This window comes from Musa acuminata, chromosome BXJ2-8, assembly GCF_036884655.1.
Source record: "Musa acuminata AAA Group cultivar baxijiao chromosome BXJ2-8, Cavendish_Baxijiao_AAA, whole genome shotgun sequence".
Taxonomy (NCBI): Eukaryota; Viridiplantae; Streptophyta; class Magnoliopsida; order Zingiberales; family Musaceae; genus Musa; species Musa acuminata.
This window is the reverse complement of record NC_088345.1, coordinates 26,412,341-26,484,429: the sequence shown is the minus strand read 5'-3', so window position 1 is coordinate 26,484,429 and position 72,089 is coordinate 26,412,341. Positions and strand designations below refer to the sequence as shown.

At 38.6% G+C, this 72,089-nt stretch overlaps 1 protein-coding gene across 2 annotated transcripts; it reads left to right on the top strand.

Annotated features, from left to right (window-relative positions):
• The first annotated feature begins 35,558 nt into the window (after nucleotides 1–35,558).
• LOC103978288 (uncharacterized) lies at nucleotides 35,559–53,078 on the top strand. Of its 2 annotated transcripts, XM_009394027.3 has the most exons (10): nucleotides 35,559–35,845; nucleotides 35,994–36,067; nucleotides 38,048–38,221; nucleotides 39,255–39,663; nucleotides 39,797–40,080; nucleotides 49,273–49,341; nucleotides 49,434–49,490; nucleotides 50,655–50,707; nucleotides 50,790–50,865; nucleotides 51,831–53,078. In XM_009394027.3, exons 2-10 carry the CDS (start codon nucleotides 36,024–36,026, stop codon nucleotides 52,819–52,821), a joined length of 2,157 nt encoding a protein of 718 aa, XP_009392302.2. In that variant the 5' UTR covers nucleotides 35,559–35,845; nucleotides 35,994–36,023; the 3' UTR covers nucleotides 52,822–53,078. The 2 variants fall into 2 exon arrangements, with proteins under 2 accessions (XP_009392302.2, XP_018679465.2); XM_018823920.2 differs by lacking the exon at nucleotides 35,559–35,845 and having other exon boundaries at nucleotides 35,862–36,067.
• The last annotated feature ends 19,011 nt before the right edge of the window (nucleotides 53,079–72,089 follow it).

The window sequence follows — 72,089 nt, the reverse complement described above, 5'->3', positions numbered from 1 at the left end:
TAAGATATCTAAGAATTCTTTTAACTAATTTAAGATGAGTTATCTTAGGATTAGATTGAAATCTAGCACAACATCCTATGCTAAACATTGATGTCCGATTTAGTTGTGATGAGGTATAGTAAACTTCCTATCATACCTTTATAAGCTTTTTGATCAAAGCTTCCTCCACTTTCGTCAATGTCTAACTTAGTGGAGGTACTCATAGGAGTATTTATAGTCTTTGAACTATCCATATGAAACTGTTTTAGCAAGTCTAGTGCATATTTTGTTTGACTAAAAAAATAATATCACTAAGTTGTTTAATTTGTAAGCCTAAAAAGAAAGTTAGTTCACCCATTAGACTCATTTCACACTCTTGACTCATACTTTTGGCAAACAATTTACATAATGATTCATTTGTAGAACCAAAAATAATATCATCAACATAAATTTGAACAATAAAAAAATTAGTTTTAAAATTTTTAATAAACAATGTAGTATTGACCTTGTCTTTAGAGAAATTATTTTGGATAAGAAAGGAGCTAAGTCTCTCATACCAAGCCCTTGGGGCTTCTTTTAATCCATAGAAAGCTTTAGTCAATTTAAACACATGATTTGAAAAATTATTATTCTCAAATCCGAGAGGTTATTTAACATAAACTTCTTCGGGAATAAAGCCATTAAGAAAAGTACTTTTGATATCCATTTGAAATAACTTAAAATTATTACTACTAGCATAGGCATTAAGTATCTTTATGGCTTCTAATCGTGCCACAAGAGCGAAGGTTTCATCAGAATCGATATATTATTCTTGGTTCAAATCCTTAGCCACTAATCTAGCCTTGTTTCTAACCACGATACCAAATTCATCTTACTTGTTTCTAAAAACTCATTTAGTACCTATAACTAAATGGTCATTAGGCCTAGGAACAAGCTTCCATATCTCGTTTCTCTCAAATTTATTCAACTCTTTTTGCATTGTCATATCCCATAAATTATCTTTCAATACCTTGTCAATGTATTTAGGTTCAATTTGAGAAAGAAAAGCAGTGTTGGCAAAAAATTTTTAAGAGAAGAACGAGTTTGAACCCCTTTTGATGTGTCTTATTTTTAGCTTCTTAGGATGAGCATCTACATACTTCCATTCCTAGGGTAAGGATGTTTCGTAAAAAGATGTATCCAAGTTGCTAGTTTGAGAAGAGTGTTCATTTAAATTCAAAGCATCAAAATTAAGATCATCATCAAACTCATTTTTCTTAAGTTCGGAAACTTTATTAAAGATAACATGAATAGACTCTTCTATAACCAAAGTACTTTTATTAAAGATACAAAATGCTTTAGAAATAGAAGAATAACTAAGAAAAATTCCTTCATTGGATTTTGCATCAAACTTTCCTAAAGCATCTTTTTCATTCAAGATAAAATATTTACAAACGAAAACTTTAAAATATGAAACATTGGGCTTTTTGTTATTCCATAATTCATAAGGAGTTTTGGAAAGTAATGACCTTACTAGAACCCTATTCATAAGATAGCATGTTCGTATTAATGGCTTCGGCCCAAAAATATTTGGGCAGGCTATGTTCGTTTAACATGGTTCTTGCCATTTTCAAGTGACTAGAGCCTATTTTGCTTATGGAAAGTTAGATCATAAAATAAAAGATTGCCCTTTGAACAAGAAGAAAGAGTCACTACCTCCTAAATCATCAGCCCATGTCAGAGTATATTGTTGAATCTCGGATTTTGATGATGAAGTCAATTGTCATTTGTTGTCTAATCTATGTGTTGAGATAAGTGTGCAGGATTAACTACGATGAAAGTTAGACAAGCAGCAGGAGTTGCGCCGGAGTCAAGATCATGATCACATTGGGAGTTCGAGAGTTCGACGGAAGTTCGGACGGTCGTCGGAGGTTCTGCAAGAACAGATTCGAGAAGTCCGGAAGCTTGCCAAGCGAAGCTCGTCGGAACTCGCCAAGTGGATCGTCGCAAAATCCAGAAGTTTACCGGAAGTCCGCAGAAGCATCACCGAGGGTTCATCGGATGATCGACGGAAGTTCGCCGGAAACTCGCTGGAAGAAGCGATTGACGTACCGAAGCAAAGCCACAGAAATTGTCTTAGATTTAATCATAGTTAGCACGTTGATTAAGTTAGAAATGGGAGGCGATCCCATTAGCTTAATCCTGGGGCAATTGGGCCCCTGAAGAACTCAAATTGGGTCGAATGGTTCAACCCATTCGGACCCAAGGTGCTGTGGGCGGTGCAACCGTCCCAGCCAAGAGGTGCAACCGCCTAGACTATGTCTCCCAGCGAGACTGGGCGGTGCAACCGCCCCAGCTAAGAGGTGCAACCGCCCAGGCAATGTCTCCTAGTGAGACTGGGCGGTGCAACCGCCCCAACCAAGAGGTGCAACCGCCCAGGGCTCAGTCTCCAAGCGAGACTGGGCGGTGCAACCTCCTCTGTCAAGAGGTAGCACCGCTAGAGCTCAAGTTTCGAGCTCTGCCAAGAGGTGCAACCACCAAGCTCGGTCTTCGAGCTCTGGCAGAGAGGAGCAACCTCTCTCGACAGGAGAGGCACCGCCTGAGCTTGGTCTTCGAGCTCTGGCAGAGAGGTGCAACCACCTATGGCAGAGAGGTGCAACCTCTCTGGTCAGGAGATGCACCGCCTGAGCTCGGTCTTCGAGCTCTGGCAGAAAGGTGCAACCACCCCTGACAGAGAGGTGCATCCGCCTGAGCTCAGTCTTCGAGCTCTGCCAGGCGGTACAACCTCTCCAGTCAAGAGGTGCAACCGCCTGATCCTTCCGGGATTTGATCGTTTTTTAGCTCCAAATTTGAACTGGGTTAGGGCCTATAAATACCCCACCCGTTCAGCATAGAAAAAATATAGATCCACTCCGAATTCCTGATCTTTTCTATGATTCTAAGAGCTCAAAATTGTGTAAAGTCCAAAAGTTCTCCTCTTTCTGTTCTTCAAAGTCTTGAGTTGTAAAGAGAGGAGAGAAAGGATCTGTAAAGGTTGTCTCCTGAGCCTGTCAAAAGGAGAGAAACTGTAAAAGGGCAGTTGGCCTTCGCCTATTGAAGGAAGGCCTCTAGTTGACGTCGGCAACCTCATCGGTGGAGGAAGCCAAAAGTGGAGTAGGTCAAGACTGACCGAACCACTCTAAATCTCTGGTTTGCGTTTATTTTTTAGCACTTTATCATTACTACAAACCTCTTACATAGCTACTGCCCTCTGCACTTTTATGAACGATTCTCTAAGTTCAGATCTTTCCGAATCTGCATTGAGACGTAAATCGGTGTTTTCGTACGATCTTTACATCGCAGTTTACGCTTACGCTTTGATTCCATTCATAACTGCGAACTGCTTTCTGCACATCCACAAAAAGATTTTCAAAGTTCAGTTTCTACGTTTAGACGTAAAACTACGTTTAGACGCAAAACTGTGTTTAGACGTAAATCACGTTTAGACGCAAAACTGCATTCAGACGCAAAACTGCGTTCAGATGCAAAACTGCGTTCAGACGTAAAACTGCGTTCAGACGCAATACTGCGTTTAGACGTAAAACTGTGTTTAGACGTAAAACTGAGTTTAGACGTAAAATTGCGTTTAGACGCAAACTGCGTTTAAACGTAACCTGCTCTTAGACGCAATCTGCGCTTAGACGCAAACTGCGCTTAAATACAAACTGTGAATCGGCTTTTGCATCATAATAGATTTTATTGAACGAACGCACCTTTCGGTTTTAAATTGCTGTAAGATTTCCGCTGCACTAATTCACCCCCCCCTCTTAGTGCTCTCGATCCTAACAATTGGTATCAGAGCAAGGTTAACTCTCTAACGGATTAAAACCCAAGAGAGATGGCATACGCCGGAAACCAAGAGGGGCATTCTATTACACGTCCACCCATGTTCAGTGGGACGGACTACACCTACTGGAAGACACGAATGAGGATCTTTCTTATCTCTATGGATTTTGAACTGTGGAACCTTGTTGAAAACGGATTTTCAAAGTCTTCTCTTCCAATGATCGATTGGAATGAATTGGAGAAGAAGGCTTTTGCTCTTAATGCAAAGGCTATGAATGCCTTATTTTGCGCACTTGATAAAAACGAGTTTAATCGTGTTTTAACTTGCAAAACTGCATTTGATATTTGGCACACACTCGAAGTGACCCACGAGGGCACAAGTAGAGAGAAAGAGTCAAAAATCAATCTGTTGTTACATTCTTTTGAACTTTTTCGAATGAAACCAAGTGAAACCATTGGCGACATGTTTACCCGTTTCACGGATGTCGTCAATGGTCTAAAAGGACTTGGAAAAAGTTTTTCGGATTTTGAACTCGTAAATAAGATACTAAGATCCCTTCCTAAGAATTGGGATCCTAAAGTCACTGCTATTCAAGAGGCAAAAGATCTGTGCAACTTCCCTCTTGAAGAACTAATCGGGTCATTAATGACCTACGAAATGACTTGTAAAGCTCATGAAGAGCAAGAAGACATCCTTCCAAAGAACAGGAAGGATATGGCACTTAAAACCTCTGAATGCCACTTGAGAGAAAACTCAAGTGATGAGGACTGTGATGATGACTTGGCACTTCTAACAAGAAAGTTTAAAAAGTTCTTTAAAAGAAACAAGTTTAAGAATGATGCAAAAAATAAACTTGAACCCAAGAAGGACCAAGTGATTTGCTATGAATGCAAAAAGCCGGGACACTACAAGAGTGAATGTCCCCAAGTAAAAAGGAGAACATCAAAGAAGAAGGCTCTTCAAGCAACATGGGATGACTCGAGCGCATCCGAAGAAGAGGAGTCCAACACCGAGCAAGTTGCTCATTACGCCTTAATGGCTATTGAAGACGAGGTAACAAATTCAATAGATGCAGATTTATCATTCGATGAATTATTAAATGCTTTCCATGAATTGTTTGATGAGTGTAAGACTATTAGTAATAAATACAAATTGCTAAAAAAACAGCATGATAGTCTTATTTGTAATTTCGATAAGTTAAATACTGAATATCATGATAGCTTAAGCTCATGCATAAAATGCCATAATCTAGAAACTCTCCAAAAAGAAAACTTGCTACTTAAGGATACCTTGAAGAAATTCGAGGTTGGTAGCAAGTCATTAAACATGATCCTTACCAACAAGGGTCACGTCCCCATAAGAAGTGGAATTGGATTCGTGAGAAGTCCTCACCAAAATCCAACCACCTTCATAAAAGGCCCCATCTTACATGTTAGACATCAAAGCAAATGCAACTTTTGTTGCAAATTTGGACACAAGGCGCACTATTGTCCATTTAAGAAAATTAGTCCAAACAAATTGATTTGGGTTCCTAAAGGAACCATGACAAATTCTATGCAACATGATAGAAAATGTAGATCTATTTGTGAGGCACCCAAAAGCAAATGGGTACCTAAACATCATCCTTTCTTGTAGAAAACTAAACCATCGCAAGCTAGGAGCAAGAGATGGTACCTTGATAATGGATGCTCAAGGCATATGACCGGAGATCCATCTCAATTCTCTAAGCTCACTAGCATAGACGAAGGATATGTCACCTTCGGAGACAACAACAAGGGTAAAATCATTGGCAAAGGAACCATAGGTAACAAATCCAACTTCTCTATTGAAGATGTTTTGCTAGTGGATAGTTTAAAACATAACCTCTTGAGCATTAGTCAATTATGTGATAAAGGATATATTATCAGATTTGAATCTAATGCTTGCATCATTGAAAAACCACACAAAAACATATCTATGATTGCATTAAAACAAAATAACGTATATACTATTGACATCAATAATTTATGTAATGAAATGTGTTTTTCTGCTTTGAATGAGGATGCTTGGATATGGCATAGAAGATTAGGTCATGCTAGCATGAAACTAATCACTCAAATATCATCCAAAGAACTTGTAAGAGGAATTCCTCATATCAAGTTCATCAAAGACAATGTATGTGATGCTTGCCAATTAGGTAAACAAATTAAGAGTAGCTTCAAATCTAAAAACCAAATAAGCACCTCTAGGCCCTTACAATTGATCCATATGGATTTGTTCGGACCTATCTCCACATCAAGCCTAGGAGGTAGCAAATACGCCTTTGTCATCGTGGATGACTACAGCAGATACACATGGACTTACTTCTTAAAACAGAAGAGTGAATGCCTTAGATATTTTACCAAGTTTTGCAAACTTGTTCAGAATGAGAAAGGTTCTATGATTTCGTCAATTAGAAGTGATCATGGTGGTGAATTTCAAAACCATGATTTCCAGGAATTTTGTGAACTCAATGGATACAATCATAATTTCTCTACTCCTAGAAATCCTCAACAAAATGGAGTTGTAGAAAGAAAAAATCGAAATTTACAAGAAATGGCAAGAACCATGTTGAATGAATACAACCTACCCAAATATTTTTGGGCTGAAGCCGTAAATACTGCATGCTACATTTTGAATAGAGTTCTAGTAAGACCTCTACTAACCAAAACTCCCTATGAGTTATGGAACAATAAAAAACCCAATGTTTCATATTTTAAAGTCTTTGGGAGTAAGTGTTTTATCCTAAATGAAAAGGACAACTTAGGAAAATTTAATGCTAAATCTGATGAAGGAATCTTTCTTGGTTATTCTACTGTTTCTAAAGCCTTTCGTATCTTCAATAAAAGAACTTTAATTATTGAAGAATCTATTCATGTTGTTTTCAATGAGATTTCCGAAATCACGAAAAATGATCTTGACGAAGATGTTATTTTTGATTATTTGAATTTAAACGAGACCCCTTCTCCAATGAGCAACTTGGATGCATCCACTCCCGAAATATCCTTACCCAAGGATTGGAAGTATGTAGATGCTCATCCCAAGGAGCTAATCTTAGGAGACACGTCAAAGGGGGTTCAAACACGATCTTCTCTTAAAACTTTTTGTGCAAATGCCGCCTTTCTCTCCCAAATTGAACCCAAATGCGTTGACGAAGCCATGAAAGATGATTCATGGATTATCGCAATGCAAGATGAATTGAATCAATTTGAGAGAAATGAGGTGTGGAAGCTTGTTCCTAGGCCAAATGACCATTTAGTTATTGGTACTAAATGGGTCTTCAAAAACAAGCAAGATGAAAATGGTATCGTGGTTAGAAACAAGGCTAGATTAGTGGCCAAAGGTTTCAACCAAGAAGAAGGTATCGATTACAAAGAAACCTTCGCTCCTATGGCTCGATTAGAAGCCATAAGGATGCTCCTTGCCTACGCTAGTAGTAATAATTTTAAACTGTTTCAAATGGATGTTAAAAGCGCTTTTCTAAATGGCTTTATTTCCGAAGAAGTTTATGTTGAACAACCTCCTGGATTTGAAAATAATAGCCTCCCTAATCATGTGTTTAGATTAACTAAAGCTCTCTATGGTTTAAAACAAGCCCCAAGGGCTTGGTATGAGAGACTTAGTTCATTTCTTATCGAAAATAATTTCACAAAAGGCAAGGTTGATATTACATTATTTATCAAGAATTTTGAAAATAATTTTCTCATTGTTCAGATTTATGTTGATGATATTATCTTTGGCTCTACAAATGAATCTCTCTGTGAATCTTTTGCTAGAACCATGAGTCTTGAATTCGAAATGAGCTTAATGGGAGAATTAACATTCTTCTTAGGTTTACAAATCAAACAATTAAGCAACGGCATCTTTATTAGTCAAACTAAATATGCTATGAATTTATTAAAAAAGTTTAAAATGAATAACTCAAAGGCTATTAGCACCCCTATGAGCACCTCCACTAAGTTAGAAATTGATGAAAGTGGAGAAAGCTTCAATCAAAAGACTTATAGGGGTATGATATGAAGTTTACTTTACCTCACTGCCACCAGACTAGACATCATGTTCAGTGTAGGACTTTGTGCTAGATTTCAATCAAACCTTAAGATATCTCATCTCAAAGCAGTCAAAAGAATACTTAGATATCTCAATGGAACCACAAATCAAGGATTATGGTATCCAAAATCAGAAAATTTTGAGTTAACAGCTTATGCTGATGCGGACTTCGCTGGCTGTAGACTAGATAGAAAAAGCACATCAGGATCATGTCAATTTTTAGGACATGCCCTTGTTTCCTGGTCATCTAAGAAGCAAAGCTTGGTTGCACTATCAACAACCGAAGCTGAATATATTGCAGCAAGTGCATGTTGTGCACAAGTTGTATGGATGAAAAACACTTTAGAAGATTACAAAGTTAATCTAAAAGATATTCCCATTAAATGTGATAATACGAGTGCAATATGCTTAACTAAGAATCCTATACAACACTCAAGAACAAAACATATTGATATTAGACACCACTTTATACAAGATCATATCACTAATCATAACCATAGAGTTCATCGATACTAAACATCAACTGGCTGACATTTTTACAAAACCTCTAAGTGAAGAATAATTTGATTTCATTAGAAGAGAATTAGGAATGTTGATATGTCCAAATAAATAAATCTATTTTTTGGACTATATTAAATTATCAGATCACTTGATTGCCATGTTTATATATGAAAAGCTACAACAAAATCTTGTCTAAATGCATCTTATTTGTTCGAATGCTATAAAACAGATTTATTCGTACACCTTCATGAAAAATAAGTTCCTGAAATAAATCTGATAAAGTGATTCCTGTGTATGTATTTCATCCTGTAATATCTTTGCGGGATAAAGTGATTCCACTTTCATAAAAAAAAGGGAAGAAGTGTTCAAAGCAATCTATGCAAAATTCCTCTATAAGCTTGCTAATATTGTTTTCCTCGTATCACAATTACCATGCTTTTTGTTGATGACAAAGGGGGAGAAACATATGAATTGATAAACACTGCCATGATCATGTCTATGTTGCAAATACTTGAGTGATGCTATAAACTATGTTATGGTTATGCCATCCTTGCATCACCAAGAGATATATGAACGTGTGCTATAGTTTGCATTATGTCTTGAGTTGATATCCTATCTTGTGAAGTAAATGCAAACTTGCTAATCTTGTGAAGTAAATGAAAACTTGCTAGAATGATAATATGTGTGCATCATGTAATAGTCCCTCGCAGCTTTAAATGATAATGTTCAATTACATGGTGAATAGTTACAAACACAATCATACAAACTTGATGATGTATGTCAAGCTTTGACATCATTCTTGAAAAGATACATCATGATGAGTATCATAATGGGAGTATTGATAAGTTTAACTGATCTAACTTATCAATACGTCACTTGAATTCTTAGGTCTTGAATTCAAGGTTGACTTATCTCAACAATAGCATATAGATAGGGGGAGTTAAGGATAACTCCATTATCAATTGATTGTCATCATCAAAAAGGGGGAGATTGTTGAATCTCAGATTTTGATGATGAAGTCGATTGTCATTTGTTGTCTAATCTATGTGTCGAGATAAGTGTGCAGGATTAACTACGATGAAAGTTAGACAAGCAGCAGGAGTTGCGCCGGAGTCAAGATCATGTTCACGTTGGGAGTTCGAGAGTTCGACGGAAGTTCGGACGGTCGTCGGAGGTTCTGCAAGAACAGATCCGAGAAGTCCGGAAGCTTGCCAAGCGAAGCTCGTCGGAACTCGCCAAGTGGATCGTCGCAAAATCCAGGAGTTTGCCGGAAGTCCACAGAAGCATCACCGAGGGTTCATCGGATGATCGACGGAAGTTCGTCGGAAACTCGCCGGAAGAAGCGATTGACGTACCGAAGCAAAGCTGCAGAAATTATCTTAGATTTAATTGTAGTTAGCACGTTGATTAAGTTAGAAATGGGAGGTGATCCCATTAGCTTAATCCTGGGGCAATTGGGCCCCTGAAGAACTCAAATTGGGTCGAATGGTTCAACCCATTCGGACCCAAGGTGCTGTGGGTGGTGCAACCGCCTAGACTATGTCTCCCAGCGAGACTGGGCGGTGCAACCGCCCCAGCCAAGAGGTTCAACCGCCCAGGCAATGTCTCCCAGCGAGACTGGGCGGTGCAACCGCCCCAGCCAAGAGGTGCAACCGCCCAGGGCTCAGTCTCCAAGCGAGACTGGGCGGTGCAACCTCCTCTATCAAGAGGTAGCACCGCCAGAGCTCAAGTTTCGAGCTCTGCCAAGAGGTGCAACCACCAAGCTCGGTCTTCGAGCTCTGGCAAAGAGGAGCAACCTCTCTGGACAGGAGAGGCACCGCCTGAGCTCGGTCTTCGAGCTCTGGCAGAGAGGTGCAACCACCTATGGCAGAGAGGTGCAACCACCTCTGGCAGAGTGGTGCAACCTCTCTGGTCAAGAGATGCACCGCCTGAGCTCGGTCTTCGAGCTCTGGCAGAAAGGTGCAACCACCCCTGACAGAGAGGTGCATCCGCCTGAGCTCAGTCTTCGAGCTCTGCCAGGCGGTGCAACCTCTCTAGTCAAGAGGTGCAACCGCCTGATCCCGGAATTCCGGGATTTGATCATTTTTTAGCTCCAAATTTGAACTGGGTTAGGGCCTATAAATACCCCACCCGTTCAGCACAGAAAAAATATAGATCCACTCCGAATTCCTGATCTTTTCTGTGATTCTAAGAGCTCAAAATTGTGTAAAGTCCAAAAGTTCTCCTCTTTCTGTTCTTCAAAGTCTTGAGTTGTAAAGAGAGGAGAGAAAGGATCTGTAAAGGTTGTCTCCTGAGCCTGTCAAAAGGAGAGAAACTGTAAAAGGGCAGTTGGCCTTCGCCTATTGAAGGAAGGCCTCTAGTTGACGTCGGCAACCTCATCGGTGGAGGAAGCCAAAAGTGGAGTAGGTCAAGACTGACCGAACCACTCTAAATCTCTGGTTTGCGTTTATTTTTTAGCACTTTATCATTACTGCAAACCTCTTACATAGCTACTGCCCTCTGCACTTTTATGAACGATTCTCTAAGTTCAGATCTTTCCGAATCTGCATTGAGACGTAAATCGGTGTTTTCGTACGATCTTTACATCGCAGTTTACGCTTACGCTTTGATTCCATTCATAACTGCGAACTGCTTTCTGCACATCCACAAAAAGATTTTCAAAGTTAAGTTTCTGCGTTTAGACGTAAAACTGCGTTTAGACGCAAAACTGTGTTTAGACGTAAAACCACGTTTAGACGCAAAACTGCGTTCAGATGCAAAACTGCGTTCAGACGCAAAACTGCGTTCAGACGTAAAACTGCGTTCAGACGTAAAACTACGTTCAGACGCAAAACTGTCTTTAGACGTAAAACTGCGTTTAGACGTAAAACTGAGTTTAGACGTAAAACTACGTTTAGACGCAAACTACGTTTAGACGTAACCTGCTCTTAGACGCAATCTGCGCTTAGACGCAAACTGCGCTTAAATACAAACTGTGAATCGGCTTTTGCATCATAATAGATTTTATTGAACGAACGCACCTTTCGGTTTTAAATTGCTGTAAGATTTCCGCTGCACTAATTCACCCCCCCTCTTAGTGCTCTCGATCCTAACATATATTTTATTATTGAATATGATTCTAAAGTTTCAGAATTAGTGGTTGAAGGTATTATTCATATTTATGAAATAATACAAAATTTTGTTTAACCATGGGTCTCATCTATGATTTGATTCGTAATATTTTGCTTACAATTTAGGCATTCAACCTATACTACTGGATTATATACTATATGTAAATACGATTATTGGGGATTCTTTGATAACAAACTTGATCTGGTTATCTTGTCTAATTTCTATTGTAGAACTTGAACTTTTTGCTAATTTGGTTCTCCTAGAGATTTAGAGTTTAGATATTATACTTGATATGGATTGATTATCTTCCTATCATACTAGTATATATTGTTATATAAAATTATCACTTTTTCTATACTAGATCATCTCATCTTTTATTTTGAGAGTATTAGGTATGATTTACCTCCTTGCGCTATGTATCCCAAGATGACTTGCCCGGATTACCTCAAGACAGAGAGGGTGAATTTGCTTTTGATTTGGTCCTTGGGACAATCTCAATATCTAAGTCTCTCAACAGAAAACACTATTTGAGTAAGTGGAATTGAAAAAGCAACTACAAGGACTATTAGATAATGGTTTTATTTGGCCCAATATTTCATCATGGGGTACTTTGGTGTTGTTAGTTAGAATAAGGATGGAACATTCAAGATTTATATTAATTATAGACAATTAAATCAGGAGACCAAAAAAAAAAAAAGGAAAACATGTATCCTCTACCCATAAGTGATGACTTGTTTGATTAATTACAAGTTACATAAGTATTTTCCAAGATTGATCGGATGTCGAGTTACCATCTATTGAAGATCAAGGAGGAAAAAATTTCAGTCACTCTTGGATGATTGTGTAATTGTATTCTATTGATGAAACTATTTGGGAGCTAAAGGAGAAAATAAGGAAAAACATAATCCTCATCTTTTCATAAATTGAGATATGATCAATTTAGAGGACTAAATTTTCTTTTAAGGATGGGAGAGTGTAATATTCATCACTTCTAAAAAAATTATTTATAAGGACCTATTTCAAACTCGGATGACCTATATGTAAACATAAGAAATCCAGTGATCAAAACATTAGGTTGCGCAAAAAAAAAAAAATCTGAAAGTTACAGTTTTATCCCACCGCCTCCTACGCTCTTTGTTTCCCATGGAGAAGGGAAGAAGAGGAGAAGAATAGAATAAGAAGAAGAAGAAGAAGAAGAAGAAGAAGAAGAAGAAGAAGAAGAAGAAGAAGAGGAGGGAGAAGAAAGGAAAGAAGAAGAAAAGAGGAAGTTGAATGTGGCAAGGGCTACAACGAGGTGTGGGACGTCAAGAAGGAGAAGGGAAGAAGAAGAGGAAGAAGTGAAGAAAAGAAGAAGAAGAAGAAGAAGGAGAAGAGAGGGAAGAGTGAGAGAAGAGAGAGGTGGCAGCAGCTAGGGCTGCAGCACCTCTATTTCCTGCAAGAGAAAACAGAGGAGAGGATGTGTGTGGGGTCGAAGAGGAGAAGAAGAAGAAGAAGAAGAAGAAGAGGAGGAGGAAGGAAGAGGTGGCTATAGCACCTCTATTTCCCGCAGGAGGAAATAGAGGAAATGAGGCACTATGCATCAGGGAGGAAAAGGGAAGAAAAGGAGAAGAAGAGAAGGGAAAGAAGAAGGGGCTGCGGCGGCTGCAGCTAGAAGAGAAGAAGGAGAGGAAGAAAAGAAGGTGAGGAAGAAGAGAGGAAGGTGATGTACCCTTCTTCTTTACTAGTGAGCATAGAGAAATGAGATGGATCTCCAGTCAGATGGATCTCCAAAGAGGAAGGTGATGTACCCTTCTTCTTTACTAGTGAGCATAGAGAAATGAGATGGATCTCCAGTCATATGTCTTGAGCATCCACTATCTAGATACCATCTCTTGCTCCTAGCTTGTGATGGTGTATGTTTCTCTTCTCCGATGGCCATTAGGGCGTAATGAGCAACTTGCTCGTTGGACTCCTCTTCTTCGGACGCGATTGAATCATCCCACGTTGCCTTGAGCGCCTTCTTCTTTGATGTTCTCTTTTTGGCTTGAGGACAATCGTTCTTGTAGTGTCCCGGTTTTTTACATTCATAGCAAATCACTTGGTCCTTCTTTTGTTCGAATTTATTTTTTGTATTATTTTTAAATTTATTCTTTCTTAAATATTTTTTAAATTTTTGAGTCAAAAGTGCAATGTCATTGTCACTGTCCTCATCACTTGATGTTCCTTTCAAGTGGTCTTCTTGTGATATGAGTGCCATATCCTTCCTGTTCTTTGGAAGGGGGTTCTTGAGCTCGTCATGAGCTTGACATGTCATTTCGTAGGTCATTAGAGACCCAATAAGTTCTTCAAGAGGGAATGTTTTAAGGTCTTTGGCCTCTTGAATGGCCGTAACTTTTGGATCCCAACTTTTAGGGAGGGATCTTAAGATTTTAGTTACTAGTTCAAAGTTAGTAAAATCTTTACCAAGAGCTTTGAGTCCATTGATGACATCCGTAAACCGGGAGTACATGTCTCCGATGGACTCACTTGGTTTCATTCGGAAATGTTCGTAAGAGTGCACAAGGATGTTGATTTTGGACTCTTTCACTCGGCTAGTTCCTTCATGAGTGACCTCAAGAGTTCTCCAAATATCAAAAGCTGAATCACAAATTGAAACACGATTAAATTCATTTCTGTCTAGTGCACAAAATAAGATATTCATAGCCTTTGCGTTTAAAGCAAAAACCTTCTTCTCCGATTCATTCCATTTGCTCATCGGAAGAGAAGATTTTTGAAATCCGTTTTCAACAATAGTCCAAAGCTCGAAATCCATGAAAATTAGGAAGATCCTCATACTAGTCTTCCAATAAGTATAATCCGACCCATTAAACAAGGGTGGACGTGTGATAGAATGACCCTCATGTATGTCGGAGTAAGCCATCTCTCTTGGGTATCAAACCAGATATGAGAGTGAGCCTAGCTTTGATACCAATTGTTATGATCGGAGCGGCACTAAGAGGGGGGGAGTGAATTAGTGCAGTGGATTAAAACGTCGGTTTTGACAAATCTTTCGTACGATAAAAATAAAAATCGGAAGTGCTTAACTTGAAAGCGTATTCGCAAAGTTGTGCAGCAAAGGTAATGAGGAAATAAAGCAAGTAAGAAGGGTTGCAGTAATGTAAATAGCAATAATGAAATGCAAACCAGAGATTACGTAGATTTTAAAGTGGTTCGGTCAAATGACCTACATCCACTTGCGAGGCCCCTCTTCGATGAGGCTCCCACCTTCCACTAGCAAATCTCTTGAAAGGGAAGGGTAAATACCCCTCTTACAACTTTTTACAAGCGGTTCACTCTCTTATAGATTTTCAGCAAGAAAGGAGGTGAACACTAGCAAATTGAAAACAAGACTAGCTAAGACTTTTCTAAGGCCTTTCTCTCAATCAATTGCTTCTCAAAAAGTTGTAATCTCAGCTGATATTTGAGGGGTATTTATAGGCCTCAAGAGGATTCAAATTTGGGCTCCAAAATTTGAATTCTCTTTGGTTCCCGATGCTGGCGGTGCCACCGCCTGTCAGTGGCGGTGCCACTGCTTGTCAGTGTCTGACACTGATAGTGGACTGGCGGTCCCACTGCCCAACTCTCGGGTGCTGGGTGGTGCCACCGCCCAGACCAGGCGGTGCCATCGCTAGACCCTTCGGTTCATTGGTTGGGCTTAAAATTTAGCCTAAACCAAGTCTAATTTTAAGCCCAGTTGGCCCCTAACAAGAATACAAGATTATCTCTTAATCCTAATCCTAATTACAAGTGAACTACATAACTAAAAATATCCTAAGCAAGTTTTCAACCGCGAACGTCGAGTCTTGTTCCGGCGAGCTTTCCGACGAACTTCTTCCGACGGACTCCTAGCAAGCTCCCGATCTTGAGATGACTTTAACGAGTAGCCGAGCTTTCTCGGTGATCTCCGTGAACCTCCAAAAATCTCTTCGGCAAACTTTCAAAAATTCCGACAGGTTCCCGATTTCTTCTCGGTTGGTTCCGGTAGCATCTCCGATGAATCTTCGGACTCTTAAACGTCCATCGAACTTGACTCTGGTATTCTTGCTTTGTGTTTACTGGTTATTGTAGTTAATCCTGCACACTTAACTCAATAATATGGATTAGATCAATTAACCCATCAATTGATTTTATCATCAAAATCCGAGATTCAACAGGAAGTTGCTCTTCAACTTCTTCTTGCTCAACATGTCCTGTAGGTAGATCAACATCAGGCTCTACACGATCTTCTTACACATCTTCCCCATCACCCTGATATACTAGAGGAGTAACTGGGTCACAATCTGCTAATCCTTCTACAGAAGTCTTAACTTGTGCCTTCTTTTTAAATCCCCAAAGGTTTAATCTTCAAAGAAGACTACATCTCTACTTTTAAACACCTTCTACTTTTCTGGATCTCAAAGCCTATAAATAAAATTATCATGTGAGTAACCAAGAAAAATATATTTTTTAGTCTTATCATCCAGCTTGGATATCTCATTGTCTGGAACATATGCAAATGCATGACAACCAAACACTCTCAAATGCATATAGGAAACATCTTTCCCTGACCATACATACTCTACAACATCACTACCTAGGACTATACATGATGATAAGTTGATCACATCAACTGCAGTCCTCAAAACCTCATCCTAAAACTTTTTTGGTAGCTTGGCTTGTGAAAACATACATCTGATCTTTTCCATGATGGTGTGGTTCATCCTCTCTGCAATAATATTATGCTGAGGTGTACTAGGAACTGTCATGTTGGATGCCATGTGACCTGCAATAATCATTAAACAATCTTATATACTAACAACCATTATCTGATCTTATACATTTCAATTATCTTTCTATCTCACTTTCAACCCTAGCATGAAACTCTTTGAAGACATTAATAACCTGATCTTTAGTCTTCATAGCATATGCCCAAACTTTCATAAAAACATCATCTATAAAAGTGACAAAATAAAGTGCACCACTGATGCCAAGAACATTAACAAATCCACTATGAGTTTTTGTCCTTAAAAGATCACATACATCTGTATAAGTATGGTCTAAGGCATGCATTTTTCTAGACAAAATAGGACTAGTAAATAAAGCTATGTGTTATTTACCAATCAAACAATCAATACAAGGGTTCAAATGTATACCTCTGAGGTCGAGCAATACCTCTCTCTTGGAAAGAGCTTGCAACCGCTTCTCGCTCATGTGTCCCAGTTGCCTATGCCACAACTTCATGCTGAAGTGTTTCTTTGTGGCATTTAAATGCTCACTATAAGCTTTGGCCTGCAACCTATATACGGTATAACATTTCTTTCCACTAGCCATAATAAGAGAACCCTTACTAAGCTTCTATTGCCTTCTATAAAATCTACTATCATAATCTTCATCATCTAGTCTTCCATTTAAAATTAAATTCAGTCTCAAGTCAACCACATGCCTTACATCCTTAAGTATCAACTTGCAGCCAAGGTTGGTCTTTATATGGATATCACCCATACCAATGATTTCTATTGTGCCATAGTTACCCATCTTGACAACACCAAAATTTTCAAACCTACAAATAGCAAAAAACTCCCTCTATGGTGTAGCATGATAAGAAGCACATGTATCAATCACCCACTCAAGATCTTGACACACACAAGAAAAAATATCATTAGAAAGAGACAAAATCAAATAATCACCACCCTGCATTATAGTTGTGGTATTATCCTTTGACTTTGTAGACTCCACTTCTTTTCCTTTTTCTTGCTCTTCTTCAGTTGCTTATATTGATTCTTGTAATATCTTTTCTCACCATAGTTATAGCAAATAATATCTTTTCTTGATCTTGACTTACTTCTACCTATGTGTGAACTACTTCTATCCTTGAACTTTGTCCTTCCTCTATTATCTGAGATAAGTGCTTGTGAATCATTCTGAGATGTTGTTGAATTCTTCTTTCTCAACTCTTTATTCAACAAACTGCTTGTTACTTGATTCATAGTGACAACACCATCTGGCATAGAATTACTAAGGGAAACCACCAATGTCTCCCAACTTTCTAGTTATGAATTGAGAAGTAACAATGCCTGCAACTCATCATCAAGAGATATTTTCATAGAGGATAACTGGTTAGTGATATTCTGCATTTCATTCAAATGTTCAACAATAGAAGTGTTAGGATCAGGAGCACTAAGAGAGGGGGTGAATTAGTGCAGCGGAAAACTTTTGATTTTTAAAACTACGTTCGTACGATAAAAACGATTTCGATAAAAAAGCTGATTCGTAAATCACTTTAACTTGTCATCAAGCGAGATGCAGTTAAAGCGAATCTATAAAGGCAGTTTGCAGTTATGATGGAAATTAGAATGTAAGCGCAAACTTTCGATGGATTAGTGCAGCGGAAAACTTTCGATGATTAAAACTACATTCGTACGATAAAAACGATTTCGATAGAAAAGCCGATTCGTAAATCACTTTAACTTGTGATCAAGCGAGATGTAGTTAAAGCGAATCTATAAAGGCAGTTTGCAGTTATGATAGAAATCAGAATGTAAGCGCAAATTGAAATATGATGTTCGTAAGATAAAACTGATTTACGTCTAAACATCGATTCGGAAAATACTAAACTTTAAAACACGATCGTAAATGCGCAGAAGGCAGTAAGCTATTGAGGAGGTTTGCAGTAAAGATAATATGCTCAAAGTAAATGCAAACCGAGATTTAGAGTGGTTCGGTCAATCTTGACCTACATCCATTTTTGGCTTCCTCCACCGACGAGGTCATCGACGTCCACTAGAGGCCTTCCTTCAATAGGCGAAGGCCAACCACCCTTTTACAGTTTCACTCCTTTTGACGGGCTTAGGAGACAACCCTTATAAACTTTTCTCTCCTCTCTTGAAAGATCAAAACTTGGAAGAAAAGAGGGAGGAGAACTTCTGGACTTTACAACACTTTTGAGCTCTAAAATCATAGAGTAAGATCAAGCTTTCGGTGCCTTTTGGTTACCCTTTCATTGTTGAAAGGGTGGGGTATTTATAGGCCCCAAACCAATTTGAATTTCGAGCTCAAAACTATTGTCTCCCAGAATTCCGGGGTCTGGCGGTTGCACCGCCTGACTGGGGCGGTTGCACTGCCTAGCAGAGCTTGAAGACTGAGCCTTTGGGCGGTGCCACCTCTTGTCAGGGGTAGTTGCACCTCCTGCCAGAGCTCGGAGACCGAGCTCAAGCGGTGCCACCGCCTGACTAGGGCGGTTGCACCACCCAGCCAGAGCTCGGAGACTGAGCTCAGGCGGTTGCACCTCTGTAAGAGGCGATTGCACCGCCCAGCCAGAGCTCGGAGACTGAGCCCTGGGTGGTGCCACCGTCGACCCAAGCGGTGCCACCTTTGGCCAAGTAATCTAGGTCCGAATGGGCTGATCCATTCGGCCCAATTTGGGTCTGTCAAGGGCCCAATTGTCCCAAGATTAAGTTAATGGGATCACCTCCCATTTCTAACTTAATCATCGTGCTAACTACGAATTTCTTAAGGCATTTACCACAACTTGCTCAGGTGCATTAATCGCTTCTTCTAGCGAGCTTCCGGCGAACATCCGACGAACCTTCAGCGATGCTTCGGCGGACTTCCGGCAAGCTCCTGGACTTGCGATGATCCACTTGGCAAGTTTCGACGAGCTTCTTTGGCAAGCTCTTGGACTTCTCAGATTTGCTCTCGCAGAACCTCCGACGACCGTCCGGACTTCCGTCGAACTCTCGAACTCCCAACGTGATCATAGTCTTGACTTCGGCGCAACTCCTGCTGCATGTCTTACTTTCATCATAGTTAATCCTGCATATGTAAAACAAAACTTCGATCGAGACAATTAATCCTAAGCAATTACCAAGTTGTCCGGCATGTCATTGGTCCCTCGACGCTTCATCCGATTCTTCGGCGCATCGTCCTCTCCTGCGGCCTATTGCCCAATCGGCCAGTTGACTCCGCAACTCCAATATCGTTGGCACAATACCCGCTCTTCTTGGCCCGATGCCCAAGTCCATGACCCGAAGCCTTCTGTCGATACGTCGACCGATCCATCGGCCCGACGTCCGATCTTCTAACATTTCATCCAGCACAACATGATTTTTCCTGCTTTAATTATCTCATCCTGATCGGAGCATCCTACGTCACTCAAAACGTAGATTAACATATATCAAGTGGTTTCATCATCAAAATACGAGATTCAATAAGAAACACCCTCTCTATATTTCAAGTTCAAAAGTTTTCTGATCAAGAAAGCTTTGTTGCTAGTAGTTTTTCTTTTATAGAGACTTTCCAACGTTTTTCAAAGAGAATATACAGAACTTTTAGTAGAAACATGGTGAAAGACACTATCATCAAGCCACTGTCGAATAAACTCAACTGTTTTCGATCTAACCTCTTCCACTCATCATCTGCCATAGTTGCGGGCTTTGTATTATCCCCCTGCAAAGGTCAATACAAATCTTTGCAATACAAGATATCTTTCATTCTTGGTTTCCATATCATCCAATTATTTCCATTCAAGCTAATCATGTGAGAAACACTACCGGCCTCCATGTTCAAACACAAAATTAAATCACTATAACCCTGCTCTGATACTAGTTGATGGGATATAAAGAGAAATAAACTTTTGTATATGAACAAATACTAGTAGGCCATAACATGCAACGGAATTAAATGAAATCACAATCAAATAGAATACCAAGATTTACATGGAAAACCCCTTCAATATGAAGGGTAAAATCTTAGGACAAACTAGAGATAATCCACTATAAGAATAATGAATATATAAATCTTAATCTCTTGTCCAAAACCCTAGCAATAATTATAAGAGAATAACTGGGATACAAGGATCACGTCACTGTGCACAATATCCAAATTCTCCCCAAGTAATCACAGTAAGAATCTACTATAGATCTGATCTAACCAGAAATGAGAACACTGCTTAGATGATTAAGAATAGTCTTTCTGCATTGTCATTGTTTTCTTTCCTTTCTTTCTCCTAATTTTTGGAATCACGTAGCTGCAAAAAAAATCTGCCTCATTGTTGCAATTTTTCTCCCTAAAAAACGCAGCCACCACACCCCCATTAATTTGGATCTAGGGTTTAGAGAAAGGGGGGTGGGCTGTGGGCTGTTAAAGCCCACCTTAGGCTGAACCTATGGGTTGTCAGCCCAACTGCTATGGCTGCGGCGATAGTGGTGGTAGCAGCGGTGGCTGCAGTAGTTGTGGCAGCAGTAGTTGCGTTTGGGAAAGAGAAAGAAAGGAAGGGGGGAAAAAAGGGGCTATGGCCATGGTTGCGGCTACGGCGGTTGTGGCTGCGACTACAGCAGCTGCATTTATGAAAGAAGAGGAGGAAGAAAATAGTATAGTGGAAGGGGCTGCGGTTGTGAGAACAGCTGTGGTCGTGGCTGCGGTTGCTATTGTGGCAGTGGCAATGGCGGTGGTTATGACAGCTGCGTTTGGAAAAGAAAAAAACAAAAGAATGAGAGTAAGGGAGAATATGTGACTATGCCTCTATGTACTACATGAGCTACAATTGTGGAGGAAAAAAGCAGACAGATGTAGAAAACGAAACAGGGAGAGGACACTGAGGAAAAGTAGAAGAAGGATTTGGGCTTACACCTTCTTCGGAATTTTGGAACAAAACCTTCGAAAGGCAAATGTTCTGATCCTTCCTATTTCATGTGTTTCGATCTTTTCTACTGCAATTCCATCTTTGCTTTTTTCTTAAATATGAAAACTTTGAATTGTTCTAGCATTGTAATTAATACATCTCTTTTTTAGACATAACTATTTGAATCTTGAAAATTTTTGAGATTCCGACCCTTCCACATTATTTTAACTATAAATCCCTACACATATTTTTAATTTTGGTAAAACTAATTTGATCTAAATATAAACTCGTAAACCTTTCCTTTAATACTTATATGAAGGATTTGGAGTAAGTTTGCCAGCCCAAACTTCTATTTTAGTTGACCCTATGGATTTTGCAAAATAGGGATTGTAGCTTCTGACATTTTGATACTAAACTGCCTATAAGTACCTGTTGGAAACTCTGATTTATTCAAAAGTTATTTAATTAGAAACTAGACTCGTAGATCTTTCTTTTGATACCGAAAGATTTAGAGTCCAAATTTCTGCCCAATTTTCTATTGAATTCGATCCTATAAATTCTGCAAAATAAAGATTTGTTCTTTGATCTTTGGTTACCAAATTATTTATAATTCTCGGTTGGAAACTTCAATTTGTATGAAATTATTTTATCTGAAACTACATTGAAATATCTTTCCAATAATATATTTCATGAGTAAATTAGTGTTAAATCTCATATTTTGATGATGAAGTCAATTATCATTTGTTATCTAATCCATATGTTGAGATAAGTGTGCAGGATTAACTATGATGAAAGTAAGACATGCAGTAAGAGTTGCGTTGGAGTCAAGACTATGATCACGTTGGGAGTTCGAGAGTTCGACGGAAGTCCGGACGGTCATCGGAGGTTCTACGGGAACAAATCCGAGAAGTCCAGGAGCTTGCCAAAAGAAGCTCGTCGGAACTCGCCAAGTGAATTTCATCGGAGCATCGCCGAAGGTTCATCGGATGTTTGCCGAAAGTTCGCCGGAAGCTCGCCGAAAGAAGCAATTGACACACCGAAGCAAGTTGTAGTAAATGTCTTAAGAAATGTCGTAGTTAGCATGTAGATTAAGTTAGGAATGGGAGGTGATCCCATTAACTTAATCTAGAGGCAATTGGGCCATTGACAGACCTAAATTGGTCCGAATGGATTAACCCATTCGGACTAGAATTCCTGCTAGGCGGTGGCACCGCCAGGGTCACGGTGGCACCGCCCAGGAGAGGGTTTCCCAGGAGAGCTGGGTGGTGCAACCGCCCCAGGCAAGCGGTGGCACCGCCTAGGCTCAGTCTTCGAGCGAGATTGGGCGGTGCAACCGCCCCTAACGGGCGGTGGAATCGCTTGAGCTCGGTCTCCGAGCTCTACCAAGCGGTGTAACCGCCCTAGTCAAGTAGTGGCACTGCCAGGGCTCAGTCTCCGAGCGAGACTAGGTGATGCAACCGAGACTAGGTGATGCAACCACCATTGTCAAGCGGTGGCACCGCCCAGAGGCTCAGTCTCCGAGCTACCAGGCGGTTGTACCGCCCCAGTCAGGAGGTGGTACCGCCAGGACCTCGACAATCCGAGAAAAGACATTTTTGAGCTCCAAATTCAAACTAGTTTAGGGCCTATATATACCCCACCCTTTCCTACATGAAAGGGTACTGAAAATCCAATCTTACCCTGTGATTTTTAGAACTCAAAAGTGTTGTAAAGGCTAGAAGTTCTCCTCCCTCTTTTGCTAAGTTTTGATCTTTCAAGAGAGGAGAGAAAAGTTTGTAAGGGTTGTCTCCTAAGCCCATCAAAAGGAGTGAATTGTAAAAGGGTGGTTGGCCTTCGCCTATTAAAGGAAGGCCTCTAGTGGACATTGATGACCTCTTTAGTGGAGGAAGCCAAAAGTGGATGTAGGTCAAAATTGATTGAACCACTCTAAATCTCAATTTGCATTTACTTTGAGCATCTTATCTTTACTACAAACCTCCTCAATAGCTTACTGCATTCTGCTCATTTACGAACGTGTTTCATAGTTAAGTATTTTCTGAATCGGCGTCAAGATAAAAATCGATTTTATCGTACGAACATCATATTTCAATTTGCGCTTAATTCTGATTTCTATCTTAACTGCAAACTGCCTTCCTTACTTTACTTCAAATATGTTTTCATAAGCTTTCAAATTATTATCTGCACAAAACGACTTTTACTTTGGAATCGGATTTCAATGTACGAATGCAGTTTTAATCGTCGAAAGTTTTCTACTGCACTAATTAACCCCCCCCCCCCTCTTAGTGCTCTTGATCCTAACAATTGGTATCAAAGCGAGGATTACTCTCAAACGGATTAAAACCCAAGAGAGATGGCATACGCCGGAAACCAAGAGGGTCACTATATTAGACATCCACCCATGTTCAATGGGACGGACTACACCTATTGGAAGACCCGAATGAGGATCTTTCTTATTTCAATGGATTTTGAACTTTAGAATCTTGTCGAAAATGGATTTTCGAAGTCTTCTCTTCCAATGATCGATTGGAATGAATTGGAGAAGAAGGCTTTCGCTCTTAATGCAAAGGTTATGAATGCCTTATTTTGTGCGCTTGATAAAAATGAGTTCAATCGTGTTTCGGTTTGTGAAACCACGTTTGATATTTGGCATACACTCGAAGTGACTCACGAAGGCATAAGTAGAGTGAAAGAGTCAAAAATCAATCTTTTGATACATTCTTTTGAACTTTTCTGAATGAAACCGAGCAAGACTATTGGCGATATATACACCCGTTTCACGGATGTCGTCAATGGTCTAAAAGGACTCGTTAAAAGTTTTTTGGATTTTGAGCTCGTAAATAAGATTCTAAGATCTTTTCCTAAGAGTTGGGACCCTAAAGTCATTGTTATTTAAGAGGCTAAAGATTTAAACAACTTCCCTCTTGAAGGCCCCATCCTACATGTTCGACACCAAAGCAAATGTAACTTTTGTTACAAACATGGACACAAAATGCATCAGTGTCCATTCAAGAAAATTAGTCCGAACAAATTAATTTTCGTTCCTAAAGGAACCATGATAAACCCTATGCAACATGATAAACAATGTAGATCAGTTTTTGAGGCACCCAAAAGTAAATGGGTACCTAAAAATCACCCCTTCTTATAGAAATATACACCATCAAAAGCTAGGAGCAAGAGATAATATCTTGTATTTTGGGTACTCGATATTCATGACTTGAGATCCAAAAGAACACGTAATGCTCTCTAGCCTAAATAGTAAAAAGAGGATTAGAAAATTAATATTGCAAAGTGATACTAATATAATCTTGTTTAATCCCTCAGATTTTGAAACTCATAATTCTCCCTTCACATACCCTCCGGATTTCTGAACTAATCGAATTGATTTCTTCTTTACCTTCGGATCCAACTATATCATGAACCTACGTCTTGCAAGCAAAGTTTGTCATAAACGTTCGAAGCTTACTAACTTGGATAATAAGTCATGAACATGTCTAAAATTGTGTATGACATTTAAAGTAGAATATGTGCGTCACAAGATCTATCTTGAACATACGAAATTTCTCGTCTTGAAATAGAAACTCTTACGTAATTACGAAAGTAAATTTGATTGCTCCACAAATGAAAACTCTCCTCAAGTTGAAAACATCCAAATCAGCCCATACAACCCCCAAACAAGTGCTCACCGCCTATAGGCAGTGGCACCGCCGGTTGTCACGGGTTGCAAGCGGTTGCACTGCCCCAGCCAGCGGTGCAACCGCACGCAATCTTGCCCCCTTTTAAACCGAGCTAGGGCTGGCGGTGGAACCGACCCCAACTCACTCCCTTCCCCTCTTTACACCACCAAAGCTTCTCCACCTCCTTTTCTCCCATCTTAGCATCCTAAATACTCCTCATTTCAAAGCAAAAGATCAGCAATCTCTCCTTCTCTTAAGGATCTCACTTAAGGTATTCTCTAAGAAGCCTTTAAATTCTATTTTTGAGTCGTTTACTCTTGCTCATTACTATCTTCTTAAATAGTTGTAGTTATGGGCTCTAGAAGATCCTCCAAGAACAAAGAGAATAGGAGATTAGAAGAAGACTTTGATCTTACCCTTTTTGATTCAAAATATCATACTGAAAATTTTTCTTCCTTCGAATTTAAAAGTGTCAATAAGGGAAAACATGTAGATCTAGATGAACTAAGAGACTTAGAGACAATCCAATGGTTTACAAACTTAGATCTACTCTCAATTTTACAAATTAGTGAACCCATCTATCTAAGACTTGTTAGATTGTTTTACAACAATCTACAAGTAGATGAAAAAGAAAGAGTGTCTACCTATCTCTTAGGACAACACATCTCCATTATGGATAGATTCATTTGGGACATGATAGACATTCCCGTAAAAAATAGAGGTCTTTATTTTAGAGGATCATGGGATAATGAAACAGTTGGGATAACATATGTTGAAGCCTTAGAAACAATTTTTGGTAATCCCAACTTAATGATAGTTCCTAAAAGCTATGAACAACTACTACCACTAAACACTAAGGTACTTCATCATATCATAACTAGCATCATTCTCCCTAAACAATACCATAATGATGAAGTAAGTCAAATGGAATTAGGAACCATGTATTGATTGGATCATGAAAGGACATAACATCTGTTTTGGTTACCTTATCCAACAAAACATGATAGAACTATCTAAGAAAGACATGATGCTTCCATATGGTGGTATAATCACTAGAATACTTAAAGCCTATGATATTCCAATACCACCCGACGAAGAAGTGATGAAAGTAGATAGGTTTAGCATAATAAATAAAAATATACTTCACCGATTGAGATGTTTTTATAGAAATGGTAATTGGGTTAGAATGCCTAAAAGAACCTATCCTCTTCAACCTGAACCAGAACCCAAAACACCAATCTTTAGGGGTACTCAATCTCCTCCGATCTGTCCCTTTGAGGAAACACATCCATTTGAGCAAACTCCTGCATCATCTATCGAAGACATTGGGATTCGGATGGACCGATTTAAACAAAGACAAGATCGGCTTGAACATCAACAAGATCAAATCCTATCTGAGCTGCAACAAATTCATCAACAATTTGACTTTTTATTTAGACATTTTAATTTTCCACCTCCTGAATAAGCTTGTATATGTGGACACAATCACCTCTTCTTGTAACCATTACGTTGTTGTAAACTCTTTATGTTACTCACCTTGATCACAATGCCTTGATGACTACTAATCTTTGATATGGTTACGTTGCTTAATCTCGTTACTCATTGTCAAATTTCACGTTGAAATTAAATGTTTCTATGATACCTACTTTGAAAACTTTGTGTCTTGGTTTCCATGATAAATATGATTTGAGAAAGTAATATAGCCATGAAATTGATGTGTCATTTCCATGATGTTAATGTGTCATGATATTACCATGATGTTATTGTATTGCCATGATATTAATGTGTCATTATATTGCCATAATACTAAACATCAACTAGTTGATATTTTTATAAAACCTCTAAGTGAAGAACAATTTGATTTCATAAGAAGAGAATTATGAATGTTAATGTGTCCGAATGCATAAACTTGTTAAAATCATTTTTCAGACTTTATTGATTGAATGATCAAATCACTTGATTGTCATTACATGCCTAAAATTACATGTTGGAAATTATATTTTTTTGATACAAAAATTTCCATAACAATGAGCATGTTTTGTCTTCATGATTGTATTTGAAAATCTATAGTATAATCTTCTCCGAATGCATGAAAGTGTTAATTTTATTTTCGGATTCTCTTAACTAGTGGTATCCTAACAATCGAATTTTCTCGATACATTATCATTTTTCGAACTTAATAAGCATATGTCATATCGAGTTTGATTCTCATCATTGATTTTTGACATATGGAATCAACTAGCAAAAATATCTCTCAAACACTTATCATGTGAAAAATATTTTTTGAGAAATGGATTTGATAAAATGATTCTTGCTAGCCAATAGAATTATGATGGATTTCAGCATTGCTATGGGTGAGAAGGTTTCGTTGTATTCAGCACCTTACCTTCGACGATACCCCTTAGCCACTAGCCTTGCTTTATAGGTCTCTACCTTTCCATCTACTCCGATCTTTTTCTTAAAGATCCATTTGCAACCGATAGGTGCAATACCTTCGGGCACATCAACTAGGTTCCAAACCTTGTTGGAGTACATAGAATCCATCTCAGAATCCACTCATAATAGTTTCCTCGTAGGTCTGAGGATCAATATCCTCAATATCCTCTCCTCTAATATGTCCCACATATCTCTCAGGAGGATGGGATACTCTATCAGACCTACGTAAAGTTGAAACTTGTGTATTAGGTATCTAAACAGACTCGGGCTGTAGAGTGGTGCTTGAGCTTGGTTCTCCAACCTCGCTCAACTCTATCATTCTCTCACTATCTCTGCCAAGAATATGTTCCTTCTCAAGGAACACTGCTCTCTTAGCTACAAAGACCTTTTGGTCCTCGAGATGATAGAAATAATACCTACAAGTTTTCTTGGGGTATCCTACAAATTTGCATCGCTCTGTCCTTGATTCTAACTTATTGGGGTTATGTCTTTTAACGTGGGTAGGGCAGCCCCAAATCTTAACAATCTTAATATTAGACTTCTTCCCTTTCCATATCCCATATGGTGTAGACACTACCAACTTAGTTGGAACTCTATTCAGAAGGTAAGCTACGGTTTCTAGGGTATATCCCCAGAATGAGATGGGTAGGTTAGCGAAACTCATCATGGACCATATCATGTCTAATAGCGTACGATTTCTCCTTTCAGAGACACCATTGAGCTGAGGTGTATAAGGAGGTGTCCATTGGGATAATATCTCATAGTCCTTGAGGAACTGAGTAAACTTTGTACTTAAGTACTCACCTCCTCGATCTGATCGAAGAGTTTTGATACTCTTTCCAGTCTGGTTCTCCACCTCATTCTTATACTCTCTGAATTTCTCAAAGGCCTCGGACTTGTACTTCATTAAGTACACATATCCATACCTTGAGAAATCATCAGTAAAGGTAATGAAGGAGGAGTATCCACCAATGGCATGAGTTGACATGGGTCCACATACATCACTATGTATAAGTTCCAACAGCTCAGTGGCTCTCTCTCCAATTCCACTAAATGGAGAGTTGGTCAGTTTTCCACGAAGGCAAGGCTTGCAAGTTGCATATGACATATAGTCAAATGGATCTAGATATCCATCATTTAGCAACTTTTGAATCCTTCTTTCATAGATGTGACCTAGCCTACAATGCCACAAGTATGCATTGTTCATCTTATCTCGTTTCCTCATGGACACATTTACATTCATGATATGTGGAGCAGTGTCTAACATAAATAAACCATTATGCAATGTTCCTTTCATGATGATCTTATCATCTAATAATATCGAACAACCATTGTTCTCAAAAACTAATTTATATCCACTAACTGTCAAACATGAAATGGAGATAATGTTTTTGATAATAGAAAGAACAAAATAACATGCATCTAATGCAATAAAAGCTCTACCAAGCAGATGTAGGGCGACCTCGCCAACAGCTACTACAGTAACTTTTGCTCCATTACCCATCTTGAGGTCCATCTCGCCTCTCTCTAGTCTCCTAAGTCTTGCTAGAACCTACAACGAATTACATATATGATAAGCACTACTGGTATCCAATACCCATGTGTTATCATAAGAGTTTGACAAATGGAAACTGATCATCAATGTACCTGAAGCTTCATTAAGCTTGTGTTTCACCCTTTCTACAAGGTACTCTTTACAGTTCCTCTTCTAGTGCCCATCATTGCCATAGTGGAAGCATTAGCCTTTGTCCTTTGCTAGGTCTTTCTTAGCAACCTTTGCTTTACCTAGTCTGCCCTTGTCCTTTCCCTTCTTAAGGGACCTTTCTGCTTTCCTTTTCTTTCTGGTCTCACTAGTGTAGAGAACTGACTTCTCTTTCTTAATAGTACTCTCTACCTCCCTCAACATATTGAGGAGCTTTGGGAGAGTCACCTCAAGCTTGTTCATATTAAAATTCATTATGAACTGTGAAAAGGAATCTGGTAGGGATTAAAGCACAATGTCCACACACAAGTTATCCTTTAGGACCATTCCTAGACCTGTGAGTTTCTCTATCCACTCAATCATCTTTAGGACATAGTTCTGAACCAGTGTCCCCTCAATCATCCTAGAGCGCGGAAGAGGCTCTTGGATATCTCATATCGTTGAGTCCTTCCCTATACCTCAAACAATTTGCGGACATGTAGGAGAATGAATCTGGCATCCACCTTTTCATATTGTCTCTATAACTCAGGAGTCATAGAGTCTAACATATAGCACTAAGCAAGAGTGGAGTCATCAATGTACTTCACGTAGCGAGCGATCTCATCCTCGCTTGCCCCTTCTTCGGGCGTAGGCATCACTGTATCAAGGACGTACACGATTTTCTCCGCCGTAAGAACAATTCTCAAGTTACGGAGCCAATCCATATAATTTGGACCAGTGAGGCAGTTGACATCAAGTATGCCACGTAAGGGATTTGAAAGCGACATTTTTTAAAAATAAAGATGCAGTAGAAATGAATAACATGCAGATTTTACAAGAAATAAACTATCAAGATATGGACTTCTATCTTAATATGCTCCCACTATTTTACTAACGAGTCACGCGACACCCTCAGCATGTGAAACGGAAGTCTCCGGTAGACTTCTAGTGGGGATTAGAATCCAATCAGCGTCTTAGTGTAACCTCGAGGGACTCAACCAATCACACTAAGCCTAAAAGGTAGGCAACTCTTGCCGATCACAACTCCTTGTGATTCCCATCCTGTTCGACCTCCGAATCACCATGGTCTCGAGGGACTCGACCAACCATGATGCTCGATTAAGTCAACACCTTCGTTACCAGATGAGTCTGATTTGATGATATACCCTCAAGGGACTCGACCAAGCATACCATGTCCTCAGGTCACTGGTGACATCTCTATGTCGTAAGCAATATAGCGAATCGTGATATAGGTGAGTCTCGAGGGACTCGACCAACTCAACCTACACCGGGAATCGGTTCCTCCTTATAACAATGGAAGGCCACGTGGGTCAATCTAATTGCCTCACATTTACCGATTTAATATTATCGAAGGAGATGTTTCTATGATTTGATCTCCTAATATGACATGTCACACATATACATATTTAATATATATCTACATCGCATGCAAATATATATACATTTCTAGTATGTGTATAAGCAATCACACTAGATGATCATGGACCACAACCTAATGTGATTAGGCCCAAGCCAGTAGGCCTAATCACTCACATCAAGATCTATGTGTGCAATGGTGCATCTCCATGCCCTGTAATCGTCCATCTCGTCCTTGTCGATTCTGTCGACATCTCGATGCATCTTCCTGCATCGCGATCGTCCGTCTCGTGGGTCCCGCTATCGCATCCATACTCTCGTTGCGCCTCTTCATGTGATTACAACTTAATAATAGGCACGCAGGCTCGACAATAAACGAGAAATATAATGGAGGCTCGCAGACCCCAATAATAATAATCACAAGTACACACATCACATGGTCCATGATCATCCGTCCACACATCATACATCACATGTATAAATAATCATCATCATATAGGACTACTAGATAATGATAAAAATAATAATCAACTAAACTTTTTAATTAATTAGTATTTTATGAAATCAGGGATATATAGGGAATTTTTGAATTTATAAGGATATTTTCATAATTTGGACAAAAGACAAACTAGAATTTCTCAAATTCACAAGGGCAAAACTATCTTTTTCCCAAAAACCCTAAGCCCCTCTCCCTTTTCACTGTACTGCTGCCGCCACCACCCTACCGGCGGCGACAAGTGCAACGGGGCCGGGGCACCGCCCCTACAGGTGGGCGCCCCCGTGGGTGGTATTGCCCCCGTGGGTGGTGTTGCCCCCGTGGGTAGCGTTGCGCCCATAGGCAGTGCTACCTCGCTAGGGTTTTTACCCACGGGAGTAGCGACCATAGGTGTCACTGCCCTGCGGTGCGTCACCCCGTGTGAGTAGCAACCGCAGGCGCCACTGCCCTGCGGTACCTCTGCCTGTTGGCAGCCAGCCCCTTCAGCCGCAAGCCCACTGTAAACTAGTTAAAATTATTTTTCGGACGTTATTGATTACTATTACATGCCTTGGTATCACTTGATCAAATAACATGTTGGAAATTATGTGACAAATGTTTTTGAAAGTCAGTAGCTTACTCATATCCGAATGCATGTAAGAAGTTCATCTTATTTTCGGTTTGAATGCTAAAAATAGGATTTTCCTATATACTCTTATGAAAACTTTTTGAAAAATGAGTTTCCTCCTTCAAGCAACGAACTATAACATAACAAGGAGAAGAGATATTCAAAGTATTATATGTGTCATGCCTTCCCTTATGTGCTTGATAACCTGCTGGAATCACATCTACCATGCTTTTTGATAATGCTACCATGCTTTTTGTTGATGACAAAGGGGGAGAAAAATATGAATTGATATGGTTGCTATTACTAATGTTGATATGATTGCTATCACTGATGCTATGATTAGGCCATACTTGCATCACCAAGAAATATATGATTGCCATATGCCCTGTATCAAGATATCAAACAAAAATTTGCATCGTACGAACTGATATCTTACCATGTGATGCAATGCTACACTTGCTAAAATATTCGAAATGTGTACATCATGTAATGATATCAAAATCTTGCTTCACAGCTTTACATGTCGATATCTTACAATATGATGAATTGCTACAATAACCATCATTCAAATTTGTTAAATTTGAAAATGTATGTCAAGCCTTGACATCATCTTCAAAGAGATACATTATGATAGGAATCATGATGGGAATATGTCTCTTGAATTTATAAAGTTTTAAATTCAAGAAGTATGGCATATAGATAGGGGGAGTTAAGGTTAACTCCATTATCAATTGATTGTCATCATAAAAAAGGGGGAGATTGTTGAATCTCGGATTTTGATGATGAAGTCAATTGTCATTTGTTGTCTAATGTATGTGTTGAGATAAGTGTGCAGGATTAACTACGATGAAAGTAAGACATGGAGCAGGAGTTGCGCCGGAGTCATGAAAATGATCACGTTGGAAGTTCGAGAGCTCGACGGAAGTTCGGACAATCGTCGGAGGTTCTACAGGAACAAATCCGAGAAGTCCAGAAGCTTGCCAAAGGAGCTCGTCGGAACTTGCCAAGTGGATCGTCGCAGTCCAGGAGTTTGCCAGAAGTCCGTAGGAGTATCACCGAGGGTTCATCGGATGATCGATGGAAGTTCACCGAAAACTCGCCGGAAGAAGCGAGTGACGCACCGAAGCAAGCTGCAGAATATGTCTTAGGAAATAATCGTAGTTAGCACTTTAATTAAGTTAGAAATGGGAGGTGATCCCATTAGCTTAATCCTGAGGCAATTGGGCCCCTGAAGAACTCAAATTGGGTCGAATGGTTCAACCCATTCGGACCCAGGTTGCTGTGGGAGGTGCAACCGCCCAGGCTATGTCTCCCAACGAGACTGGGCGGTGCAACCTACTCTGTCAGGAGGTAGCACCGCCAGAGCTCAAGTTTCGAGCTCTGCCAGGCGGTGCAACCTCTCCAGTCAGGCGGTGCAACCTCTCCAGTCAGGCGGTGCAACCGCCTGAGCTCGGTCTTCGAGCTCTGGCAGAGAGGTGCAACCACCCCTGACAGAGGTGGCACCGCCCAAAGGCTCAGTCTTCGAGCTCTGCCAGGCAGTGCAACCGCCCCAGTCAGGAGGTGCAACTGCCTGATCCCGGAATTCCGGGATTTGATCGTTTTGAGCTCCAAATTTGAACTGGGTTGGGGCCTATAAATACCCCACCCATTCAGCACTGAAAAGATATAGACCTACACCGAATTCTTAATCTTTTCTGTGATTCTAAGAGCTCAAATTTGTGTAAAGTCCAAAAGTTCTCCTCTTTCTGTTCTTCAAAGTTTGAGTTGTAAAGAGAGGAGAGAAAACTTCTATAAGGGTTGTCTCCTAAGCCCACTAAAAGGAGTGAATTTCTTAGAGGGTGGTTGGCCTTCGCCTATTGAAAGAATGCCTCTAGTTGACGTCGGTGACCTCATCGGTGGAGGAAGCCAAAAGTGGAGTAGGTCAAGATTGACTGAACCACTCTAAATCTCTGGTTTGCTTTTATTTTGAGCACTTTATCATTACTGCAAACCTCCTACATAGCTACTGCTCTCTGCGCTTTTACGAACAAGTTTCTAAGTTCTGATCTTTACGAATCTGCATTCAGACGTAAATCGGTGTTTTCGTACGATCTTTACATTGCAGTTTACATTTACGTTTTGATTCTATTTATAACTGCAAACTGTCTTCTGCGCTTTTACGAACGAGCTTCTTTGCAGTTTACGTTTACGTTTTGATTCCATTTATAACTGCAAACTGCCTTCTGCGCTTTTACGAACGAGTGTCTAAGTTCAGATCTTTCCGAATATGAGCTTAGACGTAAACTGCGCTTAGATGCAAACTGTATTTAGACACAAACTACGCTTAGACGCAATCTGCGCTTAGATGCAAACTGTGCTTAGATGCAAACTGCGCTTAGACGCAATCTACATTTAGACACAAACTGCATTTAGACGCAAACTGCGTAAACTGCGCTTAGACGCAAACTGTGTTTGGACGTAAACTGCACTTAATCATAAGTAATCTTAGAATCGGCTTTTGCATCAAAATAGTTTTTATCGAACGAACGCAGCTTTCATTTTTAATCGCTGAAAGATTTCCGCTGCACTAATTCACCCCCCCCCCCTCTTAGTGCTCTCGATCATAACATCTTGAACTCCACTCAATACTAACTTGACTTTCGGAGGGGTCGAGTCAGGAAAACCCCCTCCCGACTTTGACCTATGTGTAAGAACTTGGTGATGATGAAGCCGACTGCTCACTGATAGGAAGGACCACGTTAGGAGACGAGTCTCAAACTCAACCCAACCCGATGGACATTTTTACCAATCGACCATCCACATCGATGATTCTGTGTATTTGGGACTGGACCGAATTGTGTTGACCTTAACCACGAAGTAAATATTTGCTAACATGTAGAGTGAGAGATGAAAGATATTATGCTGTGATTAGGATGATCAGTATCAGATATACCTTCAAACTGAGTTGGAGTAATACTCACCGGTAAAATATACCGCCAAAAGACTATTATTTGTAGTCGTGAAACCAGAGATAATTTCTATCTAACGAAAAGGAGCCGTATAAGGTATTAACTTTGTTGTTATGAATGCAACACACAAAAGAGTGAGGAAGATAAACGTCTTTCTAAGTTGTATTGAATGTGACTCCCAAATAGAATTTATATTGTACCGATTCTATCTCTAGAATAAAATGAGTATACTCTCTCATCTTATTTTTATTCTTTAAGCTCTAAATCCTCCTTTAAAATAAGATCTCATCATATCCTTAAAAGAGACGAGAGTAGATATTAAGATGCCTCTCGGGATAGATCGACCTAACCTATAAAAAAAAAATTATAATCAAGGATGCCATGGTCAAATATTATTCCTTTAACAAAATATATTCTAAACATATAATGTAAAATAATATTAAAAAAAAATATAAAACTCATCTTATCTTTAGAGAGAGATTACTCAACGTGCTGATTAGCTATTTTTATTGGAAAAAAATAAAATTAAAAGATTTGAAGGTCGAATTAGGTTGAGAATTGAAAATTGATATATTGGACATTTAGAATAATCTAATGTTTTTTATTTTTTTGACAAAAAAAAATTTGCTTATTCCCATTATAGAGTTTCTAACTCAAGATGTTTAAAATACAATTATGCTATCAGTCAATCTGGAAATCGATCCAACATGAAAAGTTCAAAAGGAAATTAGTAACACACATGACCGGCTAAAATGATGCATCTTAAACTAGCTTTGTTCGTCACACACAAGACGCATCAGGCGGTCATATCGCGACGGGCTTTGTTCGTCACACGGTGGAATACAAAGGAGAGATCCTGTGGCTGACATTTTTTCCGGTAAATGTCAGCATTAATGTTTCCTTGGTTACGGAAACAGTCTAAAAAAAGGAAAAATTATGGACCACTAGACGCGTCTAAATAAATAAATAAATAAATAAATATATATATATATATATATATATATATATATATATATATTTTTTTTTTTTTTTGGCAGCGCAAGCACCCAGATAGTTACCCGTCTAGACATGAACGGCGGGCCCATCATATATTCAGAACCTTGGGAGGGTCTGGATCTGTGTCACTAATCGGCGTCAGGAACTAATCACAGATTAATCGCACTGCGGCGTGGCAGAGCCGGGCCTTCTTTAACCGGGCAAGTTACGCTATTTACCCCCAATAATTAGAGCCACGGGAGCCCCCAGCAATCTCACAAGGCAACCTTGTGCCCGTATGGGCCGACTCTGCTTGATTGTCTCACCGAGTCACGATGTGCGTTTCTTTAGCGGGTGGATGACAAAGGTGCAGCCCTCGACCGACCTAGCCCTGGCGTGGCTTAGACGGTCACTGGTTGCCCCGGAGGCAAGGCATCAAAACATCCTACAATTAAACGCATAAGATTGCTCGTAGGGTCAGCAGGCAATTGCTATCGTCTTCTCCACGCGTCCTTCACGCTAGGCTTTGACAAAATTGTGCAGCGGATGCTCGATACCTCATACAAAATAGGTACGCACGCAGTTTGGCCTTCAATGAAATATAAATTCTGGTGCAGAGTACCAATTGTTCTCCTCACGATATATATGTATATATATTGTCGCCTCACCTTTTACTGTTTCTTTTGCTGGATGGATAAATTGGTTTATTCGGTCGCTAGTTTTTGATTTCTGAACGAATTGGAAGGATTATGTTGCAGCGATTCGTGGACAACCTTCTCGCCGTCACAAAAGAGTTCGTCCTTTTTCCTTCTTTTGCTCCCCTCTTCCTCTTCTTTTGTTTATTTCGTGCCATGCTTGCTCTTGTTTTTGGAAATTTCGTTTAATGGTACCTGGTTAGAAATGAAATAGGTTTCTTCGCAACCATACGTAATTGCTTGGTTCACTGAATGAAATTTTGTGATTCTAATGGGTGAGGTTGCGATGATGATTCCGTTTAACTTATGGGTTTTGAGGATCAACGATAGTAACCTATTTGACGAAATACCTTTCCTGTGCGAAAGATGCGTAATTTGTCCATATTGTTAAAGAGTGGCTCTCTTTGCTGGCCTTATGATTTGACTCCTGCAGGTGATTTGCTTATTGATGATTTATGATTGATAATCATTTTTTGTGCTCGTGGGAGATATCTTATTAGCGTATCTCATGGTACCTAGAGGTAGTTTGTTACCTACAGTTGTCATATGGATGGAATAGACGTGGACATTTGATGTAGGAGAAGAAATGGAGACTCTTAAGATAAAGGTTGGAGTGATAAGAGGCAAAAATATATGTTTCGGGAAGTATTGGGATATTCAAGACCCAGGAGCCAGGCTTCAAAGCATTTTCATGTTGTTTCTGTTATTATGTTCATTTGTATTCTTGTTGCATTACAAAAATCAGAAATCCACTAGCCTTCTTAAGATTTGCATTGCAGCATATTCTACGGTATGGTGTGTGGACTTGTGGGAATAATTCTATTTCAATTCCAGAGTTTAGGTCAGTGGCATATTTTGTGCTCGTTTGAAAACTCTTTATATGGTCCAAGGATTCCTTTATATATTGATCTTGCACTTATCAGAGTGGTTATATAAATGTTGATTTTGTTGAGGTTTTTCCCTCTGTGCTGTTTTAAGGGAATAAGTCTTTATGCTTTGTTTAAAGGGAGTTCAAATAAGAATCAGATTGAGATCGATCAAGGCTTTTGTTGTGCAACTTAACACCACCAACATTGACCATGTTAGTAGTTCCAGGATTCATCCTAGTGAACACAGATTCCCTCTGACAAACTACAAATATGCATCATGATGATAGCTCCATTCACATGTACATATATGGATTTGGATGGAGGAAAAAGAATTAAAATTATTTTTGTTACATTTAATTATTGTGTTCTGTTCCATTTGTTTGTTCTTTTATTGCTGAAAATGATATGTTGAAAATAGAAGTTAGATTTTTTGTTGACTACTGTTGTATAATAATTTGTTGTGGACCAATTAGTTCTTTTTTTTTTGGGAATAGTGTCTTCTAGAGGTTCTTCCTGGGCCATCAATTTTACACCTAAGTTAGTATGTTCTCTTATTGTTGGTGTCTTGTCTGAAATGGCTTAAAGAAATAAAATCATCATTCCTTGGACTTGTTGACTTTTGTGTTACTATAAATCTACACTTGTGTGGAAATTTGTACTTACTATTTAAGGTTGTTGTCCATGTCCATTTAATGTCTTGAACTTTTTTCTCGTGACCAGTGCTATAGTTTATAGAATTGAATCCTAGGATTGTTATGCTGGGTGGCATGGTTTTGAAACATATTGCACTATGCCAACTTGTATTTTAGATGCTTACATATGGCTAGGCCAAATTTTGGTCTGTGCTAATCAGCACTAGGATGGGGTAATCTATACGACGGGATTACAGTGTCAAGAAACTTTCTACAAGTTCCCATGCTACTAGGGGTTAGCATAGACAGGTAAATATTTGCCATTTATTGTGGAGAACTGAAGATCTAAATATTTACCCATTGTCTAATAAAATGTGGTCCATATTTTTGAATTTATTTTGTTATACAGAAAAAAATATTAACCTTTAACTGCAAGTCTTTGGATCATATACGTTTGTAGTGCCTAAGCTTTTACAGTTTTGAGTTAGTCTTAGATATATGGATATTTGATTTGTGTAGGGGTCTCTTTATCTCATGTTTTGGTATACTTGAATATTTTATGTGCCATGTCTTGCAGGTCGGTGAAGACATTCACTTATGAATCTTTAATCAATATTGCAAGGCTGATAAATGGGGTTTCAGCCCTTGTGTTGACTATACTGCCAGGGAAGACAACCATTTTGGAAGGGATTCATGGCTGGGAACTCAGACCCACCTTACGTGGACCTCGTCTTCCTCGATGGATGGAAAAGTAAGTTTTGTGGAAAACAGGTCCAATCCCAGTACCATATATGGACCGCTTGAAATGGACAGTGTATGTGTCGGTTCACGATCGAACCAATAAACACTGCTTGATACATTGCATTCCATGAACCAGAGTCTAAAACTTCATTTTCTTTCCCAAGAACAACAAAGCCTTAGCTCATCCATTTCTTTTTTCCTACAACCATATAGTAGTCATTTTAACTTGAAAGAGTATCATTCACTTCAGATGCATAAAATGTGTAGATAAAGTTTATAATGATCATTAACTAATATTCATAAAACAAATTAAGAGAATTAATGAACATTTCTCCAATAATGTGCTAGAAGGCTACAACCTGCCCCCTCTTCTGTGCCTCTCACGACCTGTAATGCATGCAACCCTCCATGGCTGTCGGCCTCCCATTGCGTGATGCAAACCTCTTCCTCCTCTGTGGCCACTTCCTCCACCTCTTATAAGTTGCTTCGGAGAATGCTAAAAATCTGAGAAATTAATTGTAACTTGGTTAATTGTCTTCTGTATACTTTTGTGGATTCTAATGTATTTATAAAGGAAATCTTAGTTTATTAGGGAGAGTGTCACTGGATTTGCTGATGTTTGGTTTCTGATTATTTATATCTCTTTTATTTTTCTTTCTGTGTGACCAAATGACAGTATGTTTGGCTACTTCTGCATAGAGATAAACACCTTGTGCATTGGGCATCTCATATATCTTGCTGTACTTTAGTTGTGATCAATTTAGGTTAAACATAAATATACTAATGGAATGCATACATTCTATCCTCAGAATCAGGGACATCTAAGTCCAACTTTATCTCTTCCCTTAGCATAGGTTGACATTAGTATGCATACTTACTGTTATGGTGATCTTTAAACTTTGTGTATACAAATAGCATAGAATTATTCTGAGAAATGGATATTTGAGAATTGTTTGTTTGCTTTTTCCATTAATGGTGCTGTTATCTCTGCATTTCTAACATATATAGGTCTAATTTTATCATTTTATTACTCATGATGACAGTGGTGTTTCTTCATTCAACAAGCTTGTTCATGAGCTTTCCATGGATACTGAAACTTCCTCAGATGCTGATTCTATAGCAGGCGAAGAGGATAATGAAGAGAACATATATCCTTCCTCTCCCTTGTCGCAGGCTTCACGGCTATCATATAGCAGCACTTTCAGTAGATATGATCGACATTTCATACGCTCAATCAAATTCATGCTTTCCTGGATCCTTTGGCCTGCAGTATTTCTTCTAAGGCTGCCACATATTGTCTTCCAGTTGGCATGTTTTAGAAGAGGTGGGACGGTCCCCACAGGCAACTTAAGAGTACGCCATATTTCAAGCCCTTACCAGACAAGAAGGTCAGTTCATACAAAGGATCATGTTGTTCAGCGCACAACTGATAGGAGACGAGGTGTAATTGAGGTATTATCCAGGATCATGTTACCTGAAATTCTTAGTCTAGGTGGCACAAACAATTCAGATATTGGAACTTATGTTGATACACTAATTTCTCGTGTTAACTTTACAAGAATAACTTAGCAAAACTCTTATCTAGGATCTGCATCTGGCAATCGAGATATTCATCGAGTCAGCTTTCGAGACTGCCCATAATGTTGCACACTTCCTTCTTTCCCCTTCGCAACTTCACAGAAGATTGTTCGGATGGTTCTATTCAAATGGAGGTACTAGAAAAGATAACTACGGTGCTGACATGAATATGGTGATTCCAACTAATACCCTTGGCGATGATGAACCAACGCCAACTGAAAGGCAGCACACTTTACATTATTCTCTGAATACTGATGCTCGGACATGTCAAGATGTAATAACCGAGCTTGGGTAAGAACCATCTGCTTATTTTTTTCTCATATTTTCTTGGTTCTTATTTTTAACAAAAAATCATGAAGAATAAAACACAGCTGATATGACTAACCATCATTTGGAGAAGACTATTGCTAGTTTTTTTATGCCTCATATGCATAACTTCTTTACATGCGAGGGCAAGGTTGTATATATTGATTCTCCCAAATACCACATCCATGAGACCCTTGTGTGCTAGACTACCCAATTTTTATTTACATACATATACCCCCATGTTTTGGTGTACTCGGTATGGTATGGTATGGCGTACCGAACGGTATGCCTAAAAATATATAAATATATAATTAATATATAAAAATATAAAATATATTTTTTTTATAAAAAAAAAATCAATATATAAAAATATAAAAATAATATAAAAAAGGCGTACACAGTCTTGGCGACGTCGCCTCCTCTTCTCCTTGTCGCCTCATCTGCGGTATTCGGCTAAGAAGGCGATGAAGACGTCGAAGGCCACAGACGTCTCCAGCCTTCGAATACGTCGAAGGCCACAGATGAAGAATATGATGAAGAAGAAGGTCATAGAGTCGCAAACGAGGCGATGAAGGAGATCGCCTCTTCTGCTGCTCTAGCCGCCACCTCCCCTGATCCCCGCGCCTCCAAATCCTCCTCTTTACAACTCTCCTCGCTGTTACCTCCTGGATCAGGATCGTCGAGGGACGACGGTGCCAGATCGGGATCGAGAAGGGTGTGGAAACAAGTTTGCGTAAAGGTTTTCTCGATTCTCCCTCTTCTTCTCCCTCTTTTTTGAATGCCCTCTCCTTCTTCTTCTTTATTTGACGCTTCTCCCTCAGCCTCGCCGTAGCCAGGCTATACCCAAGTTGATACCGCCTGGTATCAGGCGGTAACGGTTGAAAGTTTGATCGTTACCGCTTGAAATAGCCTCGTATCGTCCGATACGGGGCTATATCGAGTGGGCGGTCTGCATACCAATTCACGGGCGGACCGGTATGAGCAGTACGATTTGAAATTGCAAACCTTGGTTAAAATCGACAATTTAGTTGTCAAGGTATGACTTTTGTAGTCCTTCATCAAAGAATAACGTGTTAGGCTCCACAACCCAAAAAAACCATATTTTGATTGGGATTAGCTTGATTAGAGATTCATATATAAATATAAATAAATCAAAATAAAAAAAAGAAAAGTAAAGATATAGGCTAAAATGTTATAAATTTTATAAAATAAAAAAAATTATAAAATGATAGGCAATAAAGTGAAAAATAAATTCTTAAAACAGGCCAGATGAGGAACTAACAAAGCAGTAATGACTTAAAGAGTGATATACATTTAATAAAACAACGTGAGAAAAAGAATGAAGAGAAGGGAAATGATAGAAAGAAGAGTATGAATAAATTAAAAGTTTATAGTGAAAAATTGTAATGCACCAATTGATTGTAATGAATTACTTGATTAACGGTTAGAAGATAAATTATGTCAAAACAATGATATTATTTTAAAATTTTAATATGCCTAGTAATTCTTGAACTAAAGAGTTAATGACAATGTAACATTAACAATGTTAACCATATGGTCAAATTTTTTTTTTTGCTTTTCTTTATTTTTCTATTTGATCATTTGTTATTTTTTTCCTTTGCTAAATATATAAGACTCCTTTGAAAGTCCTCTTTTCAATGAGTCCATATAAGTATTTGCCTTGATCTTGCTAACCACTATTAGTCTATCTCAACATCATCCTTGACCTTCCCATTGTTGACAAATCGAAGCCCCATACACCTGGTCACATTTCCTAATGGTTGCCACCTTTAAGTGTGTTTGTACCCCATCTAAGGGCTGTTTAATGTGGTCTGCTGAACTCCCATTTAGGTTGGCCACTCTGTGAAGTCATGGCCATATTGACTCATCTTGTGCTGCATTCAACATATGCTATTTTGATCATGACAGGTTGTGGCTTGATACTTTTTAAAGATTTTTTAAGGTCACCTAAGATACCTATGTCAAAATTTAGGATAGGAAGATCCATCCTAAGGCAGGAGTACTGGAGACTCCTAATCCTATTCCCAACTTTTGTAGTTGGCTTCATGTATCTTCCTTTAATTTTCTTTAAGACAATATTGTTAGTCAATGTAAAAGAAGTCCATAAGACGTTGATACGATCTGAAACATTCTTCACTTAGCTTCTATTGAGTTACACCTAACTGTTTATGAATATAACCATTTTTTGTTCATTTATTTCTAGTGATCCCAATTCCCATATATTCATCTCAACTAGGATTGGAAATTTTATACCACACATATGATCAGGAGTGACCTTGGAGGCTTGACACTGGGTTGTGATAGGACATAATTTAACAAACCAATCGGGATTGAGATTGGGACAGCATCATTAATCCTTGCCACAAAGCCTACATCGCCTTGTCCATGCTTTGCCTCCAAGAATTTCATATAAGTAACTTTCTCTTCTATCTTGCAAATATAACTAGCAAATATGCATGAGGTGAGAAAAAATTAATACCATTCATGCTTTTGTAGACCAGGAATGATACTATAATTATTAACTTGGGTTGAGAGCAGAGCATGGATGGACGGGGTTTTTGAGTGGCAGGATAAGGGAGGTATTCGCTCCTGATTTCCTCTTCTTAGCAACACAAGTTTTCAGTAAGTGTTATTTCCTAGCTATCCAACATTTTGGCCTGTATAGTATGGCTGGCCTTGCAATTGGCTTATGGAATTTTCCATATAAGAAGTGTGTAATAATCACATAAAAACGCTGGATGCCCTTCTCAATTTTAACAAGTTTGTTCCAGATTTATGAATAATATATTGATCAATCTCTTCTTTTGTTTGCTAAATAATAAGATATCCAAAACTTGTACTTTGTAGTATTTTTTATCCATTTGATTTTAAACCATACTCTTAGTTCTTCTAATAGCATTACTAAAAAATAAAAATGTCCCTGCTATATTAGGTTTTAGTTCTAATTAAACAACTATAATAGAGAATATAATGTAGAGAGTGAAGGATGTGGGAGGTGAAATATTACAGCTAGAAGCCGGAAGAATTAAGTAGATAAAGGGAACTATGACTATCAGGCCTCAAAGAGTGAAAGATGAGGGAGGTAGGAAGACAAATTAAAGAAGAGAAAGGAATAAACAAGCTAAATGACCTTCAGGAAAGTGAGTGTTTTCAAATATAAAACTTAATGTTCTTCTCAGACATGTTTCTATCTTGGAGATTGAGGACTATTTTTTAAACTAACAAGCTAACTACTAAGATTAGGTAAGGAATATATCTCATCTTCTCCCAATATAAATTATTTGATTTCTCAAAGGTAAGATTTTATGTTATCATCTTTTTAAAAGAATGGTAAATAGAACTTGTCCCACAAAAACCCACCCAACATCTAAATAATACAATGGAAGTCCAAAAGTTCATGAAAATTCTAAATGAACCTGTTCTTGACTCAACAAACATCACTCCCAGAATTGGATGCATCAGTTGCTTCCAATGCATGTCATCACATTCTCATGATTGATAAGTTAATTCCACACTAGATGAATGGTTTCTATAGTAGTTTGATTGTACAATGCAAATTAATATTGCAAGGCTGACCATGATGGTTGGACATGGTGGCACGCTGCTCTGATACTGAACTGATGCGATTATGGGAAAACCATTATTCTAAAGAGAATGATAGAATGAGCGAGACAGGCATTGGTCAGTTTGGTGTGTACAGACAAACTTTGATACCAAACTAGTGCAAGCACAGTTGGTTAGCTTCGTATGTATGTGTGAAATCCTTGATTCTAAACTTATGTAAGCATAGTAACCCTAGTGCCAAACTGATTTAAGCACATACAAAATGTATAAGTAAAAGGAGTGAAAAGACAAGGGAGGTAAACTAGTGTGGTAGAAAGAGAGTGTAGAAGTAGAATGAACTGCTTAAGATTGAGAAAGGGATAAACAAGGCTAAATGACTTTAGAGAAAATCAATGTATTTATTGATAAAATTCATGCCCTCGTACATGTAGCCATCTGAGGCTTTATTTATAACGTAACATTTTAACAGTTAAGATAACATAAGGATTTTATATCTTATCCTTGCTTAGTTAAATTTTGAAAATTTTATCTAACTTTCCAAAAATAAGATCTTATGTTATCATTCTTTAACAAAATGATGAGATAAAATTTATCCTAAACAAACCTCTCCAATTTCTAATTTGTACAAGAAAATTAAAAAATCGATAAAATATTAAAAAAATCTAATTTAGTCTCAACAAACTTGACTCCTAGATTAGATGTATCAATCGCTTCCATTGTGTGTCTTCACACTCATGATTGATGAATATTCTCCAGATTGGATGGATGACCTAGATAGTATCTTGATTTGATGCAAATTAATATTGTAAGACTGACTAACATGGTCAAAATGGTGGTGCCCTCCTTTGGTACCAAACTGATAAAAGCATGGTAAAATTGTTATCATAAGAGGAATAAAACAGTGAGGGAGAAAGAAGACAGGTAGAAAGACGGAGGTTAGAAGCCAGATGATATAACCAAGAAGGTTACCTCGGAGAGAATCTAAGCATACCAAACCATTATAAGCATTATAGCTCTTAAACCAAATGAATGTAAGCATGAGCAGAACATATATGATGAGGGACTGAGAGGACGATGGCGATAGAGAGTTTATCATATATGCATGGAGGTTTTGATACCAAATTTATGCAAGCATGATAGCTCTAATACCAAACAGATGCAAGAATGATACAACTTATCCGAACTAATGCAAACACAATGTGTCTAATACCAGCTGATGTGAGCATGGTAGCTTCTTTATCAAAGTGATGTGAGCATGGTAGCTTCAGTATCAAACTGATGTGAACACAATAGCTCCTGTACCAAACCTATGTAAGCATAAACACAGCATATTTGAAAAGGGTGTGGAAGCAAGAAAGAGGTAATGCATGGTCGGAAGACAGAAGTTTATATGAAGATGAACTACTCAAGATTGAGAACGGGATAAATGAGGCCAAATAACCCTGAGGAAAAATCAATGTTTTCATTAATAGAAGTTCATGTCCTACATATAATCATCTAAGATTTTCTTCTCTAATCTTAGAATTTAACTACTATGATCAGATAAAAGAAGAAATTTATGTTTATTCTCTTAGTTCATAAAGATAAGAACATATCATCTTTTAAGAAATTATGACAAAATTTATCCTACAAAAATTCCTCAACATCTCATCAATATAAAAATGGTCTAAAAATCCAAAAATTAAACTAATCTGGACTTAACAATCTTGACCCCTAGATTAGGATGCATCAGCTAATTAGTTAATAACTCCTGGTCTCCATTGCTTAAATATAAAATTAATTATAACTAAGCTTTCATAAAGCTAAATAATATCATTAGTAAATAGCATACTTCATGTAATTTTATGCTGAATATCTATTAAATTCAAGTGATATTAGTGTTTATTTTTCCTTGGTCTGGTTCTCAGGTACTAGCTTGTTGGGAATTCTATATCTCTATTAGCAAGTACCTATTGTGACATAGTTGATTATGCCTTTGATATCTGAGTCCAAGAATTCTGGTTTTCTAAGATTCCAAGAACTCTCTTCAACTTGTTAGTTATCATTGGCATAGGAGATGCTTTAATTGAATTAGAATAAAAGTTTGCATTTTGCAGACTTCTAGTAGTACATTTTTTTTTCCAAAAAAGAAATGTACTAGCAGGTCAAGAAAAGCAGTTGGAGATCAGAATGTTTATTATTGTAGCTATAATAATTTGCTTGCTGTCTGACAAGTTTCCTAGTTAATTGCAATTCTGCAGAGGTATGCTACATATTCCTTGTTACAGATAACTTTTATAGTTAGGAAAGTAGGGTAGCAGAGACCAAAAAAGAGTTTACAGCTACTTAGTTGACTCATCCTGTCTCTCTTTAAGCAATCAGAAGATCTGTCTCTTAGCATTGGATATATTAATTCAACGTTGGTGGGATATTTTTGATAGGGGAAAGCTGGCCTGTTTTTTAATCCTTAAGAGTTTATGGTGACATACTTCTATATAATCAGAATCATAATATAGTAACAAAATGTCAGTCGAGTTATTTAGGATACCATCCTATCAGTGATTTAAAAAATGCTAGGCGCCAAAAGACGCCAAGGTTCAAAAACGCCCGAGGCACTAGGCGCTCGCCCGAGCGAAATGAAATGCTAAAATTTAAAAATATATAATATAATTAATAAATATAATTATTTAAAATTTTAAATAAAAATATGCTATTAAATTAATCTAATAAATACAAATACTATTACTAGTATATAGTTAACAATATACAGTATACTATTAACAGTATACTATCGAAAGAGGAGAAGAGGAGAAGAGTGTAAGGGAAGAGTCGGAAGACCGAGGGTGTTGACTGAGAAGAGCGGGAGCAGTGGCTGCGAGCGACGACAGTGGCAGTAGCAATAGCGAGCAACAGCAGCGATAGCGGGAGCGACAAGCGGCGACAGTGGCACCGGCAGCAACGAGCAACTGGAGCGAGAGTGGAAGCGACGAGCGGAGACAGTGGCAACGGTAGCAGCGACAGCGGGAGTGGGAGCGGGAGCGGTGACAGTGGGAGTGACAGCGGTAGCAACGACAGCGAGAACGGCGAGCGGCGACAGTAGCAGCGGCGGCAGTCGCGTGAACGGTGAGCAGGGTTAGGGTTGGGGAAGTCACGCTGATATCGGTGCTTTAATTGGTTCGATTGAATCAACTAAAGCACCGGAGACCGAACTAGACCTTAAACGCTGTTTCGGTCGCCTGGTTTAACCCAGGTGCTCACCCGAAGCGCTCGACGCCTGGCCTCGGGCGAGCGCCTAGGCAGTGCCTGTTTGAAGCGCACCTCCTGGAAATGAAGCGAGGCGCTCGGGGCTCGCTTCGCCTCGCTCGAGCGCCTAGGCAAGCGCCCGAGCGCCTTTTTAAATCACTGCATCCTATGAAATAGAATATTACCTAAAGCAGACTACCCAGCCAAAACTTAACCTTACAAGTTACAAGGACATGATTATAGTCAGTCATTGTAATTGACTGTCTTTAAGCCTTAACTTGACTCTCTAAGAGGAAAATTAAAATGAAAAAAACTATAGAATTGCTGTTCTAATTCAGTTTATTTTGGCTAGGTTTGTTCATGTTTGGCGTAATTTAATCGAGTGGCATTTGCAGCTTCTTGTTTATTGCTTTGCTGCATAAGATATTTCCATACAACAGCAACAATAACAAAGCCGTAAGTCCCACTTATTTGGGGTCGCCTACATGGATCTTTTGCAGCCATTGAAATATGTTAAAAACCATATGCTTAGTTAAGTTCAAAGTACTTAAATCTTTATTTATAGTTTCTATTAAAGTTTTTTTAGATCTTTTGTCTCTCCTCGTACCACTAACATTACTTATTTCACTGCTTTTGACTATTGCATAAGACACTTCCATGAACTCTCTAATATGTGTATGTTGATGGTTAGAATGTTGGTGGGTAAATAAATTATGATGGCAAAGATTTTTTATTTTATTTATTTGGTTATCTATTTTACTGTGGAGGGGAATTATGATTGGTTTTTATGATTTAGTAGATTGAGCTAGTGAGCATTTAGAGCAACCAATGTGCTTGGAGAAGGGGCATTAAGAGTTAGGTTGATGTGTCCCGAGACTCTTTTGTTGGTCTTTCCCTTATTTTAGTAAGTTATTTTTAGGTTAAACAAAGTCAATTTTTAGTTTAGGAATGATTAGGTTTAATTATCCTCTCTATTGAAATGTTTTGGGTCAGTTATCAGCCAATTTGTCTTTGTCAATCAGTCAATTTGTGTTTGTCAAATTGTTGTTTTATTTCTTCTTGGGCTTGATTTGGATCAATTTGCATTAGGTCAGGACTAGTTCAATTGGGTTTAAGTTCTTTTTACGTTTGTATTACAGTTTGTTGAAAACGCTAAATGTTAATGTTCACAAAACTGTAGCATGGTTTCGTCATGTTATTCTACTCTTCCAAGAGTAGGATTTTAATCATAGGATCATAGCTAGATTTGTAATGAAGGCTGGCTCATCCTATCCAATAAAGTAGGAATTACCCAGGAGGTTATTGGTTACTGCTCTATGCTTCAAGAATTCTAAGGACTCGAATCTCATCGGATAGTAGCAACAAAATGTGATGACAAGCTAGCATTTCAACAAGCAATATTCATCAAGATTTTTGGAGAAGTAACCTGTCACATTAGCCAACTAGCAATTCTCAACAAAATATTTGAACATGGTATCAGAGTTGCCACGTTTTTCCAATCATATTTGATTACACAAGATGTGAAAGCTTTGCTGATTCTGAAGCAATTGGATGAGCTATGAAGGACAACAAATAAATTACAATACTAGTTCTTGAACTTTGTGCCTCAATCAGTTGGCTCCCTAAATATCAGATTTTTCCAGTTTATTTGAAATCGACGGTCACTGACTGATTTAGGATGGTAACAGGACGGAAACAGCCCCAATCGACGGTACCAACCGGTAGTAGGCGGTCTGCATACCGGTCTGCTGACGGACCGGTACGTACCTCCCGGTATGGATGGTATTATTCAAAATTAAAATTCTTGGTTGAGAGGGATTTGTTTATCTAGTCTAGTGATCTGAAATGAGTTCTAAGTTCCCAAACAAGTATGCTTTAGGCAAAATAAAGTGACAGTCTTCAAAATTCTACTTGACATGGAAAAAATTTGGAAGAAGAGTAATTTTTGCAGTTAATGTACAATTAAGCCAAAGAAATGAAAATTTTCACTCAAATTTGTACATAGTATGTCTGTTTCAGGTTGTTATCATCCTCATTGGGTTTTTAATTGGTATAGAGTACGGTTCCCAGTGGCTGGCAGTGTTCTAAGCTGTTGGCTTGCATGCCTAACTCGAGCTCATATTAGACTTGGTTCGTCTGGTGACTTTACTTAATATGCTCCTATTTTGACCTATCTGAATCCTTAACTGAGTAATGTTACAAGCTGATGTCTAATAGCTTTGTGGTTTTCTGTTCTTGTGATAATTTTCATGTTTGTTGATTTACCTGTTTGATCTTTTAATTATATCTTGACAATGGTAAACAACATAAATCTAATTTTTTTATTATGCCATTTGTCTATTAATGTTTATTTGCATTTCTGAATTTCAGGTATCCTTATGAGGCTATTCGTGTGGTTACCTCTGATGGATATGTACTGCTTTTGGAGAGAATTCCAAGGTTGACATAGAAGATGTTCACTAGTGTTCTTCCTAGTTTAATTGTTCATGTCTTCATTTTTGTTTGTTTTCTATTTGAATTTTTCCCTACAGGCGTGATTCAGAAAAGGTTGTCTATTTGCAACATGGAATATTGGACTCCTCAATGGGGTGAGTTGCATTTGATAAAATTATATTGTTCACTACTTATATTAATTTTATATGTGGAGTGATATTCTCTTTTGTTGTTTGCCATTTTATTTGTTAAACAAAGTTTTGGATGAACAGTGTAGGTCATAGTACTGCTTCTCCAACATTAAGTTACTTTCACATAACTATCATACATTGTGAAAATTGCTCCTTCAATCATTTGCAAAATCTGAGCAGTTTATACTGAACACATTTTTTTTTTTCTGAAAAGAAGTTTCAGGTTTTTTTTTCAAACATTGAAAACATTAACAGCTGCAAGTTCCTTAGTAACTATATTAATACTGGAAAATTTCCATTTGCATCTTGCTATTCTCATCTTTAGGTTACAAATCATCTGATTTCTCATCTTTTGAACTTATGTTGAGTAATTGAATTTGTGTTTGTTTGAAATTTTGTAGAAGATTCAATTTCATGGTGTTATGTTTGTTTGACTCTATTCCCCTTGAAGTAGGAATCATTATACACAATTCCACTTATATAGCATATAAAGTCTTCCATGTAAAATTACATGGAGTACAGCAAATTAAAGATATAGGATTAGGTCTGGCTTTAAACTATGATCAGTGTGGTTGGAATTTGATGCCGAGAACCTAAACTATGTTTCAAACTATCTAATGAAGATTCCAATAATTGCTCTATAGTTGCATGTGAAATTCTTATGTACATAAAATTTTCAGTTATTACATTTGGTTAATTTGTCAATTGCCATGATTATCTTGGATTTTTCTTGGATGGCTTCATTATGTATCTAAATGGTTCAGGGCATTGGATCATCTTGGATTTTTCTCAAATTTGGAGAATATATTAAGAGGATCTTAGATTGCTTAGGTGTTCTTGTAGTTTAGACTATCTGCATTTACGAATTAAAGGTTTAAAGACTTCTTACTGTTTTAAGACTTAATACAAGAAAGAAAAATAAGACAATTATATTTAGTCAAATCTATCTTAATTGAATCTGAGTGATATCTAGGGAAATCAACTCAGATCCATATTGGTTGATCAAGTTTGATTGATTAGATTTGTATTTTAGGGATATTCTCTTCATGTTTCAATCTGTTACATCACTATTCTATTTCTTTGACAAGCATTAGCTGCCATCTAATACTTCTGTTTTGCATTTGCTAGTTGGATCTCCAATGGGGTTGTTGGTTCTCCTGCTTTTGCAGCTTTTGATCAAGGTTTGCTTATTTTTTATTCAAGTAAATTAACAAAACATTGGAAATTTATTAGACCATCCAATTTTGCATGTTTAATTTTCAGGTTATGATGTTTATCTTGGAAACTTACGTGGGTTAGTTTCAAGGGAGCATGTGGACGTGAACATTTCCTCACGCAAGTAAGTTGTTGTTTTATCATAAATTCCTTGCTTTTTATTGCATTAGCACTTAACTAGGCATTTGTCTTAATTGTTGATCATTCAGAGTGCTGCTGTCTGGATCTCGTAGTTCGATGATTGTTTTAGGGTTGCAAAGAGCCTTATAGTTTGTTGTTTTTTATGAAGATTTTGATTGGGTGACCAAACACCTCAAAAAAAAAGGATCAAATATTTATTAGGTTCTAACGCCCCTCTCATGTACAAGCCAGATTAGACTTGATGCATAAACCAAACTTAAGCACATGGCTCTGGCCAATTTAGGAAAAAGGGCATTGCACAAGTATTAGTCAAACACGAGATGAGTAAAGAGGGGCAGGAACATGATCAAACTCACAACTTTCTTTGATACCATGATAAAAACTTTCCAAAAGCCAAGCCGTTAGGGAAAACCCAATACATATTAGGTTCTAAAAGTTTTCCCACTTGATTTCTTCCTGTTTATTGTTGGTTTTCTTGGATTTTTTTAGTAGGATTTTTTACTAATAAGCCGGAGTTTAGACAAGTTGTATGGAAAAACATGCTCTCTGTTAAGTGGATTAGGCTTATAGAATATGGATATATGGGATATTTAGTTTTCCATCGAAATTGTTGACAACTTTGTTCTACAAAAACACCCACCTTCGATGTTTTCGAGCACAAAAAAATTCTTTAATTGTCTAAGTATTCTATTTATTAATAAAGTTAAAGAAATGGGTGCTATTGTAGTTTTTCATATGCTTGAGCAGACAACAGAACCTGGCATGTGTATTCTGAAGGGATGTGTATAACTTTATCTGGTATTAGAAGCATGAAGAGGTTAAGAGAGGGCATTGCAGAGCTAAACTACAATGTGATTTGACATCCCTATCTGCCGAACAGTGATCAGGAGGTTTTAGTGTCATGTTTGTCACTTGTCAGAACATATATGCTGATCCTAAATGATGCAGGTACTGGAGATATTCTATCAATGAGCATGCGACAAAGGACATTCCAGCAATGATAGAGAAGATACATGAGATAAAAACTTCTGAATTAAATAAACTTTCTAGACCTGATTTGGATGGAGAAGTACATGATCAGCCCTACAAACTGTGTGCAGTCTCCCACAGCCTAGGAGGAGCAGTTATGCTGATGTATGTCATAACATCTAGAATTGAGTTGAAACCTCACAGATTATCAAGGTTGATCTTGTTGTCTCCTGCGGGTTTTCATGATGACTCTACAATAGTGTTTACATTACTGGAGAAACTTCTGCTACTTCTCGGTCCTGTGCTTGCTCCCATCGTCCCTGGACTGTATATACCTACTAGGTTCTTCCGGATGCTCATTAACAAGTTAGCTAGAGATTTTCAGAACTACCCTGCTTTGGGAGGTCTTGTGCAGACTCTTATGAGCTACGTGGTGGGTGGTGATAGCTCAAATTGGATTGGAGTGCTTGGATTGCCTCATTACAACATGTATGACATGCCTGGGGTATCACTTCACGTGGCCCTTCACCTTGCACAGATGAAGCGAGCAAGAAAGTTTATAATGTATGATTATGGAAGTGCAGCTGCAAATATAGAGGCATACGGAATGCCAGAGCCTTTGGACTTGGGAAAAAATTATGAACTTATTGACATTCCTGTCGATTTGGTAGCAGGGCGAAAAGACAAGGTTATTCGACCATTAATGGTGAGAAAGCACTACAGGTTGATGAAGAAAGCAGATGTTCAGGTTTCTTACAAAGAGTTTGAATATGCTCATTTGGACTTCACATTCTCACACAGAGAGGAGCTTTTGGCCTATGTCATGTCCCGTCTTTTGCTGGTGGCTCCAACACAAAAGCACCACAGAGCCCAGGGTGCTGTAAGGCTGAAACCCAATGGAACCCAGTCAACATCCGAGTCCGATGACCTGGAGCATTCAGGAACAAGTGAAATTGTTCCTTACAGTTGAGTGATATACTATGTTATTTGTAGGCTTGAGCCATATGTTACCCCATAGATGAAACTTTGTTTGATAACTGTTTCATAGGAGTAATGTAAATCAGTAGTCATTGCCACACTTCCTCTGTAACTGGTGAGAAGGGTCCGTTGAGAACCCTAAAGGAAACTGGTCTCTTGTTGGATCTCTTAAACGAGAAAAAAGTGACAGACTTTGTTTGTATCATTTTCTTTTGAAGTATTCTCAATCGTCAAATTCTTTCTGTGTTATTTCACATGTTCATTTACTTATGGTATGACATTCAGGAACGCTAAAGGGTCGTCAATGTTCTTTTTTTAGATGTTAAATAAAAAACAGGTAAATTATTCTCAGTAGCTGTGGTTGAGAATCATTGATATCATCCAAATACTCGTGTGCAATATCAAATTCTAATTTTATTGATCGAGTATTTGTATCATTGTCGGCAACAAATAACTTTTTCTTTTTTTTTTTTTTTCTGTTCCAAATAGAAAAAGCTATATTATATTACTATTCAGTCTCTAATCCCAAGTTCGTCTTGGAAGATTACAGAAAAGAAATACAAATCCGAAGACCATTTATTTTTACAGATATAAGCAATTTCAAATTCTTTAGCATATAAATATAACTTAAGGATATCTCGAACACAATTAGTGGCTATCATAGCTGCGTCCATTTCAATCCCTACTCTTTCATCACTGTACCAGCATCTCATATACGTTTGCTAAATAGGATCAGCCAAGAACCGAAGTGATCCCTTCTCGCTGGACCATGCTACGGTGTCGACGATGAGCCGTATCCCTCTAATTGTTCCATCGGATTCTCTGTATTTCCACATATTGCTCCGGCACTCATTCAATATAAAGGTCATTTCATCAATCAAACCGAAAAAAGTGAATGATGTTATTACCTTTTCGTCTCAATTTAAGCTAGATTTGAAATTCGATTTGTCACATTACATTACATGCTTGATAGGTGGGTATTAGGAAATACAGTTTATTATCATTATATTATTCTCTAATCTCACCAGTTATGTAGTGTACTTCTGGTAGGATCTTTGAAGCCACTTTAAAAGGCTGAAATGTACATTTCCTTTGATCTTTTTGATAGGAGGCTCTTCAGTAGGAAATCAGATTGATTGGCAAAAGTATCCATTATTAATGGTGTAGGGATCATCATCGGATCAACAAAATAAACGACCGACCATTAATTAATAGGCTTGCGTGCTACAGGAACCTTGTTAACCCAATAGGTTATCATCGCTGTCATTGTCGGTGTACAATTAATTGTACGTCATGTTTTGTTATTTTCAAGAAAATAAATAAAAATTAAAAACAGTAACAAGAAGACTTCTAGTAACTAACTAACTAATTAACCAGATGGGTACAACATGTCAGTGCTCAAAGAGACAATAAAAAGGATCACGTCAGTGATCCCATCACAAAAAAGAGGATTTGGTTGAGCTAACAATTTTTCCATAGTGCATCTCAGATTAGTTTTTCTCCATGTAGAGCTCCTATCTTTATTTTTGGATAAAAGTATTATCCTTAATCACTCAGTTTGTCCTTAATCTCCATGTAGAGCTAACCCAATAGGTCGGATAAAAGTATCCTTAATCACTCAGTTTGTCCTTTTCCTCATTTTTCTCACTTTTTTAATCTATTTAATTTAATCATTTCAATCAACTCAAATATTTAACCGATTTAGAATAAAAACTTAAAAATTAGATATATATATATATAAAGTAACTCAAAATAAAAACTCAAATATCAGTTTATAGCAATAAAAATATAATATATATATATATATATATATATATATATATAAAGTAACAATAAAATTATAAATAAATAGTAATTATCAAAATAAATTATAAAAAACAAAATAAAATCATATTATTGAATATAAATTATAATATTATCGATATATTTTAAAAATAATAAAAATTCTAAATTTATAAAATTTAATGAAATATTAAAAATGACTTTAAAAACCAAAATAATTATTTTTATAATTTTGAGCAACTAAAATATGCATTTTTCTAATTTTAGTGCTTCAAAGGTTGAATTTAGCCTAAAATGAGTAAATAGGATATAATTAAAATTTATTCTTCAGAATTTTTAAATTTTCATAAAACCTTACAATTGACTAGAGAAGGCCAAAATGACTAATTTTCTAGTTTTTGGACTGTTAAATAACCTATTTTTAATTTTTTGAACCTAAAGCACCTATTTTTTAAAAATAAAAAATAAGTTCTTTAATGGTACAAAAAGTTATTTTCTGCTTCTCTAGTCAATTACATAACCTTTACAACAACACACACACTAACTCATAGTTTTCGATAACATTATAGGCAAAGTGTTCTTTACAATAACTTCTTGTTAAACCACCAAAAATATGTTACAATCTTTTAGCATTTCATTGTCGATAAGCTGACCTAAAAAAATTATATAGTAATAATATGAGTTACAAAGCTCAACAACTGACTATGATATTTATGATATAGAGAAAGTTAACTATGTGGCATAAATATTAAGGTGTAAAGCACATATTCAAGACTCATAGGAGCAATGAGCTCAAGAGACATATTATATTTCATTTGATTCGTTGATATAAAAAAGAACATATAATAACATAGGAGTGAATTAAGATCATAATGTAAGACATGAGCTCGAGTCATATTTAATATGTCATTGATATCAAAGAAATATATACTAACATTGGAGTGAATCAAGATCATAATATAAGACATGAGCTCAATAATAGAGTCATATTTAACATACTATTTGATTTATTGATAGTAATGGAGTGAAGATCATATCATATGCGCATATCAAGAATGAATACAAGTTTAAGTGATATATTTGATACTTCATTCAATGCATTCATATCAAAAGAGCATATATTAACACATAAACATGTCTCTTGGAAAACATATTAAAGAAACATAGGATATAAAGTGGGATCATAATATAGCATAATACCACTCGTCCCTAGATGTCCACTAGTCTCCTAATTCTTGATGAAGTCATTAGAGTCGACATGAATATCATAAACTTTACACATTATCCTTTTCAATTTCTAACAAAGGTTCATATTATCTCACAAATATCAAAATATAATAAGAACACTCATATAAGAAAGCAGGATATATTGGAAGCATATGTGAGACAACAATAATATACATATGCATGTATGTTAAATTGAAAGTGTATGCGAAGGTAGGCATAGTAAAAGCATAGTAAGGGGGAGAGGTACTTTGTTATAAAAGTAAATTGCTTAAAGTAAATGCAAACTGAGTTTATAGTAGTTCGGTCGTCGTGACCTACATCCACTCTCGATTCCTCCTCCATTGAGGCCACTGGTATCCACTATCGGTCTTCCTTTAATAAGTGAATACTAACCACCTTTTATAGCTCTTTTTCCTTTTACTGGGTTTAGGAGATAACCCTTACACCCCTACTTACTCCTCTCTCAAACTATTCTAACACTTGAAGAAGAAGAGGAGTTCACACAAGATTATAGTAGTGTTTATTTTTTTTTATTCTCAATTCTTGTGTAGTTTAACCAGGGATAAGAGGGGTATTTATAGACTTCAAGTTGATTTAAACTTGGAGCCTAAAAAGGTCTCATCTCGGGTTTCCCGGGTCTTGGCGGTACCACCGCGTGCACCATCGACACTAGGCAGTATCACCGCCCAATCTGATGGTTCCACTGCCTGGAAGACTCTGTCTGGGTGGTACCACTACCTGACACAGTCTTAGAGAATGTGTCACGACGGTGCCAGCTGTTGGGTCACTGTTTGGCCATTTCATTTGTCACGCCCCTCAAAATATCAATAAAATTAAAAATTTTCATCACAAATCAATCCAGGATCCAAACTACCATTTGAAGACACTAAAAAACATTCAATCAAATTCATATATATAAAACCTATGCAGTTTATAATCATGTATTACATCACTCGATAATTCATATTTATGGCAACCCAAGCCGACTTAACAAACATGAACAACATTTATAAATCCATAAGTTAAGTAATTTATACAATCAGAACTCCAACCATTTACCATAAGTTCATATCATCGTAAACTAGACTTAACATTCCGAAATTCCAAATAAGAGAGATCTTCTAACACTTTTACACGGTATATCCATTTTGATTCATCGACAACATTTCATTACATACAAAATATGCTTATACAACAATAACATAATAACCAATAAGACTTGCCCATAATTTTGAATAGCTCTCCAATTCCTTAGCCCAATTCAAAATATCTCAAAGAGTAACAAGCTGAGCCGAAAGATTTATATAACAACGGAGTGAGCTAAAAACAACTCAGCAAGTGACAAAGAATATTCAGAACAAAAGGAACGGTTTCAAACAAGTAAGGCATCATAATGCAAGGCAGAATACAAGAATTCTTAAGAATACCATCTCATTAGATACAAAATCATATGTGTCATTTCAATCGAAACATATTTGGTTCCAAAACAAATGGAGTATAGAGTAATTGGAGCATATCAATAGTGTAGGAAATATTCCAAAGCATATCTGTTGAATCTCGTATTTTGATGATGAAACTACTTGATATATGTTTATGATTTAATCTGCGTTTTGAGTGACGCAGGATGCTTCGATCTGGATGAGACAATTAAAGCAGGAAAATCATGTTGTGCCAAAGGAACATGTCAGAAGATTGGACGTCGGGCCGGTGGATCGGTCAACGTATCGACAGAAGGCTTCGGGCCGTGGACTCGGGCATCGGGCCAAGAAGAGCGGGTATTGTGCCAAGGATATCGGAGTTGCGGGGTCAACTGGCCGATTGGGCAATAGGCTGCAGGAGAGGACGATGCGCCGAAGAATCGGACGAAGCGTCGAGGGACCAATGACATATCGGACAACTTGGTTAATTACTTAGGATTAATTGTCTCAATTGAAGTTTTGTTTTGGTGTGCAGGATTAACTACGATGAGAGTAAGACAAGCAGCAGGTGTTGCGCCGGAGTCAAGATCATGATCACGTTGGGAGTTCGAGAGTTTGATGGAAGTTCGGACGGTCGTCGGAGGTTCAGCGAGAACAGATCCGAGAAGTCCAGAAGCTTGCCAAGCGAAGCTCGTCGGAACTCGCCAAGTGGATCGACGCAAAGTCCAGGAGTATGCCGGATGTCCGTAGAAGGATCACCGAGGGTTTATCGGATGATCGACGGAAGTTCGCCGGAAACTCGCCGGAAGAAGCGATTGACGCATCGGAGCATAGCTGCAGAAGTTGTCTTAGAGTTAATCGTAGTTAGCACGATGATTAAGCTTGAAAATGGGAGGTGATCCCATTAGCTTAATCTTGGGGCAATTGGGCCCCTGAAAAGATTCAAATTGGGCCGAATGGAGCGAACCATTCGGACCCTGATTGCACCAGGCGGTGCAACCGCCTAGGCCAGGAGGTGCAACCGCCAGGGCTGCGAGACTGGGCGGTGCAACCGCCCAGGCCATGTCTTCCAGCGGGACTGAGCGGTGCAACCGCCCCAGCCAAGAGGTGCAACCGCCCAGGGCTCAGTCTCCAAGCGAGACTGGGCGGTGCAACCTCCTCTGTCAAGAGGTAGCACCGCCAGAGCTCAAGTTTCGAGCTCTGCCAGGCGGTGCAACCACCGAGCTCAGTCTTCGAGCTCTGGCAGAGAGGTGCATCAGCCTGAGCTCAGTTTCGAGCTCTGCCAGGTGATGCAACCACCGAGCTCTGACTTTGAGCTCTGCCAGGCGGTGCAACCACCGAGCTCAGTCTTCGAGCTCTGGCAGAGAGGTGCATCAGCCTGAGCTCAGTTTCGAGCTCTGCCAGGTGATGCAACCACCGAGCTTAGTCTTCGAGCTCTGTTAGGCGGTGCAACCACCGAGCTCAGTCTTCGAGCTCTGGCAGAGAGGTGCAATCGCCTTAGCTCAGTCTTCGAGCTCTGCCAGGCGGTGCCACCTCTCCAGTCAGGAGGTGCAACCGCCTGATCCCGGAATTTCGGGATTTGATCGTTTTGAGCTCCAAATTTGAATTGGGTTGGGGCCTATAAATACCCCACCCATTCAACACTGAAAGTATATAGATCCACACCGAATTCTTGATCTTTTCAGTGATTCTAAGAGCTCAAATTTGTGTAAAGTCCTAAAGTTCTCCTCCTTCTGTTCTTCAAGTCTTGAGTTGTAAAGAGAGGAGAGAAAGGATCTGTAAAGGTTGTCTCCTGAGCCTGTCAAAAGGAGAGAAACTGTAAAAGGGCAGTTAGCCTTCGCCCATTGAAGGAAGGCAGCTAGTTGATGTCGGTGACCTCGTCGTCGGAGGAAGCCAAAAGTGGAGTAGGTCAAGACTGACCGAACCACTCTAAATCTCTGGTTTGCTTTTACCTTGAGCACTTTATCATTACTGCAAACCTCCTACATTGCTACTGCCCTCTGCGCCTTTACGAACGAGTTTCTAAGCTCTGATCTTTCAGAATCTGCATTCAAACGTAAATCGTGTTTTCGTACGATCTTCACACTGCAGTTTACGCTTACATTCGGATTCCATTTATAACTGCAAATTGCTTTCTACGTAAAACGCTTTTCAAGGTTCAAAACTGCTTTTAGACGCAAAACTGCGTTTAGACGTAAAACTGCGTTTAGACGTAAAACAGCGTTTAGACGCAAAACTGCGTTTAGACGTAAAACTGCGTTTAGACGTAAAACTGCGTTTAGACGTAAAACTGCGTTTGGACGTAAAACTGAGTTTAGACGCAAACTGCGCTTAGACGCAAACTGCGCTTAGACGCAAACTGTGCTTAGACGCAAACTGCGCTTAGACGCAAACTGTGTTTAGACGCAAACTGCGCTTTGACGCAAAACTGCGCTTAGATGCAAACTGCACTGTGATTCTGCTTTTATATCGAAATCGTGTTTTATCGGACGAACGCAGCTTTCGGTTTTAAATTGCTGTAAGATTTCCGCTGCACTAATTCACCCCCCCCCTCTTAGTGCTTTCGATCCTAACAATTGGTATCAGAGCGGGGTATTTCTCATTTCGGATTTACACCCGAGAGAAATGGCTCTTCAAGAGGGCTTGTCGGTCTTTCGTCCACCGTTCTTTATCGGATTGGACTACACTTATTGGAAAACTCGAATGAGAGTTTTCTTGATTTCTCTAAATCTGGATTTATGGAATATCGTTGAAAACGGTTTTCAACTTCCCTCCAAACCGATGAACGAATGGTCGGATTTGGAGAAAAAGTATTTTTCTTTAAACGCAAAGGCTATGAATGCCTTATTTTGCGCTTTAGACAAAAATGAGTTCAATCGGGTTTCTTTGTGCGAAACGGCTTTCGATATTTGGCGCACTCTTAAAATCACGCACGAGGGAACTAGTAGAGTCAAAGACTCGAAAGTTAATATTTTACTGCATGATTTCGAGCTTTTTCATATGAAACCAAGCGAAACCGTTGTTGACATGTACACCCGTTTTACGGATGTCGTCAATGGTTTAAAATCACTTGGTAAAAGCTTTTCGGATTTTGAACTCGTTAACAAAGTTTTGCGCTCACTTTCTAAAACTTGGGATTCAAAAGTAACTGCTATTCAAGAATAAAAAAACCTAAACAACTTACCACTTGAAGAACTAATTGGTTCATTGATGACATATGAAATGGTGCACAATGCACATGATGAACATATTGAACTCAATGACCTTCCAAAGAACAGGAAGGATTTGGAACTCTGGACAAATGAATGCCACTTGAGCGATGACTCAAGTGATGAGGACAATGATGAACAAACCAACCTTCCAAAGAACAGGAAGGATTTGGGACATAGAACATTTGAAGACCACTCGAGCATAAGCTCAAGTGATGGTGAACTTAAACTACAAATGAAACGAAAATTAAAAAGCAAAAAGAATGGAACTACTTGCTTTAAACGCAAGAAGAAGAACAAAAATTGGGATGAATCGAGCTCATCTGAAGACGAGAAAGTCAACAAAAGCGAGGCGGCAAACTACGCCATACCAGCCTACGACATTGAGGTAATTAAAATGCCTTTGGTTTACTTTGAAATTACATGATGCTTTTCATAAAGTATTTTTCTTTTTTATTTAATTCTCTTGAAAATTACATGTTTAATAATTTTATAATGAAAATACAAACAATTATGAATCATGCTTATCATTCTAGTAATTTTGAAAATAATCACGAAAATTGCATGTTTATGATAAACAAAATGATTTTGATTAAAAATACCTTATGAAATCATGTTATATGTGGTTGAAAAGTAATAATGTGTATCATGTTGATTTCCATTGTTATTTCTCGATTTTGAGTATATGAAATCATGTTCAATTTGAAGTTATGATTAATGAGTATATATTTGAAATTATGATGATTCTTGATATTTATGGATTATCGATTTTCATGATAATAACAGTGGCTTTAAAAAATTGATGCATGTTTTCATAAATGAAAAGGCATGCTAACATGAAATTGACCACTTAAAATGAAACACTTAAAAACAGGGAAAATATATTATCAATGAAATCATGAATCTATTTATGTTATAAATTTTGTGAGCCATAAAAATGATTTTGATGATTTAAATTTGAAATGAGTTTTATCAAAATCATGATCTTGATTTATCAAATTGAATGAATTAAAAATGAATGATGATTTTTCTCTTGAATGATTGTGACTTGTATTCCTTATATGATTTTTATGCAATTCTTTGTACTCATGAAATATTCATCTCATCACCCAATTATTTCTTTTCAATATTCCTCAAGTGATGATATGAATGCATGAAATATTCATGGATTTATTTTGATGTATGCAAATGAGAAGTTTCGATCATGCATGGTAGGATGCAATGGGACAAATTAATACCATGATGATTTGAAATATTTATGATTTGGAATGACGCATATGCTTTTTATTATGATGTGTATCATGAATGCCTTAAATGATAAATGTTTGGAATCATAATTAAAATGAAGTGATAAATACTTAAAAAATATTGATTTAATGTTCGGTATCATGAATACTTCATTATCATACATTAAAATAGTGATAAATATTTTGAAAATAAATGATTGTATCAGGTTAGATGATTTTATATATTGTGCATGATAAGCTATAAGTGGTGAATGAAACAATGATTGAAATAATATGAATGATGATTTGGAATCATGCATATAATAATGAGTTTATATGTTTTGAAAATGTGCATGTTTTAATTTGAAAATATAATGATGCACAAATAAAATTGATACTAACCTTTGTCATGTTTTAAAAATTGATGTAAAGGGTTTTTCCCTTCTTTTTGATAATGACAAAAGGGGGAGATAGCTAGCTTGTACAATTCAAGAAGAAAGTAAAAATTACACTTCTCAAAAGAGAAGAAATTGCTATCTTGAACATCACCAAGGAATGCTATCTTGCCTATCTCAAGAAGCAAAAAGTTAACTTGCACATCTAGCAAAACTTATATTTCAAGAAGCAAGAATTGCTTTCTTGAACATCTCAAAATTGCTAGCTTGCGGGCCTTAAAATGTAAAAATTTTTTTTGCTAGCTTGTATATGGTAAACTTGCTATCATACTACCATGATGATGAGCATGTCTTATCTTTATGATTGTATTTGAAAAACTATGGCAAAAACACGTCCTAATGATTGAACGTGTTAAAATTATTTTTCGAACCTTCTTGATTGAATGATCGAATCACTTGATTGGCATAATGATTTTACACAATTACTTGTTGAAAATTATGTGCTTGAATACAAAACTTCCATGATAACAAGCATGCTTTACCTTCATGATTGTAATTGAATATCTATAGCAAAACCTTGTCCGAATGGAAGAAAGAGTCAAATTTCATTTTCGGATTCTCTTGAATCTAACATATCAAGTTCACTCTCTTCCAAACTTAACAAGCATATGTCATATCAAGTTTAGTTCATATCATTGATTTTTGACATATGTAATTAACTAGCAAATACATCTCTCATACACACATCATGTGAAAAATATTTTTTGAGAAATGGATTTGATGAATATGGATGAAAGTGTTTTTACTTGCAAGGATTTATTTCACATACATATCTTGGTCCTTGTAAAAATAAAGCATGATTTAATCTCTCATCGATTCTAACTTCACTCGAAGTAAACTCACAAATAGCATGTATCACAAATAGTCTTCCTCCTTCATGCAAAAAGATAATAACAAAAAAAGGAAGAAGTTTTCAAAGCTATCTCCATGTCATGTTTTCCTTGAGATGTTTGTATAATTGATATCCTATCACTCACTGTTAGAAAATGACATGAACCTAGTTATGACATGAATAATTACAAGCACTTATGCTTAAAATTTGCTTATATCGTTCTCCGTTTTGTTGATAACAAAGGGTGAGAAATATATGAATTGATGCTATGATTGCCAAACTTGCATTATGCCATGTTTGCATCATGCATTAAGATATCAAGAGCTTGTATCGTAATTTTACGCGTTGATATCTTACCATGTGATGAAATGCTACAATTGATAAACACTTGAAATGTTTGCGTTATGATATCAAAAGCTTACATCGTAATTTTTCATGTTGATATTAGCAAACTTGCATGATGATAAAACTTGATATTATGTTTTTCATGCAATGAGTTGAACCAATATCACAAACACTTGATTGTGATACTTCTCCTTTTTGTTGATGACAAAGGGGGAGAAGTATGTTGATGAAAGTATGTTGATGACATGACATGTGATGCATAAGTTTATGCATATATTCATGTTGACGTGTTGCAAGTATTCATGATTAATATTGCAATGACTTGAATTCAGTTTGAATTCAAGGTTCTATCAATATGGCATATTGATAGGGGGAGTTTGTTTAAACTCCGGGAGTTAAGTTTAACTCCGTCATCAAGTAGTTATCATCATCAAAAAGGGGGAGATTGTTGAATCTCGTATTTTGACGATGAAACTACTTGATATATGTTTATGATTTAATCTGCGTTTTGAGTGACGTAGGATGCTTCGATCTGGATGAGACAATTAAAGCAGGAAAATCATGTTGTGCCAAAGGAACATGTCAGAAGATTGGACGTCGGGCCGGTGGATCGGTCAACGTATCGACAGAAGGCTTCGGGCCGTGGACTCGGGCATCGGGCCAAGAAGAGCGGGTATTGTGCCAAGGATATCGGAGTTGCGGGGTCAACTGGCCGATTGGGCAATAGGCTGCAGGAGAGGACGATGCGCCGAAGAATCGGACGAAGCGTCGAGGGACCAATGACATATCGGACAACTTGGTTAATTGCTTAGGATTAATTGTCTCGATTGAAGTTTTGTTTTGGTGTGCAGGATTAACTACGATGAGAGTAAGACAAGCAGCAGGTGTTGCGCCAGAGTCAAGATCATGATCACGTTGGGAGTTCGAGAGTTCGATGGAAGTTCGGACGGTCGTCGGAGGTTTAGCGAGAACAGATCCGAGAAGTCCAGAAGCTTGCCAAGCGAAGCTCGTCGGAACTCGCCAAGTGGATCGACGCAAAGTCCAGGAGTATGCCGGATGTCCGCAGAAGGATCACCGAGGGTTTATCGGATGATCGACGGAAGTTCACCGGAAACTCGCCGGAAGAAGCGATTGACGCATCGGAGCATAGCTGCAGAAGTTGTCTTAGAGTTAATCGTAGTTAGCACGATGATTAAGCTTGAAAATGGGAGGTGATCCCATTAGCTTAATCTTGGGGCAATTGGGCCCCTGAAAAGATTCAAATTGGGCTGAATGGAGCGAACCATTCGGACCCTGATTGCACCAGGCGGTGCAACCGCCTAGGCCAGGAGGTGCAACCGCCAGGGCTGCGAGACTGGGCGGTGCAACCGCCCCAGCCAGGCGGTGCAACCGCCCAGGCCATGTCTTCTAGCGGGACTGAGCGGTGCAACCGCCCCAGCCAAGAGGTGCAACCGCCCAGGGCTCAGTCTCCAAGCGAGACTGGGCGGTGCAACCTCCTCTGTCAAGAGGTAGCACCGCCAGAGCTCAAGTTTCGAGCTCTGCCAGGCGGTGCAACCATCGAGCTCAGTCTTTGAGCTCTGGCAGAGAGGTGCATCAGCCTGAGCTCAGTTTCGAGCTCTGCCAGGTGATGCAACCACCGAGCTCTGACTTTGAGCTCTGCCAGGCGGTGCAACCACCGAGCTCAGTCTTCGAGCTCTGGCAGAGAGGTGCATCAGCTTGAGCTCAGTTTCGAGCTCTGCTAGGTGATGCAACCACCGAGCTTAGTCTTCGAGCTCTGCCAGGCGGTGCAACCACCGAGCTCAGTCTTCGAGCTCTGGCAGAGAGGTGCAATCGCCTGAGCTCAGTCTTCAAGCTCTGCCAGGCGGTGCCACCTCTCCAGTCAGGAGGTGCAACCGCCTGATCCCGGAATTCCGGGATTTGATCGTTTTGAGCTCCAAATTTGAATTGGGTTGGGGCCTATAAATACCCCACCCATTCAACACTGAAAGTATATAGATCCACACCGAATTCTTGATCTTTTCAGTGATTCGAAGAGCTCAAATTTGTGTAAAGTCCTAAAGTTCTCCTCCTTCTGTTCTTCAAGTCTTGAGTTGTAAAGAGAGGAGAGAAAGGATCTGTAAAGGTTGTCTCCTGAGCCTGTCAAAAGGAGAGAAACTGTAAAAGGGCAGTTAGCCTTCGCCCATTGAAGGAAGGCAGCTAGTTGATGTCGGTGACCTCGTCGTCGGAGGAAGCCAAAAGTGGAGTAGGTCAAGACTGACCGAACCACTCTAAATCTCTGGTTTGCTTTTACCTTGAGCACTTTATCATTACTGCAAACCTCCTACATTGCTACTGCCCTCTACGCCTTTATGAACGAGTTTCTAAGCTCTGATCTTTCAGAATCTGCATTCAAACGTAAATCGTGTTTTCGTACGATCTTCACACTGCAGTTTACGCTTACATTCGGATTCCATTTATAATTGCAAATTGCTTTCTACGTAAAACGCTTTTCAAGGTTCAAAACTGCTTTTAGACGCAAAACTGCGTTTAGACGTAAAACAGCGTTTAGACGTAAAACAGCGTTTAGATGCAAAACTGCGTTTAGACGTAAAACTACGTTTATACGTAAAACTACGTTTAGACGTAAAACTGCGTTTGGACGTAAAACTGAGTTTAGATGCAAACTGCGCTTAGACGCAAACTGTGCTTAGACGCAAACTGCGCTTAGACGCAAACTGTGTTTAGACGCAAACTGCGCTTAGACGCAAAACTGCGCTTAGATGCAAACTGCACTGTGATTCTGCTTTTATATCGAAATCGTTTTTTATCGGACGAACGCAGCTTTCGGTTTTAAATTGCTGTAAGATTTCCGCTGCACTAATTCACCCCCCCCCTCTTAGTGCTCTCGATCCTAACAATATCAACGGCATATGGAACATTTCGGAGCATCCCAATAACAGATGAAACATTTCGGAGCATATCAATAATGAATGAAACATTTCGGAGCATATCAATAGTATAGGAAATGTTCCGGAGGATATCAACGACATATGGAATATTTTGAAGCGTAACAATAGTAGATGAAACATTTCAGAGCATATCAATAGCATATGAAATGTTTCGGAGCATATCAATAACAAATGAAACATTTCAGAACATATCAATGGTATGTGAAATATTTCAAACATATCAATGACATATGAACCATTTAGGAGCATATCAAAGAACAAATACAGAACAAAAGTTCAAATGTCGAATTTGATGTTACATTCATATCATTCTCATCCAAAGCACATATAAAAACATATAACAAAAGCTCTAGATATCATATCAAACACATAGAAGGTGAAGTGGGACCATAACATAATATGGTACATCTATTTCTAAATGACCACCATGTTGGGAAATCTTGGGGGGCGACATCAGATGCGTAGTAGAAGAACAAGAAAAAACAAAATCCCCGATTCCCAAAGAGATGTTCGTCGTCATGTGAAGATTGGTATGCAAAATCCGTGAAACTTAAAACTACGTATAGAGTAGATTGTGTTACCTAGGGAGATCGTATATCCCTATTTCCTTGCAGATCCTTAGGAGAGGGTGAAGGAGGTCAAGCGTCCTCCTCTCTAGCGGTGATCCACACAGTAGGGCTACGATGACGCTCCTCAAAACTTTAGGCCTGATTTGAGATGGAGAGGGAGAGGAGAATAGGAGAGGCAAGCAAAGGCTCTACCCTATGAGGCTCTGAATCCCTCCTATTTATAGAGGTCCCTTGTCAAACATTAATGAGTACTCCCCTAGTGGGTATTAGATCTACATCTAATAAGACAAGGGCTCCGTCGGATATCTCATATCTGAACCTCTACTCATCGCAATGCCTACCATATGTGTGTGACCCTGTAGACCCAATATCGAGCTGGCCATGAGTCATACCTATCAGAACTCCTTCTAACTCAGTGAATTATTATCTTTGTAATAATTCACTTGACTCATCGACTACGGACGTACTAGGCCACTACGCCATAATCCCTAGACAATACAGGGAAATCCAATCGATTGGACTTGTCTGTCCTCAGTTACCGTGTACCTATAGTCCCTCATCCATCTAATATCCCAGAGATCGTATATTGAGCATGGTGCTATCAGACCCATACGGTTTCTACTCGAGTCTCGCTCTAATCGGATTCTCCCGGAGAACCTTTTTCTCTCTCAACCTGAATGACTCTAGCTAGGGATTTTTCTGAGCAAGAACACATGAGATATTCCTCTCATGACAACGAAAGTGGATGATCCTCTATCGACACTCAATAGCCCTCGTAAGGTCGACTACCACTCCCAATGACCAGCTGTACTAGATCTGGGATAGCCAAACCTATAAGTCTGGTATCAAAGAGTGGAGCACTCATACAGGACATCCTTGGTGTCTCAAGTCTAAGGATCAGATATACCATTAGGACTATGGAATCGCTGTTTGACAATAAGGCATCATCAACCATTCAGCATTCCATAAGCGGATCAATCAGTGAACTCATTCTCCAATGAGCACCTGTACTATATCCCTAGTGTCCCTACATGAGCAGGTATGAGACCAGCTGCATCCATCATATGGATGGGTATACAGCACACCAGTCTGTCCAGTTATCACAATGTCCCTCTCGAGTAACCTATGATCGGGATTATTTAGGATATGTGTTTAAAGGTGAATCGTTCTCATTATCGTGATCTCATCACGATCCAATTCCCATTGCACAAATCCAAAGACATCACAAAATATATATGCATATATGTAATAGTTATAAAGTGATATACTCCAAAATATAATAAGCAAAAAGATTCTGTATCAAGTCACATGTTCCATCACTAACGTGATTGGCTTGCTGGGCACTTATGACTAACAATCTCCCACTTGACCTAAAACCAATCACCTATGTGTCTGATCCCCATCAGACCCTTATGACGCTTAAAGACAATCTGAGACAACGGCTTTGTTAGTGGATCTGTAATGTTATCTTCGGATGGAACTCTTTCCACTACTACATCTCCTCGGGTTACGATCTCTTTGATAAGCTGGAACCTCCTCAGAATACTTCTGATGAGACCGAGGTTCCCTTATTTGAGTAATCGCCCCATAGTTGTCGCAATATGAGGAAGTTGGCTCCTCGCTACTCGGCATGACTCCCAAATCTGTGATGAACTTTTTCACCCAGATTCCCACCTTTGCTACATCTGATGCAGCAATGTACTCTGCCTTTGTGGTCGAGTTAGCAGTAGTATCTTGCTTGGAACTCTTCCAGCACACTACTCCTCCATTCAAGGTGTACACATACCCTGAATTTGACTTGCTATTATCGACATCAGACTGAAAACTTGAGTCTGTTAGCCTTCAACCTTAAGGCTATTACCTCCATACACTAGTAAAAGATCCTTAGTCCTTCTCAAGTACTTAAGGATACACTTTACTGCTTTCCAGTGCTCCAAGCCTGGATCCGCCTAATACCTGCTCGTGACACTCAGAGCATGCGCTATATCAGGCCTAGTACATAGCATGACATACATGATAGACCCTATTGCTGAGGCATAAGGTATCATATCCATGTTCGCCCTTTCTTCTGGAGTCTTTGGGGACATACTCGTAGAAAGCGATATCCTATGTCTCATCGGTATGAGACATCTCTTGGAATTTTTCATGCCAAACCTTTTGACAATGGTTTCTATGTACCTGGATTGGGAGAAGCCAAGCATCCTCTTAGATCTATCTCTATATATTCTAATCCCTAAGATATAGGATGCTTCTCCTAAGTCCTTCATGGAGAAGTGTCTAGATAACCAAGCCTTTACTATGGATAGCATTCCTACGTCATTCCCAATGATCAGGATGTCATCCACATATAACACCAAAAAGGTGATAGCACTCCCACTTACCTTTCTGTACACACAAGGCTCATCTTCATTCTTAACGAAGTCATAAGATCTGATGGCCTCATCAAATCTTATGTTCCAACTTTGGGAAGCTTGCTTTAGTCCATAAATGGATCTAAGCAACCTATACACCTTATCTGGGCAATTCTTGGACACGAATCCCTCAGGTTACATCACATACACCTCCTCCTCGAGGTTCCCATTGAGGAATACGGTTTTCACATCCATCTGCCAGATCTCATAATCATAGTGTGCTGCAATAGCCAATAGAATTCTGATAGAATTTAGCATTGCTATGGGTGAGAAGGTTTCGTCATAGTCAACACCTTACCTTTGATGATACCCCTTAGCCACTAGCCTTGCTTTATAGGTCTCTACCTTTCCATCTACTCCGATCTTTTTCTTAAAAATCCACTTGCAACCGATGGGTACAATACCTTCGGGTGTATCAACTAGGTTCCAAACCTTATTAGAGTACATAGAATCCATCTCAGAATTCATAGCTTCTTGCCACTTCCCGGAGTCTATACTCATAATAGTCTCCTCGTAGGTCTAAGGATCAATATCCTCAACATCCTCTCCTCTAATATGTGTCTCATATCTCTTAGGAGGATGGGATACTCTATCAGACTTGCGTAAAGTTGAAACTTATGTATTAGGTACCTAAACAGACTCGGGCTGTAGAGTGGTGCTTGAGCTTGGTTCTCCAACCTCGCTCAATTCTATCATGCTCCCACTATCTCCGGCAAGAATGTGTTCCTTCTCAAGGAACACTGCTCTCTTAGCTATAAAGACCTTTTGGTCCTCAAGATGATAGAAATAATACCCATAAGTTTTCTTGGGGTATCCCACAAATTTGCATCGCTCTGTCCTCAATTCTAACTTACCGGGGTTGTGTCTTTTAACATGGGTAGGGCAGCCCCAAATCTTAACAACCTTAAGATCAGGTTTCTTCCCTTTCCATATCTCATATGGTGTAGACATTACCGACTTAGTTGTAACTCTGTTCAGAAGGTAAGCTGTGGTCTCTAGGGCATATCCCTAGAATAAAATGGGTGGGTCAGCGAAACTCATCATGGACCGTACCATATCTAATAGCGTATGATTCCTCCTTCTACAGACACCATTGAGCTGAGGTGTATAAGGAGGTGTCCATTGGGATAATATCCCATGGTCCTTGAGGAACTAAGTAAACTCTATACTTAGGTACTCACCTTCTCGATCTGATCGAAGAGTTTTGATACTCTTTCCAGTCTGGTCCTCCACCTCATTCTTATACTCTTTGAATTTCTCAAAAGGCTCGGACTTATACTTCATTAAGTACACATATCCATACCTTAAGAAATCATCAGTAAAGGTAATGAAGTAGGAGTAACCACCAATGACATGAGTTGACATAGGTCCACATACATCACTATGTATGAGTTCCAACACCTTAGTGGCTCTCTCTCCAGTTCCACTAAATGGAGAGTTGCTCAGTTTTCCACGAAGGCAAGGCTCGCAAGTTGCATATGACACATAGTCGAATGGATCTAGATATCCATCATTTAGTAACTTTTGAATCCTTCTTTCATGGATGTGACCTAGCCTACAATGCCACAGGTATGAACTGTTCATCTCATCTCGTTTCCTCTTAGACACATTTACATTCATGATATATGGAGTAGTGTCTAGCATAAACAAACTTTTATGCAATATTCCTCTCGCCAATCTCCCCTCGGCTTTACTAGAATTTATAATAAATTATAGATGTGATAAGTAATACTAGTATCCAATACCAATGCACTATCACAAAAATCTGACAATTGGAGATTGATCATGAATGTACCTAAAGCTTCTCCAAGCTTCTATTTCACCCTCTAAGCAAGGTACTCTTTGCAGTTCCTCTTCCAGTGCCCATTTTTGCCATAGTGGAAGCACTGGCCTTTGGCCTTTGTTGGGTCTTTCTTAGCAACCTTTGCTTTACCTGGTCTGCCCTTGCCCTTTCCCTTCTTAAGGGACCTTTTTGCTTTCCTTTTCTTTCTGGTCTCACCAGTATAGAGAATTGGCTCCTCTTTCTTAATAGTACTCTCTACCTCCCTCAACATATTGAGGAGCTCTAGGAGAGTCACCTCAAGCTTGTTTATATTAAAATTTATTATGAACTGTGAAAAGGAATCTGGTAGGGACTGAAGCACAATGTCCACACACAAGTTATCCTATAGGACCATTCCTAGACCTGTGAGTTTTTCTATCCACTCAATCATCTTTAGGACATGGTTCTAAACTAGTGTCCCCTTAGTTATCCTAGCGCGGAAGAGGCTCTTGGATATCTCATATCGCTGAGTCCTTCCCTATTCCTCAAATAATTTGTGGACATGTAGGAGAATGGATCTGGCATCCATCTTTTCATGTTGTCTCTGTAACTCAGGAGTCATAGAGCCCAACATATAACACTGAGCAAGAGTGGAGTCATCAATGTACTTCACGTAACGAACGATCTCATCCTCGCTTGCCCCTTCTTCGGGCGTAGACATTATTGTATCAAGGATGTACACGATTTTCTCCGCCGTGAGAACAATTCTCAAGTTATGGAGCCAATTCGTATAATTTGGACCAGTGAGGCGGTTGACATCAAGTATGCCACGTAAGGGATTTGAAAGTAACATTTTCTAAAAATAGAGATGCAATAGAAATGAATAACATGTAGATTTTGCAAGAAATAAACTATCAAGATATGGACTTCTTTCTTAATATGCTCCCACTATTTTACTAACGAGTCACGCGACACCCTCAGCACATGAAACGGAAGTCTCCGGTAGACTTCTAGTGGGGATCAGGATCCAATCAGTGTCTTAGTATAACCTCAAGGGACTCGACCAATCACACTAA

Excerpts from the sequence above, each read along its gene's own strand:
- LOC103978288 (XM_009394027.3), top strand. The coding sequence starts at position 36,024 with ATGTTGCAGCGATTCGTGGACAACCTTCTCGCCGTCACAAAAGA. Across the intron at positions 36,068-38,047 it reads CTTCTCGCCGTCACAAAAGA|GTCGGTGAAGACATTCACTT; the intron begins GTTCGTCCTTTT and ends CATGTCTTGCAG. Across the intron at positions 40,081-49,272 it reads GATGTAATAACCGAGCTTGG|GTATCCTTATGAGGCTATTC; the intron begins GTAAGAACCATC and ends TCTGAATTTCAG.